The 72,089-nt window shown below is 45.5% G+C and overlaps 1 protein-coding gene across 1 annotated transcript; it reads right to left on the bottom strand.

The window, feature by feature from the left end:
- Positions 1-32,089: 32,089 nt before the first annotated feature.
- LOC123407866 (phosphopantothenoylcysteine decarboxylase-like) lies at positions 32,090-35,444 on the bottom strand. Its single transcript, XM_045101102.1, has 3 exons — positions 35,261-35,444; positions 32,776-33,127; positions 32,090-32,660 (listed from the first exon to the last, which is right to left on the bottom strand). The coding sequence occupies exons 2-3, from the start codon at positions 33,103-33,105 to the stop codon at positions 32,343-32,345; spliced, it is 648 nt and encodes a 215-aa protein (XP_044957037.1). The 5' UTR covers positions 33,106-33,127; positions 35,261-35,444; the 3' UTR covers positions 32,090-32,342.
- Between the last annotated feature and the right edge of the window lie 36,645 nt (positions 35,445-72,089).

Genomic DNA, 72,089 nt, shown 5'->3' on the forward strand with positions numbered 1-72,089 from the left:
TTTGCATAATCAGCATACCACGATGCACTACGTGAAGCATTGATGACATTCAGTTGCTCATCGGAAAAGCTATCATCAATAGGTTGTGGGTCATCAAGAACGTTCTCCAACCTAGACAAGTTATCTGCTACGGGGTTATCAGCACCCTTTCTGTCGACAACGTGCAAATCAAATTCTTGTAGCAAGAGAACCCATCTCATAAGTCTAGGTTTAGCGTCTTTCTTCTACACGAGGTACTTAATAGAAGCATGATCAGTGTGAATAGTGACTTTGGAATCAACTATGTAAGACCTGAACTTTTCACATGCAAACACGACTGCTAAAAATTCCTTCTCCGTAGTGGCGTAGTTTCTTCGGGCACTGTCTAGAGTTTTACTAGCGTAGTGAATAACATTCAGCTTCTTGTCAACTCTTTGCCCTAGAACAGCACCAACGACATAATCGCTAGCATCACACATGATTTCAAAAGGCAAGTTCCAACCGGGTGGTTGAACAATAGGTGCAGTTATAAAAGCCCTCTAAAATATTTCGACGGCTTCCTCACAATCATCGTCAAAAACAAAAGGAATATCCTTTTGCAAGAGATTGGTAACAGGCCTATAAATCTTAGAGAAGTCTTTAATGAACCTTCTATAGAAACCAGCATGACCAAGGAAACTTCTTATCCCTTTGATATCTGTGGGGTATGGCATTTTCTCGATTGCATCAACCTTAGCCTTATCGACTTCAATACCTCTTTCAGAAATTTTATGTCCTAAGACGATGCCTTCATTAACCATAAAGTGGCACTTCTCCCAATTCAAGACAAGGTTGGTGTCTTTACATCTCTGCAAGACTCAATCAAGGTTGCTGAGGCAATCATCAAAGGAAGACCCATAAACGGAAAAGTCATCCATGAAAACCTCGACAATCTTTTCACAAAAGTCAGAGAATATAGCCATCATACATCTCTGAAAGGTGGAAGGTGCATTACACAAGCCAAAAGGCATACGTCTATAAGCAAAGGTACCGAAAGGGCAGGTGAAAGTGGTTTTCTCCTGATCAGATTGTGCAACTCGTATTTGGGAGAAACCAAAATAACAGTCTAGAAAGCAGAAGTGTGTATGTTTGGACAACCTTTCTAGCATTTGGTCGATAAAAAGGCAAAGGGTAATGATCTTTCCTAGTGGCTTTATTCAATTTCCTAAAATCGATCACCATCCTATAGCCAGTAATAATCCTCTGTGGGATCAATTCATCCTTATCATTAGGGACAACGGTAATGCCTCCCTTCTTAGGGACGCAATGCACCGGACTCACCCAATCGCTATGAGCAACAGGGTAGATAATACCCGCTTCCAGGAGCTTTAGTATTTCTTTTCTCACTACTTCTTTCATCTTAGGATTTAATCTCCTTTGATGATCAACAACTGGTTTGAAATCAGGACCTGTTTTAATCTTGTGCTGGCATAGGGTAGGACTAATGCCCTTAAGATCATCAAGAGTATATCCAATAGCAGCATGGTGCTTCCTCGGAGTTTTTAGTAACTTCTTTTCTTCAGGCTCTGAGAGGCTAGCACTAATTATGACAGGATATATCTCCTTTTCATCAAGATAGGCATACTTAAGAGTATCAGGCAACTTTTTAAGCTCGAACACAGGATCACCCTTTGGTGGGGTGGATCCCCAAGCAGTTCAACAGTTAAGTTATTCTTAAGAATAGGATATTGTTCTAAGACAACTGTACCTATCTCATCCCTTTCATCCATATGCATATCATTTTCTTTCTCAAGCAAGTATTGCTCTAAGGGATCAGTAGGAGGCACGACAATAGAGGCTAAGGCAATAGTTTCATCCCTACTAGGCAACTCCTTTTCATGAGGTTGTCTACCAAACTTAGAGAAATTGAACTCGTGTGACACACCTTCAAAGCCAACAGTGACAGTTTGCTTCTCACAATCAATATAAGCATTGACGGTATTGAGAAAAGGTCTGCCAAATATGATGGGACAAAAGCTATCTTGTTCAGTAGCAAGAACAAGGAAATCAGCAGGATACTTCGTTTTACCACACAAGACTTCAACATCCCTAACAATTCCCACAGGGCAGATAGTATCTGTATTGGCAAGCTGAATGGTGACATCAATAGGCTCTATCTCAACAGGGGCAATCTCATCTTTGATTTCATCGTATAAGGATTGAGGTATTGCACTAACACTAGCACCCACGTCACATAAACCATGATAACAATGATCTCCTATCTTAACAGAAACCACATGCATGCCAACAACAGGCCTATGTTTGTCTCTAGCGTGAGGTTTAGCAATTCTAGCAGCATCTTTACATAAGTGAATATTATGTCCCTTAACTTCTTCAGACAGAAGATCTTTGATAATAGCAATGCTAGGTTCAACTCTAATTTGCTCAGGTGGTGTAGGTGTTCTAATATAGCCTCTACGTATCACAGTTGAAGCTTTAGAATGATCCTTTATCCTAACAGGAAAAGGTGGTTTTTAGCAAGGAAATATCTGCAGGCACTGAAATTGTCAGTAACAAGTGATTGTGTGGTGAGATGATTCATAGCAAGCAACAAGTAACAAAAGTAGCAACGTTGCAGCAAAGTAGCCCAATCCCTTTTGTATCAAGGGACAAGCCTGGACAAAGTCTTGTAGGAGGAAAAATGCTCCCGAGGACACACGGGAATTTCTGTCACGCTAGTTTTCATCATGTTCACATGATTCGCGTTCGTTATTTTGATAGTTTGATATGTGGGTGGACCGGCGCTTGGGTACTGCCCTTACTTGGAAAAGCATCCCACTTATGATTAACCCCTCTCGCAAGAATCCGCAACTATGAAAGAAGAATTAAGACAAAGTCTAACCATAGCATTAAACTAGTGGATCCAAATCAGCCCCCTACGAAGCAATGCATAAACTAGGGTTTAAGCATCTGTCACTCTAGCAACCCATCATCTACTTACTACTTCCCAATGCCTTCCTCTAGTCCCAAATAATGATGAAGTGTTATGTAGTCTACGTTCACATAACACCACTAGAGGAAAAACAACATACAACATATCAAATTACCGAACGAATACCAAATTCACATGACTACTATTAGCATGACTTATCCCGTGTCCTCGGGAACAAAAGTAACTACTCACAAAGCATAACCATATTCATGACCAGAGAGGTAATGAGTAGCATCAAGGATCTGAACATAAACTCTTCCACCAAGTAATCCAACTAGCATCAACTACAAAGAGTCATCAACACTACTAGCAACCTTACAAGTACCAATCGGAGTCGCGAGACGGAGATTGGTTACAAGTGATGAACTAGGGTTTGGAGATGAGATGGTGCTGATGAAGATGTTGATGGTGATGAGTCCCCTCTGATGAGAGGAGTGTTGGTGATGACGATGGCGACGATTTCCCTCTCTGGGAGGGAAGTTTCCCCGGCAGGATCGTCCTGCCGGAGCTCTAGATTGGTTCTGCTCAAGTTCCGCCTCGTGGCGGCGGCGAAACCACGAAAAAGCTCCTCCCTGATTTTTTCCTGGACGAAACCCTCCATATAGCAAAAGAGGGGAGCAAGTGGGCCAGTGGGCTTCCCACAAGCCCCCATGGCGCGGCCTGGGGGTGGCCGCGCCGTGCAAGCTTGTGGGCACTGATACGTCTGAAACGTATCTATAATTTTTGATGGTTTCACACTGTTATCTTGTCTTCTTTGGTTGTTTTATGTACCTTTTATATCTTTTTTGGGACTAGCTTATTATTTCAGTGCCAAGTGCAAGGTCCTGTTTTTTCCGTGTTTTTGACTCTTTTCAGATCTAATTTTGGAACGGAGTCCAAACGGAAGAAAAACCCCGAAATGATTTTTTCCCGAACGGAAGAAGATCACGGGGCCTTTGGGCCAAGCCAGGTGGGCTCCAGGGAGCCCACAAGCCCCCACTCTGCCACCAGGGGGAGGCGGCGGTGGGCAGTCTTGTGGCCTCCCTGGCCGCCCCCTGACCTAGATCTTTGGCCTATAAATTCCCAAATATTCCGCAAAAAATCAGGAGAGCCTCGGAAATACTTTTCCGCCGCCGCAAGCTTCCGTTTCGGCGAGATCCCATCTGGTGACCCTTCTCGGCGCCCTGCCGGAGGGGACTTTGGAGTTGGAGGGCTTCTTCATCATCATCATCGCCCCTCCAATGAGTCGCGAGTAGTTCACTTCAGACCTACGGGTCCGTAGTTAGTAGCTAGATGGCTTCTTCTCTCTCTTGGATCTTCAATACAAAGTTCTCCATGATCTTCATGGAGATCTATCCGATGTAATCTTCTTTGGCGGTGTGTTTGTCGAGATCCGATGAATTGTAGATTTGTGATCAGATTATCTATGATATATATTTGAGTCTTTGCTAATTTCTTATATGCATGATTAGATATCCTTGTAAGTCACTTCGAGTCTTGGATTTTGTTTAGCCAACTAGATCTATAATTCTTGCAATGGGAGAAGTTCTTGGTTTTGGGTTCTGCCATGTGGTGACCTCATTTGATTACCGGAAGGTTTTCGGAGTTACCGGGAATGTACCGGGAATGACGAATGGGTTCCGGGAGTTCACCGGGGGGGGGCAACCCACCCCGGGGAAGCCCATAGGCTTTGGGGAGACACACCAGCCCTTAGTGGGCTGGTGGGACAGCCCCAAAGGGGCCTATGCGCCAAGAGAAGAAAATCAAAGGAAAAAAAAAAAAGAGGGAAGAAGTGGGAAGGGAGGGGGACTCCTCCCACCAAACCAAGTCCAACTCGGTTTGGGGGGGGGAGTCCTCCCCCCCTTGGCTCGGCCGACCCCTTGGGAGTCCCTTGGACCCCAAGGCAAGGTCCCCCTCCCTCCTCCTATATATATGGGGCTTTTAGGGCAGATTTGAGACGACTTTCTCACGGCTGCCCGACCACATACCTCCATAGTTTTTCCTCTAGATCGCGTTTCTGCGGAGCTCGGGCGGAGCCCTGCTGAGACGAGATCATCACCAACCTCCGGAGCGCCGTCACGCTGCCGGAGAACTCTTCTACCTCTCCGTCTCTCTTGCTGGATCAAGAAGGCCGAGATCATCGTCGAGCTGTACGTGTGCTGAACGCGGAGGTGCCGTCCGTTCGGTACTAGATCGTGGGACTGATCGCGGGATTGTTCGCGGGGCAGATCGAGGGACGTGAGGACGTTCCACTACATCAACCGCATTCTCTAAACGCTTCTGCTGTACGATCTACAAGGGTACGTAGATCACTCATCCCCTCTCGTAGGTGGACATCACCATGATAGGTCTTCGTGCGCGTAGGAAATTTTTTGTTTCCCATGCGACGTTCCCCAACAGTGGCATCATGAGCTAGGTTCATGCGTAGATGTCTTCTCGAGTAGAACACAAAAGGTTTTGTGGGCGGTGATGTGTGTTTTGCTGCCCTCCTTAGTCTTTTCTTGATTCCGCGGTATTGTTGGATTGAAGCGGCTTGGACCGACATTGCTCGTACGCTTACGAGAGACTGGTTTCATCGTTACGAGTAACCCCCTTTGCTCAAAGATGACTGGCAAGTGTCGGTTTCTCCAACTTTAGTTGAATCGGATTTGACCGAGGAGGTCCTTGGATGAGGTTAAATAGCAACTCATATATCTCCGTTGTCGTGTTTGCGTAAGTAAGATGCGATCCTACTAGATACCCTTGGTCACCACGTAAAACATGCAACAACAAAATTAGAGGACGTCTAACTTGTTTTTGCAGGGTATGATTGTGATGTGATATGGCCAACGATGTGATGTGATATATTGGATGTATGAGATGATCATGTTGTAATAGAAATATCGACTTGCACGTCGATGGTACGGCAACCGGCAGGAGCCATAGGGTTGTCTTTATACTAACATATGTGCTTGCAGATGCGTTTACTATTTTGCTAGGATGTAGCTTTAGTAGTGATAGCATGAGTAGCACGACAACCACGATGGCAACACGTTGATGGATGATCATGGTGTGGCGCCGGTGACAAGAAGATCGTGCTGGTGCTTTGGTGATGGAGATCAAGAAGCACGTGATGATGGCCATATCATGTCACTTATGAATTGCATGTGATGTTAATCCTTTTATGCACCTTATTTTGCTTAGAACGACGGTAGCATTATGAGGTGATCTCTCACTAAAATTTCAAGACGAAATTGTGTTCTCCCCGACTGTGCACCGTTGCTACAGTTCGTCGTTTCGAGACACCACGTGATGACCGGGTGTGATAGACTCAACGTTCACATACAACGGGTGCAAAACAGTTGCGCACGTGGACCACTCGGGTTAAGCTTGACGAGCCTAGCATGTGCAGACATGGCCTCGGAACACATGAGACCGAAAGGTCGATCATGAATCATATAGTTGATATGATTAGCATAGGGATGCTTACCACTGAAACTATACTCAACTCACGTGATGATCGGACTTGGGATAGTGTAAGTGGATCATGAACCACTCAAATGACTAGAGAGATGTACTTTTTGAGTGGGAGTTTAGCATATAATTTGATTAAGTTAAACTCTAATTATCTTGAACATAGTCTAAGTCCACTTTGAATATATTTGTGTTGTAGATCATGGCTCACGCAAGTGTCATCCTGAATTTTAATACGTTCCTAGAGAAAGCTAAGTTGAAAGATGATGGAAGCAACTTTGTAGACTGGGCTCGTAATCTTAAGCTAATCTTAAAAGCTGGAAAGAAGGATTATGTCCTGAATGCTGCGCTAGGAGACGAACCACCCGCTACGGCTGATCAGGATGTTAAGAACGCTTGGTTAGCACGAAAGGAGGACTACTCAATAGTTCAATGTGCAGTCTTGTATGGCTTGGAACCGGGACTTCAACGTCGCTTTGAGCGTCATGGAGCATTTGAGATGTTCCAGGAGTTGAAGTTTATCTTTCAGAAGAACGCCCGGATCGAAAGGTATGAGACCTCCGATAAATTCTATGCTTGCAAGATGGAGGAAAACTCGTCTGTCAGTGAACATGTGCTCAAAATGTCTGGGTACTCAAACCGTCTAGCTGAACTGGGTTTGAACTCCCGCAAGAAGCTATCACTGACAGAATCCTTCAATCACTGCCGCCAAGCTATAAAGGCTTTGTGTTGAACTACAACATGCAAGGGATGAACAAGTCTCCCGACGAGTTGTTTGCGATGCTGAAAGTCGCAGAGTCTGAACTCCGTAAAGAGCATCAAGTGTTGATGGTGAGCAAGACCACTAGTTTCAAGAGAAACGGCAAAGGCAAGAAGGGCAATTCGAAGAATAGCGGCAAGCCTGTTGCCAATCCGCCGAAGAAGCCCAAAGCTGGACCTAAGCTTGAAACAGAGTGCTTCTATTGCAAGGGTATGGGTCACTGGAAGCGCAATTGCCCCAAGTATCTGGCAGATAAGAAGGCGGGCAAAGAGAAATCAGGTATATTTGATATACATGTTATTGATGTGTACTTAACCGGCTCTCGTAGTAGTGCCTGGGTATTTGATACCGGTTCTGTTGCTCACATTTGCAACTCGAAGCGGGAACTGCGGAATAGACGAAGGCTGGCGAAAGACGAAGTGACGATGCGCGTAGGAAACGGTTCCAAGGTTGATGCAATCGCCGTCGGCACAGTGTCACTTCAGCTACCATCGGGATTAGTGATGAACTTAAATCATTGTTATTTAGTGCCTGCGTTGAGCATGAACATTATATCTGGATCTTGTTTATTGCGAGACGGTTACTCTTTTAAGTCTGAGAATAATGGTTGTTCTATTTCTATGAGTAACATCTTTTATGGTCATGCACCGAATGTGAGAGGATTGTTCATATTGAATCTTGATAGCGGCACGCATATACATAACATTGAGACCAAAAGGGTTAGAGTAAACAATGATAGCGCCATATTTTTGTGGCACTGCCGCTTGGGTCATATTGGTGTAAAGCGCATGAAGAAACTCCATGCTGATGGACTTTTGGAGTCACTTGACTTTGAATCACTTGACACGTGCGAACCATGCCTCATGGGCAAGATGACTAAGACTCCGTTCTCCGGAACAATGGAGCGTGCAAGTGACTTGTTGGAAATCATGCATACCGATGTGTGTGGTCCAATGAGCGTGGAGGCACGCGGCGGATATCGTTATTTTCTCACCTTCACTGACGATTTAAGTAGATATGGTTATGTCTACTTGATGAAGCACAAGTCTGAAACATTTGAAAAGTTCAAGCAATTTCAGAGTGAAGTGGAAAATCATCGTAACAAGAAGATCAAGTTCCTACGGTCTGATCGTGGGGGTGAATATCTGAGTTTCGAGTTTGGTACTCACTTAAGACAATGTGGAATTGTTTCGCAGTTAACACCGCCTGGAACACCACGGCGTAATGGTGTGTCCGAACGTCGTAATCGTACTTTGTTAGAGATGGTGCGATCTATGATGTCTCTTATTGATTTGTCGTTATCATTTTGGGGTTATGCATTAGAAACAGCTGCATTCACTTTAAATAGGGCACCATCGAAATCCGTTGAGACGACACCGTACGAACTGTGGTATGGCAAAAGGCCAAAGTTGTCGTTTCTTAAAGTTTGGGGATGTGATGCTTATGTCAAAAAGCTTCAGCCTGAAAAGCTGGAACCCAAAGCGGAAAAGTGCGTCTTCATAGGTTACCCAAAAGAGACAGTTGGGTACACCTTCTATCTCAAATCCGAGGGCAAAGTGTTTGTTGCTAAGAACGGAACTTTTCTCGAGAAGGAGTTTCTCTCGAGAGAATTGAGTGGGAGGAAGATAGAACTTGACGAGGTTGTCGAACCTCTCATCCCTCTGGATGGTGGCGCAGGGCAAGGGGAAACCTCTGTCGTTGCGACGCCGGTTGAGGAGGAAGTTAATGATGATGATCATGAAACTCCAGTTCAGGTTTCTGTTGAACCACGCAGGTCGACGAGATCACGCGCTGCTCCAGAGTGGTACGGTAATCCCGTCTTATCAATCATGTTGTTAGACAACAATGAACCTGCAAATTATGAAGAAGCAATGGTGGGCCCAGATTCCAACAAATGGCTAGAAGCCATGAAATCCGAGATAGGATCCATGTATGAGAACAAAGTGTGGACTTTGGAGATACTACCTGAGGGCCGCAAGGCTATTCAGAACAAATGGATCTTTAAGAAGAAGACGGACGCTGACGGTAATGTGACCGTTTATAAAGCTCGACTTGTGGCAAAGGGTTTTTCACAAGTTCCAGGAGTTGACTACGATGAGACCTTCTCACCCGTAGCGATGCTTAAGTCCGTCAGAATCATGTTAGCAATAGCTGCATTTTTCGATTATGAAATCTGGCAGATGGATGTCAAAACGGCGTTCCTTAACGGTTTCCTCAAGGAAGAGTTGTATATGATGCAACCCGAAGGTTTTGTCGATCCTAAAAATGCTGACAAAGTGTGCAAGCTCCAGCGATCCATTTATGGACTGGTGCAAGCATCTCGGAGTTGGAATAAACGCTTTGATGAGGTGATCAAAGCATTTGGGTTTATACAAGTGGTTGGAGAATCTTGTATTTACAAGAAAGTGAGTGGGAGCTCTGTGGCGTTTCTAATATTATATGTGGATGACATATTACTGATTGGAAACAATGTAGAGCTTTTGGAGAGCATAAAAGGTTACTTGAATAAAAGTTTCTCTATGAAGGACCTAGGAGAAGCTGCTTACATACTAGGCATTAAGATCTATAGGGATAGATCAAAACGCCTGATAGGACTTTCACAAAGCACATACCTTGATAAAGTTTTGAAGAGGTTCAAAATGGAACAGTCCAAGAAAGGGTTCTTGCCAGTGTTACAAGGTACGAGATTGAGTAAGACTCAGTGCCTAGCAACTAATGAAGATAGAGAGCATATGCGCTCCGTCCCCTATGCTTCAGCCATAGGCTCTATCATGTATGCAATGCTGTGCACTAGACCGGATGTTAGCCTGGCCATAAGTATGGCAGGTAGGTTCCAGAGTAATCCAGGAGTGGATCACTGGACGGCGGTCAAGAATATCCTGAAGTACCTGAAAAGGACTAAGGAGATGTTTCTCGTGTATGGAGGTGACGAAGAGCTCGCCGTAAAAGGTTACGTCGATGCAAGCTTTGACACAGATCCGGACGACTCTAAGTCGCAAACCGGATACGTATTTATTCTTAATGGGGGTGCAGTAAGCTGGTGCAGTTCCAAGCAAAGCGTCGTAGCAGATTCTACATGTGAAGCAGAGTACATGGCTGCCTCGGAGGCGGCTAAGGAGGGTGTCTGGATGAAGCAGTTCATGAAGGATCTTGGAGTGGTGCCAAGTGCACTGGATCCAATAACCTTGTTCTGTGACAACACTGGTGCTACTGCCTTAGCAAAGGAACCAAGGTTTCACAAGAAGACCAGACACATCAAACGACGCTTCAACCTCATTCGCGACTACGTCGAGGAGGAGGACGTAAATATATGCAAAGTGCACACGGATCTGAATGTAGCAGACCCGCTGACTAAACCTCTTCCACGGCCAAAACATGATCGACACCAGAGCTGTATGGGTGTTAGATTTATTACAATGTAATTCACATGGTGATGTGAGGGCTAGATTATTGACTCTAGTGCAAGTGGGAGACTGTTGGAATTATGCCCTAGAGGCAATAATAAATGTATAGTTATTATTATAATTCCTGTATCAAGATAATAGTTTATTATCCATGCTATAATTGTATTGAATGAAGACTCATTTACATGTGTGGATACATAGACAAAACACCGTCCCTAGCATGCCTCTAGTTGGCTAGCCAGTTGATCGATGATAGTCAGTGTCTTCTGATTATGAACAAGGTGTTGTTGCTTGATAACTGGATCACGTCATTGGAAGAATCACGTGATGGACTAGACCCAAACTAATAGACGTAGCATGTTGATCGTGTCATTTTGTTGCTACTGTTTTCTGCGTGTCAAGTATTTATTCCTATGACCATGAGATCATATAACTCACTGACACCGGAGGAATTCTTTGTGTGTATCAAACGTCGCAATGTAACTGGGTGACTATAAAGATGCTCTACAGGTATCTCCGAAGGTGTTAGTTGAGTTAGTATGGATCAAGACTGGGATTTGTCACTCCGTGTGACGGAGAGGTATCTCGGGGCCCACTCGGTAATACAACATCACACACAAGCCTTGCAAGCAATGTAACTTAGTGTAAGTTGCGGGATCTTGTATTACGGAACGAGTAAAGAGACTTGCCGGTAAACGAGATTGAAATAGGTATGCGGATACTGACGATCGAATCTCGGGCAAGTAACATACCGAAGGACAAAGGGAATGACATACGGGATTATACGAATCCTTGGCACTGAGGTTCAAACGATAAGATCTTCGTGGAATATGTAGGATCCAATATGGGCATCCAAGTCCCGCTATTGGATATTGACCGAGGAGTCTCTCGGGTCATGTCTACATAGTTCTCGAACCCGCAGGGTCTGCACACTTAAGGTTCGACGTTGTTTTATGCGTATTTGAGTTATATGGTTGGTTACCGAATGTTGTTCGGAGTCCTGGATGAGATCACGGACGTCACGAGGGTTTCCGGAATGGTCCGGAAACGAAGATTGATATATAGGATGACCTCATTTGATTACCGGAAGGTTTTCGGAGTTACCGGGAATGTACTGGGAATGACGAATGGGTTCCGGGAGTTCACCGGGGGGGGGGGGGGCAACCCACCCCGGGGAAGCCCATAGGCTTTGGGGAGACACACCAGCCCTTAGTGGGCTGGTGGGACAGCCCCAAAGGGGCCTATGCGCCAAGAGAAGAAAATCAAAGGAAAAGAAAAAAAAAGAGGGAAGAAGTGGGAAGGGAGGGGGACTCCTCCCACCAAACCAAGTCCAACTCGGTTTGGGGGGGGAGTCCTCCCCCCCCCCTTGGCTCGGCCGACCCCTTGGGAGTCCCTTGGACCCCAAGGCAAGGTCCCCCTCCCTCCTCCTATATATATGGGGCTTTTAGGGCAGATTTGAGACGACTTTCTCACGGCTGCCCGACCACATACCTCCATAGTTTTTCCTCTAGATCGCGTTTCTGCGGAGCTCGGGCGGAGCCCTGCTGAGACGAGATCATCACCAACCTCCGGAGCGCCGTCACGCTGCCGGAGAACTCTTCTACCTCTCCGTCTCTCTTGCTGGATCAAGAAGGCCGAGATCATCGTCGAGCTGTACGTGTGCTGAACGCGGAGGTGCCGTCCGTTCGGTACTAGATCGTGGGACTGATCGCGGGATTGTTCGCGGGGCGGATCGAGGGACGTGAGGACGTTCCACTACATCAACCGCGTTCTCTAAACGCTTCTGCTGTACGATCTACAAGGGTACGTAGATCACTCATCCCCTCTCGTAGATGGACATCACCATGATAGGTCTTCGTGCGCGTAGGAAAATTTTTGTTTTCCATGCGACGTTCCCCAACAGCAAGGCACACATCAAGTAGTTGCCATCAAGGGTAAAAAGATGGGGCTTTTATCATTGGTTTGAGATTATCCCTCTACATCATGTCATCTTGCTTAAGGCGTTACTCTGTTCTTATGGACTTAATACACTAGATGCATGCTGGATAGCGGTCCACGTGTGGAGTAATAGTAGTAGATGCAGACAGTATCGGTCTACTTGTTTTGGACGTGATGCCTATAGAAATAATCATTGCATAGGTATCATCACGCCTTTTCGCGGTTCTATCAATTGCTCGACAGTAATTTGTTCACCCACTGTCTATTTGTTTTAATGAGAGAAGCCACTAGTAAACACTACGGCCCCCGGGTCTATTCACATCCATCGTTCACATCTCCGCTTTTACTTTGCTTTCTTACTTTGTTGCTTTCAGTTCTCACTTGGCAAACAATCTATAAGGGATTGACAACCCCTTCATAGCATTGGGAGCAAGTTTTTGTGTTTGTGCAGGATCTTGAGATACTCCTCCACTGGATTGATACCTTGGTTCTCAAACTGAGGGAAATACTTACCACCGCTACGCTACATCACCCTTTCCGCTTCGAGGGAACACCAACGCAAGGCTCCAAGGCCACGGGGGAAATCTTTTACATACTTGCCTAGGAAGTCCCTTAAGGCGTAGCCGCAGCAGAAAGATCAAGCCAAGTATTCTCCCGTCGACGTGCCTATTTCTGGCGCCGTTGGAAGGTCTTTTGTTGCCGGGGAGGAGAGATCAAGATCTATCCAAGTAGGTCTCACAAACTCATCTCTTGCATTTACTTTTTTTGCCAGTTGCCTCTCGTTTTCCTCTCCCCCATTTCACATTTGCCGTTTTCATTTGCCTTTCTCCTTTGCCTTTTTTATTTGCCTTTTTTGTTTGCCTTTTCGTTCGCCCTTTTCTCTCGCTTGCTTTCTATTCACTTGTGTGCCATGTGCCTTCAATATGCTTGCATCTTTGTTTGCTAAAAATCCATTGATATGGATCCTCATCCACTAGCTAGTCTCTTTAAGAGACCCACTATTGTGGAACGAGTTGCTAGTGAGTTGAGGGCAATTGATTATTTTTAGGGAGTTTTGCTTGAGATTCGTGAATCTGAAAATCGTGATGAAGAAATTCATGAAGTGATTCACGAGGGCTCCTTGGATGAAAAGCATGATTGCAATGATTTCACTATAAATCCTATTAGTGAAAATCATGCTAAAAATATACAAAACTCTAAGCTTGGGGATGCTAGTTTTGCTATGTCCCCTAGTTGTTGCAATAAACATGATTGGGGTGATGATCTTTCTTATGATCTTGAAAATTTGTTCAAACCTCATGATGAATATGATATTTGCAACAATATTGAAAGTGGGATTGGAGAAGTCATGACTTTGGATGATAATCCCACTATTTTTGAAGAGCGTCAACTTTGCATGCATGTGGATCATGAAAAGAATATCCTATGGGATAGCTATATTTTTGAATTTGAATATGATCCCACATGTAATTGCTATGAGAGAGGAAAATATTTTGGTAGAAACTTTCTTGTTACCAAATTACCTCTCGTTATGTTGAGATTGCTATTGTCTCTTTCTTCTTCCTTGCATATGGTAACTATTGGTTGTCTTGACAATCTGTTTTCCTATAAAATGCCTATGCATAGGAAGTATGTCAGACTTAGATGTGATTTTCACATGCTTTAGGATGCTCTCGTTGTGCTTCAATTCTTGTCTTTTGTGAGAGCATCATCGAATGCCTAGCTAAGGGAGTTAAACAAAAGTGCTTGTTGGGAGGCAACCCAACGAATCTATCCTTTTTCTTTCTGTTTTGTGTTTTTCACACTTTCATAATTCTGTTATGATTGTGTTTTTTGTGTTTCTTTATGCGTTTGTGCCAAGCAAAACCGTTATGATTAGTCTTGGGGATGATCGTTTGATCATGCTGGAAAAGACACAAACTTTCTGCTAACGAAAAGAATTTTCATTTTTTTCTGTAAGAGCTTTTGAGTTGATTCTTTTTGTTGCTGATTGCTATGCAAATTCTTCAGACTGTTGTAATTGTTAAGAATTTTTGAAGTACCACAGGTATACGAAATATACAGATTGCTACAGACTAGTCTGTTGTTAACAGATTCTGTTTTTGTTGTCTTGGTTGCTTATTTTGATGAAACTATGGATAGTATCGGGGGGTATTAGCCATGGAAGATTGAAAGTACAGTAACCCAACATCAGCACAAGTAGAATTTAAGTTTGCTACAGTACCTAAGGAAGTGGTGGTTTGCTTTCTTGTACTAATGTTATCACGAGTCTCTGTTTAAGTTTTGTGTTGTGAAGTTTTCAAGTTTTGGGTGAAGTTCTTATGAACAAAGAGATAAAGAGTGGCAAGACCTCAAGCTTGGGGATGCCCAAGGCACCCCAAGAGATTCAAGGATGCCGTAAAATCCTAAGCTTGGGGATGCCCCGGGAAGGCATCCCCTCTCTCGTCTTCAATCCATCAGTAACGTTACTTGGGGCTATATTTTTATTCACCACATTTTATGTGTTTTTGCTTGGAGCGTTTTGTATCGTAGGAGTCTTTTATTTTTTTTGTGTCACAATCATCCTTGCTGCACACCTAGATAGAGAGACATGCTCACACCGTGATTTTGTCGAGCTTCACTTATATCTTTTGGTAAACAATTCAGCTCACATGTGCTTCACTTATATGTTTTGAGCTAGATACTTTTGCTCTATGTGCTTCACTTATATATTTTAGAGCACAGCGGTGCGTGGCCTGATATTTGATCTATACTTTGAAAGTAGTCTCAAAAGGGGTAGTTATCCAAAGGGATACGAAAACTTCGACCTTCATGTGCATTGAATAGTTAGAGAAGTTTGATTCATCTCAATTAGTTTTGAGTTGTGGTTATGGTACTATTAAAGTCATGCTAGTAAGGTGTTGTGGATCTAGAAATACTTGTGTTGAAGTTAGTGATTCTTGTAGCATGCACGTATGGTGAACCGCTATGTGATGAAATCTGAGCATGATTAGTCTATTGATTGTCATCCTTTGCGTGGCGGTCAGGATCGCGCGATGGTTTATACATACCAACCCTTCCCCTAGGAGTATGCGTTGAATGCTTTGTTTCGATTACTAATAAAACTTTTGCAACAAGTATATGAGTTCTTCATGACTAATGTTGAGTCCATGGTTTAGATGCACTTTCACCTTCCACCATCACTATCTTCTTAGTGCCGTGCAACTTTCGCTGGTGCACAAAACCCACCATTAGCCTCACTCAAAACGGCCACCATACCTACCTACTATGACTTTTTCAAAGTCATTCCGAGATATATTGCCAGGCAACTACCACCATGACATGTGTCACCACGTCTACATTGCCATTGCATGATCGTAAGATAGCTAGCATGATGTTTCCATTGATGTCTATGCCATGCTAGATCATTGCCACGGTACACTACCGAAGGCATTCCATATAGAGTCATCGTTACTCTAAGTTTTGAGTTGAAAGTGTGATGATCATCATTAATGGAGCATTTTCCCATGTGAGGAAATAAAAGAGGCCAAAGAAGCCCACCAAAAAAAGAGGCCAAAGAGCCCACCAAAATAAAAAAAAATAAAAAAATGAGAGAAAAAGAGAGAAGGGACAATGCTACCACTTTTTCCACACTTGTGCATATTAAGCACCATGATCTTCATGATTGAGAGTCTCTCGTTTTTTCACCACCATATAGCTAGTGGGAAATTTTCATTATATAACTTGGCTTGTATATTCCTATGATAGGCTTCCTCAAAATTGCCTTAGGTCTTCGTGAGCAAGCAAGTTGGATGCACACCCACTAGTTTTCTTTAAGAGCTTTCACATACTCATAGCTCTAGTGCATCAATTGTATGGCAATCCCTACTCATTCACATTGATATCTATTGATGAGCATCTCCACAACTCATTGATATGCCTAGTTAATGTGACTATCTTCTCCTTTTTGTCTTGCAACCTCCACTACATTCCACACCATCTATAGTGCTATAACCATGTCTCACGCTCATGTATTGCGTGAGAGTTGAAAAGGTTTGAGAAAGTAAAGGTGTGAAACAATTACTTGGCCAATACCGGTGTTGTGCATGATTTAAATTCATTGTGCAATGATGATCGAGCATAGCCAGACTATATGCTTTTGTAGGGATAACTTTCTTTTGGCCTTGTTATTTTGAAAGTTCATGATTACTTTGCTAGTTTGCTTGAATTATTATTGTTTCCACGTCAATAGCAAACTATTGTTTTGAATCTAATGGATCTGAACATTCACGTCACATAAGAGGAATTACAAAGGACACCTATACTAGGTAGCATGAAAGCATCAAAAATTCATTCTTATCACTTCCCTACTCGAGGACGAGCACGAGTTAAGCTTGGGGATGCTTGATACGTCTCAAACGTATCTATAATTTTTGATGGTTTCACGCTGTTATCTTGTCTTCTTTGGTTGTTTTATGTACCTTTTATATCTCTTTTGGGACTAACTTATTAATTTAGTGCCAAGTGCCAGTTCCTGTTTTTTTCCGTGTTTTTGACTCTTTTCAGATCTGATTTTGGAACGGAGTCCAAACGGAAGAAAAATCCCGAAATGATTTTTTCCCGAACGGAAGAAGATCAAGGGCCTTAGGGCCAAGCCAGGTGGGCTCGAGGGAGCCCACAAGCCCCCACTCCGCCACCAGGGGGAGGCAGCGGTGGGCAGGCTTGTGGCTTCCCTGGCCGCCCCTTGACCTAGATCTTTGGCCTATAAATTCCCAAATATTCCGCAAAAAATCAGGAGAGCCTCGAAAATACTTTTCCGCCGCCGCAAGCTTCCGTTTCCGCGAGATCTCATCTGGAGACCCTTCCCGGCGCCCTGCCGGAGGGGACTTTGGAGTTGGAGGGCTTCTTCATCATCATCGTCGCCCCTCCAATGACTCGTGAGTAGTTCACTTCAGACCTACGGGTCCGTAGTTAGTAGCTAGATGGCTTCTTCTCTCTCTTGGATCTTCAATACAAAGTTCTCCATGATCTTCATGGAGATCTATCCGATGTAATCTTCTTTGGCGGTGTGTTTGTCGAGATCCGATGAATTGTAGATTTGTGATCAGATTATCTATGATATATATTTGAGTCTTTGCTAATTTCTTATATGCATGATTAGATATCCTTGTAAGTCACTTCGAGTCTTGGATTTTGTTTAGCCAACTAGATCTATAATTCTTGCAATGGGAGAAGTTCTTGGTTTTGGGTTCTGCCATGTGGTGACCTTTCCAAGTGACAGCAGGGACAGCAAGGCACACATCAAGTAGTTGCCATCAAGGGTAAAAAGATGGGGTTTTTTATCATTGGTTTGAGATTATCCCTCTACATCATGTCATCTTGCTTAAGGCGTTACTCTGTTCTTATGGACTTAACACACTAGATGCATGCTGGATAGCGTTCGACGTGTGGAGTAATAGTAGTAGATGCAGACAGTATCGGTCTACTTGTTTTGGACGTGATGCCTATAGAAATAATCATTGCATAGATATCGTCACGACTTTGCGCGGTTCTATCAATTGCTCGACAGTAATTTGTTCACCCACCGTCTATTTGCTTTCATGAGAGAAGCCACTAGTAAACACTACACCCCCGGGTCTATTCACATCCATCGTTTACATCTCCGCTTTTACTTTGCTTTGTTACTTTGTTGCTTTCAGTTCTCACTTGGCAAACAATCTATAAGGGATTGACAACCCCTTCATAGCGTTGGGAGCAAGTTTTTGTGTTTGTGCAGGATCTTGAGATACTCCTCCACTAGATTGATACCTTGGTTCTCAAATTGAGGGAAATTCTTACCACCGCTATGCTACATCACCCTTTCCGCTTCGAGGGAACACCAACGCAAGGCTCCAAGGCCACGGGGGAAATCCTTTGCATACTTGCCTAGGAAGTCCCTTAAGGCGTAGCCGCAACAGAAAGATCAAGCCAAGTATTCTCCCGTCGGCGTGCCTATTTCTGGCGCCATTGGAAGGTCTTTTGTTGCAGTAGCAGGCACCCCCTGGTGCCCCTCTGGCACTTCTTCGGCCCAGTATTTTTGATAAATCGGGAAAAAAATCCTCGTTGATTTTTACGGTGTTTGGAGTTGCGCAGAATAGGTATCTCAACTTTGCTCCACTTGCAGGCCAGAATTCTAGTTGCCGACATTCTCCCTCTTCATGTAAACCTTGCAAAATAAGAGAGAAAAGGCATAAGAATTGTACCGTGAAGTGAAATTACAGCCAAATAAGCGATAAATATCAACATGAAAACATGATGCAAAATGGACGTATCAAGCAGCAACTGGTTTGCCGTTTCATGAAGTATCCCTTCTTGCCCTGGCCCTTGTGGAAACTAGTGGTTTTACTAACCATCAACAATTGATGCTCGTTTTTTATTTCTACTTTCGTGGTGTCAAACATCGCGAATAGCTCAAGTATCATCATATCTATCCCTGATATGTTATAGTTCATCACAAAGCTCTAGTAGCTTGGTGGCAGTGACTTTGGAGAACCATCACTATCTCATCTTGAAGATTAACTCACACTCGATTCAAGTGATTGTAGCACTCAGACAATCTGAGCACATGCTCAATGATTGAGCTTTTCTCCCTTACTTTGTAAACAAAGAGTCTTGTCGGAGGTCTCATACCTCTCAACAAGGGCACGAGCCTGAAATCCCAATTTCATTCCTTCGAACATCTCGTATGTCCCGCGATGTTCGAAACGTCTTCAACGCCTCAATTCTAAGTTGTTTAAGCATTAAGAACTTTTAGTCAGATGTTCGCAACATCTACAGACAACGCTCGGGGTTTAGCACACCGAGCGGTGCATCCAGGACATAAGCCTTTTGTGCAGCAATGAGGACAATCCTCAGTTTATGGACCTAGTCCGCATAATTGCTACTATCATCTTTCAACTAAATTTTCTCTAGGAATAAATTAAAAACAGTAGAGCTATAGCAAAGCTACAACATAATTTGCAAAGACCTTTTGACTATGTTGATGATAATGAGTTCATTTACTCATATTACTTAAGAACTCCCGCTCAAATTGACATCCCTCTAGTCATTCGAGTGTCGCATGATCCAAATTCACTTACTCAAGTCCGATCATCACGTGAGTTGAGTTTAGCTTCAATGGTGAACATCTCCATGTAGATCATATCAACTATAGGATTCATGCTCGACCTTTCGGTCTCTTGCGTTCTAAGGCCATGTCTGTACATGCTAGGATCATCAAGTTTAACCCGAGTGTTTCGCGTGTGCAACTGTTTTGCACCCATTGTATGTGAACGTTGAGTCTATCACACCCGATCATCACGTGTTGTCTCGAAACGACGAAGCAACGGTGCACAGTCGGGAAGAACACAATTTTATCTTGAAATTTTAGTGAGGGACCACCTTATAATGCTGCCGTCATCCGAAGCAAAACAAGGTGCATAAAATTATTAACAACACATGCAAATCATAAGTGACCTGATATGGCCATGAACTTGTGCTTCTTGATCTCCATCATCAAAGCACCGACATGATCTCCATCGTCACCGGCGCCACACCATGATCTCCATCATTGTGCTGCCATCGAGGTTGTCGCACTAACTATGATGTTACTACTAAAGCTACTACTAGCGACAAAGCAAAGCATCTCCAAGAGCAAAATTAATTAAAGACAACCCTATGACTCCTGTCGGTTGTCGTAGCATCGACGTGCAAGTCGATATTTAACTATTACAACATGATCATCTCATACATCCAATATATCATATCATGTCTTTGGTCGTATCACATCACATGCATACCCTGCAAAAACAAGTTAGACGCCTCTAATTTGTCGTTGCATGTTTTACGTGGCTGCTATGGCTATCTAGGATGATCACATCTTACTTACGCAAAACCACAACGGTGATATGCAAGTTTCTATTTAACCTTCTCCAAGGACCGCCTCGGTCAAATCTGATTCAACTAAAGTTGAAGAAACATGCACCCTCCAGTCATCTTTATGCAATAAGTTGCATGTTAGTCGATGAAACTGGTCTCTCGTAAGCGTACGAGTAATGTTGGTCTGGGCCGCTTCAATCCAAAAATACCGTCAAATAAAGAAAATACTAAGAAGGGAAGCAAATTGAACATCAACGCCCACAATATCTTTTGTGTTCTACTCGAAATATCATCTATGCATGAACCTAGCTCATGATGCCATTGTTGCAGAACGTTGCATGGGAAACAAAAAATTTCCTACGCACACGCAATACATATACATGGTGATGATCATTGATACGTCTCAAACGTATCTATAATTTTTGATGGTTTCATGCTGTTATCTTGTCAACTTTGGATGTTTTATGTACCTTCTTTATCTTTTTTGGGACTAACTTATTAATTTAGTGCCAAGTGCCAGTTCCTGTTTTTTGTGTGTTTTTGACTCTTTTCAGATCTGATTTTGGAACGGAGTCCAAACGGAATAAAATCCCCGAAATATTTTTTTCCAGAACGGAAGAAGATCGGGGGACTTGAGGGCCAAGGCAGGAGCGCCACATGGGGCCCACAAGCCCTATAGCCGCCACCAGGGGGGCCGGCGACTACGAGGCTTGTGCCCCCCCTGGAGCTCCCCTGCCCTAGCTCTTTCACCTATATATTCCCTAAAATCCCAGAAAAAATCAGGGCATCCACGAAAACACTTTTCCACCGCCGCAAGCTTCCGTTTCCGCGAGATCTCATCTCGAGACCCTTCCCGGTGCCCTGCCGGAGGGGACTTTGGAGTTGGAGGGCTTCTACATCAACATCATCGCCTCTCCAATGACTCGTGAGTAGTCCACTTCAAACCTACGGGTCCATAGTTAGTAGCTAGATGGCTTGTTCTCTCTCTTGGATCTTCAATACAAAGTTCTCCATGATCTTCATGGAGATCTATCTGATGTAATCCTCTTTGGCGGTGTGTTTGTCGAGATCCGATGAATTGTGGATTTGTGATCAGATTATCTATGAATTATATTTGAGTCTTTGTTGATTTCTTATATGCATGATTTGATATCCTTGTAAGTCCCTCCGAGTCTTGGGTTTTGTTTGGCCAACTAGATCTATGATTCTTGCAATGGGAGAAGTGCTTGGTTTTGGGTTCATACCGTGTGGCGACCTTTCCCAGTGACAGAAGGGGCAGCAAGTCACGCATCGTGTTGTTGCCATCAAGGGTAACAAGATGGGCTTTTATCATAGATATGCGATTGTCCATCTACATCATGTCATCTTGCTTAAGGCGTTACTCTGTTCTTATGAACTTAATACGCTAGATGCATGTTGGATAGCGGTCGACGTGTGGAGTAATAGTAGTAGATGCAGAAAGTATCGGTCTACTTGTTTTGGACGTGATGCCTATAGATATAATCATTGCCATAGATAACGTCACGACTTTGCGCGGTTCTATCAATTGCTCGACAGTAATTCGTTCACCCACCGTCTACTTGCTTTCATGAGAGAAGCCACTAGTGAACACTACGGTCCGCGGGTCTATTCACAACTATCGTCTCCACTTTCACTTTTACTTTGCTTTGTTTACTTTTTTGCTTTCAGTTCTCACTTTGCAAACAATCTATAAGGGATTGACAACCCCTTTATAGCGTTGGGTGCAAGCTCTTTGTGTTTGTGCAGGTACTTCTGACTCGACGTGATCCTCCCACTCGATTGATACCTTGGTTCTCAAACTGAGGGAAATACTTACCGCCGCTGTGCTACATCACCCTTTCCTCTTCAAGGGAACACCAACGCAAGGCTCCAAGGCCACGGGGAAATCCTTTGCATAATTGCCAAGGAAGTCCCTATAGGCGTAGCCCGTGGCAGAAGGATTCCTGGCGCCGTTGCCAGGGAAGGTCTGTTGTCGCGGTAGCAATCATCTACGAGAGGGGAGAGTGAATCTACATTCCCTTGTAGATCGCTAAGAGGGAAGCATTAAGAAACGCGGTTGATGTAGTGGAACGTCTTCGCGATCCAAATCGCCGCCGTCCCACGATCTGTCCCGATCTAGCACCGAACGGACGACACCTCCGCGTTCAACACACGTACGGCTCGATGATGTCTCCTCCTTCTTGATCCAGCAAGAGAGGAAGGAGAATTAGATGGGATCTCAACCAGCACGACGACATGGTGGAGATGATGGTGGAGCAGTGCGAGGAGGGCTTCGCCAAGCGCCACCGTAACCGATCTGAGAAGAAAACGGAGTTATGGGAGAGGTAGGGCTGCCTCCGGGGCTTGTGAATTGGTGTGTTCAGCCCCTCCATCTCCCCCACTATATATAGGAGGCAAGAGGGAGGGTTGGGTCGCAGCCCTAGCCCCTCCCCCAAAGATGGGGCGTGGGCCTAGGGAGGTTTCCTCCCTCCCCAAGGCACCTAGGAGGTGCCTTCCCCTTTAGAGACTCTTCCCTCCAAACCGCATTGGACCTTGGTGGCTGGCCCAACAAGGCTTGGACACTAGCTTACAGCTCATGCACGTCTAGGGGCTAGAGGGACCCTTCCGGACTCCTCTAGAACTCTGTGTAACCTTTCGGAACCTTCCAGAAGCTTCCCGATACAATACCGATAAAACCCGAAACTTTTCCGGTAGCCAAAATAGGACTTCCCATATATAAATCTTTACCTCGAGACCATTCCGGAGCTCCTCGTGACGTTCGGATCTCATCCGGGACTCCGAACAACATTCGGTCACCAACGTAGATATCCCAATATTACTCTAGCGTCACCGAACATTAAGTGTGCAGATCTTGCGGGTTCGAAAACTATGCAGACATGACCAGGACACATCTACGGTAAATAACCAATAGCGGGACCTGGATGCCCATATTGGTTCCTACATATTCTACGAAGATCTTTATCGGTCGAACCACAATGTCAAGGATCCAATCAATCCCGTATACTGTAGTATGAACTTGCGAGTTTGTAGTATGAACTTGCCAATAAACTATGATTCTTTTGTTCGGCGAAGCAATCCGATCCAATGAAAGATGTTGATCTCTTGTTTTAGGTAGCGTTGCATGCGTTTGTATGGATATGACTATTCGAATACGAGGGTGCGGATATGGAAGAGAAAAAATAGAAACAATTCCTTATTTAACACTATTTTAAATTTCATTTCCTTATTTGACACTGAAAACTTTTCCTTTCTTATCTAACAACGAGTTTAAATTTTATGCCTTTTATGACACTTTGTCCATTTTAAGCCTAAATGACACGTGAAAAGATAATTTTATCCTTCATGTGGTATGTTTGTGTGCGTGACAGTAGCACACATAACATCAGTACGGGGCAGTAGACAGTAGCACACATGCATCAACAACACACGCACATAACAGCATACACGCACACATGCACGCAGCACACACACACAACAGTACACACATACGCAGGAACACATGCAGCAGCCAACAGTATACACACACGTAGCAGCACATGCAACATCCATCAGTACACACACTCACACATGTTGCAGCACATGGAGCAATAGCACACACGCACGCGCATAGCAGCACGTGCAACAACACACACATATGCAGCTGCACACACACACACATTCAGCAAGACACAAGCAACATGGTAATACACATGTGCACACAAACACACGCAGCAGCACCCACACACGAACGCACACAAACATACATATGAGGGGCAAAAGGGTCTTTTTAGGTGTCATTTAAGCTTAAAATGGACAAAAATGTTAGAAAAGGCATAAAATTTAGCCTTATTGCTAGATAGGGAAGAAATCATTTTGGCGATATCAAATAGGGTATAAAATTTAAGTACAATGTTAAATAAGGAATTCTCTCCAAAAAATAAGACACGTTCGATCAGTGCATGCGAACGGGCCCTGGCCGTATTTTTTTTTAGCAGAGTACAATCGAAGTCGCTCACATACACGAGCGTACACTCTCCTCTATGAACGCACACACGCGTTGTCGACGGAAACGTCTCCTCCCACTGAAAGCACTTCGCCGGAATACCTGGAATAAATCCAGAAAAATGCAAGCACCAACGTCAAGTCTGGGACTTAAACTCTGATGGTCAGGGGATACCACAGTCCTTCTAACCATTCAACCATGGGTTGGTTTGCCGCCCTGACTGGATTTGAGAGGTCCGAATGTACATGCTTCTGATCGCGTGATTAACTTCCTTCCAGTCAGCCGGTCGGCCCACGGCGGGCCACGGGCAATCAACGTGACCCTATTGCAACAGCGCCCGGCAATGTGACGACGGCGAGTGACCGGAAGCAGGTGGCGCGAGTGGCTGTTGCCGGAGCCGACTATACTGCACCGTGCAAGTCCGCGTTGCGTGGTAGCCGCTCGTCAACTTCGACACAGACTCTCTTCATCTATCCACCTATATCTACGTATCCCCGCGCGCCTCTCCTGCTCCGGTTTTATCGATCCCATCATTGTGTGCTCCTCAACTTGTGACGCTGATGGCTACGTCGTGATGGCGCCGGCAACAGTGCAGCACCGCCGTCGTGTCGCATGGATCGCTAGCTAGTCTGCAACTAAACTAAATAGTGTATGAAGATATATTTGCCGCGTGATGCGAAAATTGCTTTTGCGGGCGGAGCTTCATGGAGGCCTTCTTTTTTTCAAAGTTCAAAATTTATATTGTTACAATTTTAAAAATTCTGAAAATTGTTACAGTTATACATGAAGGCATAATATACATGTGTGTAAGTTTTTAGAAAGAAATACGTCCAAATGAGGTATGTGCAAAAAAAAAAAATCTCGGCTTTTTAGCACATGGTATTATTCATTTTCAAAGTTTAAAATATTGACTTTTTTCATTTCAAGGCAATTTATCTTGAATTTTTACACACATATATATTTCATCCTTGTATGTTGCATATTTTTTTGGAATTTTTTGAATTTAAAATATTTGAATCTTGAATTTCTCAAAAATAAAGGACTTCATGGAGCTCGATCACCAAAACGCCACACTCTCGTGCGTGGCTCAACCAAATCCTTCAACAAAAAATAGAGTTCATGTGTAAATTTCACCTTATTACACCCAAGTACCGTTTAAAAACTTTAACCACTTCGTACTCTATTTAGTTTTGTTTCTCAACTTTGTTCTCCAACAAAACATTTGTGCCAAATCTAATTAAATGGTGAGTCCTGCTCATTAATGGGTGTTTGTTTTCATGGACTTTTTGGTGTAGGAACTAAAAAAAAGTCTTTTTTAGTCTCATGTGAAACAAACATGAGGGACTTTTAGGGACTAAAGGGGGTATTTGGGACTAAAGAAGGAAGTCCCTATGAGAGGGTCTTTTTGGAACTTTTTTGTCATTTTTTCCAACAGTGTCTCTACTTTTAACATGTCATTTAATAATTACTAGTACATTATTAGGGGTAACATGGTCTTTTTGCATGCCATTTAATAACCTCCAGTCCCTGTTTAGTTCATGAAAACAAATAAATAGGGATTAGGTACTTTTTAGTTGAGACTAAAAAAAATTCCTGGAACTTCTGAAACAAACACGGCTTTAGATTGATTCGACAGCCACGTCCACACTGCACCTATACTGGACAGGAAATGCGGGGTTTTCCAAGAGGAGGGCTGTAGCGGAGGGACAAAGAAATCATCATTTTCACCGTGAGGAACAAAGAAATTGTCACATTTTTCTCGATTAACCGAGGGACAAAGAAAGGGTGACATGACTCATTTTTTTCTTATTTGAGTTGACCCCTTGTTTTCTTGAAATAAAATCACATGCATGTTGTCGTAAATCAAGTCATTTTCACTGCGTGAGACAGTGAAATGGTGATGTGTTTTTAATTAATCGTGAGATAAATAAACGGTGACACGACACCTTATGTTAAAAAAAATGATCTGCATGTCTTTGGCAGTAGGTGCACTAACGTACCAACTTAAGTACTTTTAGGGAATGAAAGTGGCCACCTATAGCCTGTGAAATCATTATTATTATACTAGTAAACTCTACTAGTGGATGGTTGATCGGGTCAGGCCAGGTTGATCGGGTCGACCGTACAGTAATGCTAGACCTACTAAAGCCTACATAAGTTTACTAAACCTTTTAACTAATCTAAACATGCTCCCCTGATTTTCAGGGATGGGTGGGCCTCATCCTCCTCTTAATCCAATCAGTTATTGCTAAATCAGACTATTACGTAAACGTACGATAAACATTTACGTAGATGTAGCATTGCTCGGCGACTGTACGTAGGAGCTACCGCAGCATGCACGAGGACAAAGAAGCGAGATTCGGTCGACGCTGTCCGCCGTGGTGTTTCGTCGCGAGGGTTGGTGCAGATCAAGACGTGCCGTTGATTGATTTTGTAAATAACAGGTGAGAGCGATCGATCTGTCGTCTGTGCGCCTGCGTGTGTGTGTGTGTGTTTGCGTACGTCCGGCCGGAGTGCTGGCCATGCCCAGGAACATACAATTGGCAGTTGGCAGTTGGCACCGGTCCAGCGTAGGTACGCAGTGCAACATTGCATGCCTGCCTGCCTAGCTATAGAGCTGCTAGCTAGGTACGTTCCCACCATGCATGCGCTGATCGTGTGTGGTGATGCTGCAGGGAACCCATATGTTCTTTGACAGTTTATATATACACACATATATTTATCTTTACGAAGTTTATATCTTGTAAAGGTTTTTTTTTACATTGAATACACATCGTCCCAAGGTTTGAAATGAATTAGAAAAATGCGTCCATCAATACCAAATCTAGGACGTAAACCCTGATGAATTGGCTCCATCACAAATAACTAAACCATATGAGTTACGCTTACTTGGCATCTTTTATGGAAAAAGCAAGAGCGAAACGAAGAAAGGAGGTGCGAGTGAGATACCCGAAATCTTCCGTCCCGGCCCACCTCGGGTACGTACAGGTACCGCCGACTACGCTGCGCCGTGCAGGTCCGCGTCGGTGGCTGCTTCTGCTTGTCAAATTGGACACTGACTCTTTGTTATTTCTGCCTTTCCTGCTCCGGTTTTATCCATCCGTTTCAATCATTGCCGCAGAGCATGAGCATGTGGTTAATGACCACGATGGAGCAGCACCGCCGCCACATTTAAAAAAAAAGAAAGATTAAACCTCCGGTCTAGCATTTTGCATATGCATACAGTTATTTTTATTAATTATTTGATAAAGATATGATAAAAACATACTGAAGCTTTCATTCACATCTACACACACGGTAATGTGAAGTGCTCTCATCCCCCATATCTAAAATCGGTGTCGTCGTCAATCCATCCACATAATATATCGGGATCGACAGCCGGTGCAGCAGGCCTAAAGCGCACACACGTTTTAGAAGTCGTCATCATCATCGGCCCACTAACCCATCTTTAAGAGAGAGATCCGCATCATCCTTGCTAGTTCGAACATCCGTTGACGCCACCACGGCGGCACCGCCCTGCGTTCATCTGTTCAGACACGAAGAATCTGAAAGAACTGTCGTGCGTAGCACCTGTCAATCAGGCATGACTCGACGTAGCACCTGTCGACAACGCATGACTTGACAACTCCACCAAAACTCCGTGCAAGACGAAGCCGCTCCACCTCCCGCCTCTATCATCCAGCGCCGCTCCACAAATGATGCTCCCAAAAGAGAAACGGCATCGCGGTACCGCCATCGTCCGATCTGGAAGACCAGATCCTAGGGTTTCCCCTAAAACAGTGCCCACCATCAGCAACCGTCAAGGACTCATACAGTGTCCACGACCAGTCAGCCCTCAAGGTGACGCCTTCAGGAAGGTCACGACGTCAAGGACGTCGCCGCCACCCATCGAAGTTAGGGTTTTCACCCGAGAGGCAGGGAGGTGAGAAGTGGAGGAGCAGACGTAGTCCGACGTCTCCAAAAAGAACAACGACGCCCTTGAGCGTTATCGTCGGCGCGGCCGGCCGGGACCAACCAAGGGGTTTCCCCAATCTGGATCTTCCTCCACCAGCTTCATCCGCGACCACACCGGCACCACCAGGAACCCGCAGGAGAGAAGTGCACCAATGAAGGCCAAAGAACAGCGTCCAGATCAGGCACCGCCAGCCGCCAGAGCAGCGGCCCCTGTCCACCCGCAGGAGAGAAGTGCACCAATGAAGGCCAAAGAACAGCGTCCAGATCAGGCACTGCCAGCCGCCAGAGCAGCGGCCCCTGTTCACCCGCAGCCACTCGACCACATCGGACCAAGCCACCACGAGCTAGCACGTCGGAGCCACCACCACGTCTGAGCCTCCACCACGCTAAAACGGAGCAGAAGCAACCAACCCACGCCGCCCCACCGCACTCATCGCGTGGGGCGCGTGCAGGACAGATCAGGTCCCCCCCCCCCCCCGCGCCACCACCGATACCCCCGCACGCGCCTCCTTCCAGCCCGTCGCCCAAAGCCCGGCCAACGTGTCGGTGCCCACCAACACCTAGCTCGCCACCGCACCGCGATGCCCGGCGTCCGCGTCGCGCCCATGCCAGAGAGGGCGACGCCGCGCCGGCCCTCAGTACGCGGGGGAACGAAAAAATCCCCGCCGGCGCCAGCTTCGGTCGGGCTTTGCCCGGCCGAGCCCCATGACATCGACAAGGGAGGGGAAGGCAGTGGGGGACCTGGCGGCGGCGGCCTAGGTTTTCTCCGAGTCGCCGCGTGGGGACGACCCGGAAGGTTTCAGATCCGGGTTCTAATCATGCTTCCTAGTTTCTAGTTACAAAATTATCAATGTGTGGCTAGCACCGGCGCCACATGGATCGTTAGCTACACTGCACAAAAATGCGCACAGGTTTAACACACACAAAAAGTCTGGAATGGCAGGAGAATTAGAACGCAAACTCTCCCTGCATTCTCATAAAAAACCTCTGATTAATTCAGCTGAAAAGCTGATGCGTACTCCACCGGCTCGGCTGGCTGGCGTACTGTAATCATCGCTAAGTGGAACACTGATGTGAATGTAATTTATACTTTTTTTTGGCCGTATAAAGATGTTACAAGGGGTCCGATTAAGATATTTTTTTTGGTCTCTTTTCTTATGTCCGATTATTGACAGAAAGTGTCCCGTATAAGAGGTCATTTGATGTGTGTGGTTGTAGATACTCTTAGTTGGTTTGTTTTCCATATTCAAAGATAGTGCATGGGGGCGAAAAAGGGGAGTCATAATGAGTTGGGGTTGTACATGTATTTTATGTGGTAATATATTGTAAGTTGGTTTGGCATGTGGTAGATACAATGGAGTCTGTTTTTTATGAGACATGCTACTCATACGAACAGACTTTACAGAATTATGCTTACGGACAATTTATGGTAAGAGATTAGGAAAAAAATGGATAACGTTCAGTATGACCAATCCGTAGCGAATTGTTCATAAGTGTATCATTTTTCTTCTTTTATTGTGGAGTTTGGTTGGATCTTCTTGACCATGTGACCGGGGAACATCTTTTAATTAATACAAATGCATAAGAAAGTTACTTATGTTGTTGTACGTGTGTTATGCTGATGATAAACGTGTCATGGCGACACTTTCGTCTTCAATCAATTGTGTATCGAATCTAAGTTGAAGACTTCAGTTCAATGAAAGGGCTTTAAAATGAGGGAAGTTAACGCGAAACATAGTGTATTAAAAAAATGAATTAGAGAACTCCTTATAAAATTGTTGACTCGGTTTAAATTGGATGATCCAATTCTAAATTAAAGACTTGGATTGATTGTGGGGCCTCAAAAACTAGAGAGCTTAGTGTTATAGAGATCAAAGCTATTTTCAGAAAAAGAATTGTTTGCCTGATGTCTCGAGCTCTGAGGTTGTAAATGTTGATCCATATGTACCAATACGTGCTGGTTAATACTTCAATAACTCAAGAGCTTCATTCTCTACTTTAGATCGATATCGCAGTCCAGTTGCTTATGTCATAAAGTACAGTTTTAACTGTGTTGGGGAGTCAAAGCTAACAAATTAAAGGGAAATTTTGGTATAACAGTACGAGTTTCTTAAACATTGTATTTATCCCTTTTTGCAGGAAAAAGTTGTTTCACTAGAAAGGAAATACTGAATGCTGAATAATCCTCAGCTAAACTGCTATTCTACCATGTGTCCATCAAGTCACTGTTTGTGAATTCATTCAAAAAAAAAGTCACTGTTTGTGAAATATAGCACATGTATAATGCAATAAATCACGTCATTATCGTTGCGAGAGACAAAGAAATACCGTGAGAGAAATGGTGACATGACGCCTTATATTTTATAAAATGATTCAGCAAAAATTGCACTAACCGGCCAGCATAGTTATTTTGAGGCAATGATATCACCCACGTATGTAATGCATTTTTCCCATGTAAATGCAATTACTTTTATAGATCTTATCATGTATTCCTTTCATTCTAAATTACTTGTTCTACTTCTATAGATTGTAAATCATGTCACTTTCGCAATGCGAAACCGAGAAATATTGATGTTTTTTCAAATAATCCCGAGACAGAGAAACGGTGACATGACTCTATTTTCTTTTAAGTCTACGCTTTTCAGCACGGATTGTTCCTAAACAATAACAGTCCATCCTACTCCCTCCGTTCCGGTGTATAAATCATCTTACGAAAATCAAATAATTTCAAAACACTTAAACGCGGTGCATTAATTTTCACCTTGTTTCTTGTTTTTTGACATGAATAAAGAAATTAATCAATAAAAGACGTGAGACGTATATGTTTTTAATGACTTGAGACTAACTAGCATAACATAAAGTGGTCAATTCATTACATGTAATGATATTAATTAGAAAATTAGCATTTATTTCTTTCGTTTTTCTCTTCATCTTGATCACGGTCCATAAGAAAATTAGCATTTATATCTTTCGTTTTTCTCTTCATCTTAATCACAGTGCACAACCTAAGATAATTTATATATCGAAATGGAGGGAGTACCTGGTTTGAGCCTTTGAGGCAGTGAAAGTGTCCATGTAATGCGCTTTCGCCGTGTAAAGATGAAAAGGCGACGGCTACTTTTTATTTTATTTTGGAGGATTTATCAGGCTCACCCTTTAGTAGCGATTCGGAATTTTCTACGCCGCAAAGCACCTCAAAGGCCCCCCTCTCTCTCTCTTTCACGGATTTTGGTTGAAACATTCCAACTATAAATAATTTCATTATCGCCTCTTCACTGCAGTTTCTCGGAGTTTCATCTACTAGTAAAAAACACGAAATTCTGACGTGCTAAAACAGGCACGATTATCCATTCATCCAGACGAGTCAACACCGCACCAACCATTCATCTCTCTACCACAAACATTGCGGCCTCGTGGGGGCTACGAAACCAAGACGTCCCTGTTACTGCTGGTGGCAACAAGGCCGGGACGGTGACTGGACTGAATTGGCATCCCCAAGCAGATGCTTATCTGGCTTTTGGACTTACCTTATCCTGTTGCCCAGTCACAGGTTCCGATTCACCGGAGCACTTACCCGCGCCACGTCAGGTTCGCACAATGCTCCGATCCTGACAGTGTCCAACCACAACGATGGGGAAAGCGAATTCTGCTTCTCCTTAATCAATCGATGAAGCAGGCAAATTTTTCGCCTCCGTTTCGGAAAAGAATTCCGCTTCTTGCTGACACCTGGTGAGAGACCCAGCAAGAGCTATTTGCAAACCATCACAGCAGAATTCAGAACAACATTATTTATAGCTGGAGCAACAGCAATTCCCCAATCTCTACGTCTACGCCCTAACGTCTACTACCACATAACAAATAAGCTGATCCATATCCCACAGGTACGATACTTCGGTTAATACAGACACCACCGATGAACAGAACACCTGGTGATACCCTTCACTTTCTCAAACCCTGATGATGTGGGCGGCATAGAAAAACCTCGAGTACTAGACCACCTGAACATAGTGACCATCACCGCATCGGCTAGACGGGGTGGCCGCTGGAAGGGTGCGCGGGCGAAATGCCCGTGCCAAACGTCTGCGACTTGCACGCGAGCCTCACAGTCGTGTGGATCTGCGAGGGCTCAGCCATCGCGCCGTTCCCGTAGTCGCCGCAGGCCAGCCGTTTCGTGGTGGGCGGGACCAGGGAGATGCCCAGTTGGTTCATGGTCTCGATGTGGCGCGCCGTGAATGGGTTGTTCCACATGAAGGTGTTCATGGCTGGCGCGGCGAAGATCGGCTTCTTGTAGTCCCACGCTCGGATAATGCACGTCAGGAGGTTGTCGCATAACCCGCCGGCGATCTGCAAAGCTAACGAAATGTCAGCCTGTGCTGGAACAAGAGCAGCTTGATGGTCTCTTAACTGAACAGGGACACGGCATTGAATACAGAGGTTCATGGAACAAGAGACAACAGACCTTGGCCAGAGTGTTTGCTGATAAGGGGGCGATCACCATGATGTCTGCCCACTTTCGCAGCTCTATGTGCAGAACCTCGTCTCCTATCTTTGTCCAGGTAGACCACTCATCATCATCAGTGTAAAGGACGACGTCGCTTGGCAGAGATGATCTGTCAACAAAGTGCAATGCTGACTTGGTCGCCACAGCTCGGACTTCCGCCCACTCGGAGAAGATACGGCAGAGGCTCTCGAATTTTATAGCAGCTACACTCCCTGACGCAGCAAGGAGGACCCGAGGCCTGCTGGATTCCAGCTCCCAGCTTTGCTGTACCGGTTCTGATGTAGCCATCTGCTTCACTTGGAGCCCTCAACTGCATTTGAATTACAGGCGTTCAGAGGATTTATGGTGATACAGGAAAACATGATCCACGGTGCATATTCTGGAAACAAAATAAAGAAAATCAAGAAGAAAAATCGTTCCAAAGAAGCAAACAATATTTATGTTGTCCCAGAATTCAAGTGTCCCTGAAATTTATCTAGTAGTACCGCTCAGAGAATAATACGTCTGCATCCATTATCATCAACACAGAAATCAAGTGTTATCAGTTCAACACTCCAACTAAGGTGCAGTTTGGTTGCACTGCATGAGGGAAAACATTAACATCCATAAAAACATAACTAATGGCTCTAATTTATCAATTACATCTTCTAATAGGGTCAAATGTTCATTTGAGAGAAGTAGACACTAGACACTGGAATGGAAAGGCAATATGAGATAATCAAACAAATAATCTGATACCTGATGTTACTATCAATATAGCACACATTATGTATCTGAAGACCAAACGTGTACATGCATTCACAAGTTCCAGTATGATAATTGTTTAATTTCCCAGATTTACATTACGAAATAAATTAAATCCAACGCAACCACGTTTCAGCTACTTCAGTAGCTCATGTCCAAATAAGGAAGTTGCATCTAGCATTTCCTGGGTTATTTTTCACACACGAGAACACCATGCGGATGGAACTTGTTGTTTCCTTTCTACAGTACAATTTTGTCATTGGCATTTCGGCTCCAATGCTAGTAGCCATACTTAACAATTTGGCCTTTTCTACAATTTGCAGAATTTGGCTGAGTTTAGTTGACTCTTGATGGTTGCTGGAGATGCTGGAATTTCCGTGCTCTCATCAAGTCAATCATGTATAAATGGCATGAAACCATCAAAGATATTTTTAGTATGATTCAAGTGCCCAAAATTAATAAGGAATTCTGGTCACCAAAACTAAGCAAAGGTAACCAAGACTATCAAAGTTGTGGTGGTTGTTATTGCACAGCCACGATCACTGTGCCAAGTTACCACAGAAGTCATCCCACCGAAAACATGGTCGATATGTCCTGACAGATCAGATCAGGACCGGATTGTTTCTTGATAGTTCACCTTGGGTAATAATTCACATTCCGGGATGGTGATCTCCACCTGATCTTAGGAAGGATATACTGTATCTAGCAAAGCCTTTGGATATCCGACAATAACTTACTTTTCCTTTGGAGAACAGCAAAACAATCTAATGAATTCAAGTAAAACCAGGCATTCATGCTTAAGTATTTTGTACTAAAATAATTTTTTTGTTTAACTGCTTGATCCAAATTTACTTGCTCAAGTAAAATCTGTTAAATCATAGAAGGTCTAACGCTTTAATTTTCGGCACTACTTCAGATGTGCAGAACTATGCTTATGTCCGAACTATGTTAAACTTACTATGCATAGTGTAAAAGTTTGGCTGCTGAGTGTTTACCTTACATATAAGAACTAAGAAGTCTCCCTAGATTGCAACCAAAATATAATACATATCATAGCAAAAGTGGCTGGCAGTCTGACACGATTATGTAAGGATTGATAGATCGACTGTGAACTCAATACGTCAAAGGAAGAACTAAGGCACTGGATCAGCCCGCTTCGCTTCCTTCTCTGCCCTGAGACCCTTTGGCGGTCGACCGATTTCTGTTGCACACCAACAGCGATTGCTGCCTTTTGTGTCAAATCACACACGAAATTCATGCCATCAAAATATCTAATGTAACTTGCATTTTGCAAACCTATGAGGCATATACTATAACTTAACATTTGTATGGAAACTGCATCAGAAAAGCCACTGGCGTTTTTTTAGGGACGAAAAGCCACTAGTCTGGGCATAACTCCCCTATGATTCTCTGTAAGCATGGAGGACACATGAAACAGATCCAAATCGCTGCCCTCAAACGTAACTTGCATTTCGAAACCACATGAAGAGAATCAACATATAGCCTAACATTTTGCCTGAAATCCACTACTCCCGTATCTGGGGACGAAAAGGCACTAGTATTCTGTATAAGCATGGAGGCCACAGGAAACAAATCCAAAAAGAGATTAGCTATTCCGGCAGCAACTTAATGGGTCCGTCCCTCACAAATTACTGCGACCACAGCAGCATCGCAGATTCAGAGTCCACGATCTACTCACCTCAGAGGCGATCTGGTAGGAGCGCAGGCAAATAAGCGGTTGAAGATGGCGGCGGAGGCGGTAGGTTCGAAGGGCGTCGTCGGCCGGCGGTAGGTGGAGGCAGCGGCGGCGGCGGCGGCGACCGAGGCTGCCCGGAGCGGCGCGCCGCGGGCGGAGGGAATTGGGGAGCGACTGGAGGCGCTGGCCGCTGGGGAGCGTCGGGACTTGGGCTGGTCACTTCTCACTTGGTCAGGGGCATCGCTGGTCCGGTGCTGGGCCTTCCAGGCCGAAATCCTGCTCCCCTACGGATTGGTGCTTCGGCCCTCTTTTACCAGGACTGGGTCGTAAAACAAAAATATCCTACTAAAAACAAATATAAGTTGAAATATGTTGAGTAGAGGTTGTGAAAGAATGATTAGAAAACGGGATCGCCTGGGACTCAGCCGGCTGAGACATAGTTATGTCTCAATCAGCTGACGTCAGCTGACGATTTTTTCGAATTTAAACATGATTTTCTCTCGCTAAGCAATCCTTTCGGTTCATTCAATCTGGTTTTCTCGTTATGGCCCCGTTTTCTTGTCTTTTTTTTAAGGGATGAAAAACTGTTTTATTGATCACTATTGCGGATTACAGGTATAATAGTAGTATCAAAGAGTTCGAGAAGCCACACATGGCGTCCCTCCCCTAAATGCAGAGCATATCGAGCTAAGTGATGAGCTTCCATGTTGGATAATCTTCCTTCATGGGTAAACGATATATATTGAAAGTCACTCCTTCCATCAGATATTTCCTTAATAATAGGGCCGGTTATTCCTTCAGATCCCGAGTTGATTTCTTGAATAGCATTCAGACAATCAAAAGCCACGGCAACCTTCTGCAGTAATAAGTCTCGTCCCAAAGATTGAGCTTCACAGCAAGCAAGGGTTTTCAAAATTAGAGGATCAGTTAAACCGTGGAAGACGACGGCTGATGAGCCCAGGTAAGCTCCCTGTTCGTCCCTGCAGACTGCACTGATCGCTCCTATAGGAGGAGCCTTGCAAACTGCACCGTCGACATTGATCTTTGTCCAACCCGCAGGGGGCTTGATCCATCGTCGAGTATTGGAGTGAACTGGTTTAGGATTTGATGTTGATGTTGCCTTGTTCAGTTCCAACTCTGCTATATAGCGGTTGACGAAGGCTAGTGTAGCTCCTGGACTTTGATGCTCTCCTTCATGAATAAGCTTGCGTCGGGCGAACCAGATCGCCCAGAGTGTTATCGTGATCTTGGTCATCTCGGTCGCACAAACTGATGATATCATGGAGAATAGCCAAGACTTCGCGTCTGGTTCCGCAGTAGCCAACATGTGCTCCACTAGCTCTGAATTGTGTAGTACCCAGACACAGCGAGCCATAGTGCATGTAAGCAGGGAGTGGATCCAAGAGTCCTCTGCCCCGCATATTGCATGCCCGGGAGGGTGCCATATTGCGGTGGTGTCGAACGTCTGCTGTCGGTAGAGAGGTCTGGGCCAATCTCCACAAGAAGATCTTGATTTTCGAAGGGACCTGGATTCGCCACATCTCATCCCAACATTTCCTCTCTCTGTTGACGTCCGCCGGGCCGCCATTGCCTTCGAGCCAGGCCTCCCTTCGGAGCTTGGTAGTAATAAGCATGCGATAACAAGACTTGACGGAAAACAAACCTTTCTTATCCTGGGACCATGACCAGAAATCTTCAGTGTCTGGTGCTTAGAGGGATGTTGAGAATCACGTCAGCATCAATCGGTAGAAAAGTTGAGGTGATCAACTCAAGCTTCCACCTGGCTTATGTGTGATCGATAAGCTCGGCAACCATGGTAGGGCGTTGGGCCGTAAGACATGCAATAGGTTGCATGGAAGCTTCTTTAGGGAGCCAGTTTTGGTTCCATATCTCTGTGGTTGAGCCGTCCCCGATCCGTTTGATCAGTCCTAACTTGAGAATCTCCTTCCCTTCGATGATTGCACGCCATATTTGTGATGTGTTATTTCCAAGCTTAGACTCCAGGAAGCATGTGGAGGGGTAGTATCGTGCCTTTAGGATCCTACCACTTAAGGATTCCGGAGCCTTGAGCAGGCGCCAAGCTTGTCTAGCAAGTAAGGCGAGGTTAAATAGTTCAATGTCTTTAAAACCCAATCCACCTTCATATTTAGGCCGTGTCATCACCTCCCACAATACCCAGCTAGTTTTTCTTTCACCGTTCTTACTACCCCACCAGAACTTCCTAATGAGGGAGTTGATGTGGAGGCACAAACTGCGGGGAAGTTTAAAGCACGCCATAGAGAAGACCGGGACTGCTTGCGCAATGGACTTTATAAGAACTTCCTTCCCTCCCGAGGATAATATCTTTTCCATCCATCCTTTAACTTTATCCCAAACCCTATCTTTCAGATATTTAAAGGCCCCATTTTTGCTGCTACCAACATCTCTGGGCATGCCCAGATATTTGTTATTCAGACTTTCATTGTGCACATTGATAATGTTCTTGATACTCTCCTTCTCTTCATTTGAACAGCCTTTACTGAAGAAAACGGAGGACTTAGCTTGGTTTATTCTCTATCCCGAAGCGTTGCAATAGGTTTCCAGCGAAGAAGATACCATATTAGCTCCCTGACAACTCGACTTGAAAAACAGCAGGCTGTCATCAGCAAACAGTAAGTGACTTACCGGCAGAGCCGTTGGTGCCACTTTAATTCCGTGAATAGGTGATGACTCATTGTGGTTTTTGAGGAGGCACGAGAGGCCCTCTGCTGCCAACAAGAAGAGATAGGGTGATAGTGGATCTCCATGCTGAATCCCTCTCGTAGGAGTGAATTGTTCTAGTTTCTTCCCGTTAAATAAGAGCGAAAACGTAACTGAGCTCACCATCCTCATGATAAGATCAACCCAGGCTGGTGCAAAACCCAGTCTGGTCATCATAGCGCTCAGATATGTCCATTCCAAACGGTCATATGCTTTCATCATGTCCAGTTTCAAGGCACATAATTCATTCATCTTCGATTTGCTTCGTTTCATAAAGTGCAGACATTCATAGGCAGATATTATGTTGTGTGTAATAATTCTTCCTCGAACAAAAGCTGATTGTTCTTCTGATATGATCTCAGGGAGGATGGATTTCAATCTGTTTGCTATGACCTTGGATGCTATTTTATAAAGAACATTACAAAGACTTATCGGACGGAATTGTGTGAGGAGTGTGGGGCTTGTTACCTTTGGTATCAGCACCAGAATAGTATCGTTAAAGATAGCAACTTCATCTTCTCCCTTCAGAATTTTTAAGGTGACTGCAGTGATTTCGGTGCCACATACATCCCAATAGCGTTGGAAAAAATGGGCGAGAAACCCATCATACCCTGGCGCTTTTGTGGGTGCCATTTGAAACAAAGCCGCCTTCACCTCTTATTGAGTAAAGTCCGATGTCAGAAGATTATTCATCTCAGTGGTGACTTTGCGTGGAACCCTGTTAAGTACTTCCTCCATATTTGATGTACCTTCGGAGGTGTAAAGATGTTTATAGAAATCGGTGACCATGTGTTGTAGCTCAATAGCATTATCAACTGTAGTGCCATCCTCATGTACCAGAGACTGAATTCTGTTTTTGCGTCGACGCTTACTTGCCCGTAGATGAAAGAACTTTGTATTTCTGTCGCCCTCTTTGAGCCATGTTACCCGGGACCTTTGACGCCACATGACCTCCTCTTTGTAATAGAGCTCGGACAGTCTATCTCTGATCTTAATTTCAACCCTAGTAGGTTGGGTACGCCTTTGGTATGCCCGTAGGGTTGCCAGATATCCGTTCAGCCGTTTGATCTCCTTACTCACATTGCCGAAAGTATTTTTATCCCAGCGCCCGAGGCCTTTTGCCAGAGCATCAATTTTCCCTTTCAAATCTGCTACTGTATCCACTCCAGGGCCCTGCCAATGTTGTTGCACCTCCTCTTGGAAACCATCATGGGATTCCCACATCATCTCGTATTTGAAAGTTTGCTTTACGAGCCTGCCCAGTTGGCCTTCGGTTTCAAGCAAGATGGGGCTATGATCAGATGTGGCAGCCACTTTGTGCGCTAATCTCGCATTTGGGAAGATAGACAACCACTCGGCAGTAGCTAAGGCTCTGTCTAATCGGACGTGGGTGTAGGTTCCGCCTGCGACCCTTCTCTCGAAGGTCCATCTCGGTCCAGTGAATCCCAGATCAGAGAATCCGCAAACATCAACGGCGTCACGAAACCCATTGACCTGTGTCATGCTGCGGTGGCTTGATCCCTCGTACTCGTCCAGACGCAAGACTTCGTTGAAGTCCCCCAAACACAGCCAAGGACGATCCGTCGCCGAAGCTAATGACCGAAGTAGATCCCAGGTTATACCTCTTTCCTCCACCCTTGCTTCCCCATAAACCATCGTCAATCTCCATTGTTCTACCCCCGACATGGTGATTAGCGCATCAATGTGATATTCAGAGTAACCAAAGATCTCAAGCTTTATTGAATTATTCCAAAAGATCCCTAAACCTCCACTTCTACCAGAGCTACTAACAGCGAAAGAAAGATCGAACCCTAATGAACTTCCCAAGCTTTCTACTCTTCCTCCAGGGAGTTGAGTTTCCACAATGCAAGCCACCATTGGAGTATATTGCCTCACAAGATTGCGAAGCTCACGAACCGTCTCGGGTCTACCAGCCCCTCGACAGTTCCAACATAGAAAACTCATTGAGCCCGGCGGCGCTCCTCGCAGGAGCCCACCAAATCGCTCATAGTATTTGTTATTTTATGTGGTGAAGAACCTGCCCTGTGCTTCTTTCGATCCCTTGGTGCAACGTACGCCTGCGGAGGTGGTGGAGTATGCTCCGGGAGTTCAGAAGCCTCCCTCATACTGGTCGTGGACTAGTGATCATCCCCTAGATCCGTCGGCCGTGCTGTAGTAGCATTGGACATGTCCAGCCTCTTTTTTGCAGAAGATTCAATCTGGGGTGGTTCCCCCTCGTCCTGCTCCATCTGCATTGGTTTCATTGGGCTCTCAGCCGTGTCCTCCACGTTCTCGTCCTCACTCATCCCTGCCTCCTGCGAAGAGCGTTTCTTTGTTGCATTCTCTGTTCGACTGTTGGAAGTAGCCTGTCCCTGCGGTCCTCCACCCCTACCGCGATGGCCCCGAGTACGTGGGGGGTTTGAGCTATGCTGGGGGTATTGATTTGCCGCTAATGACCGTCTAATAGCTACCATCCATTGGCCATACTGTACCTCATCAGGGTCGTGGACGCCATCTCCACACTCCTCTAGAACATGTCCCATGACACCACAAACCTCGCAGAAAAATCCAACTTTCTCATATTTTACCGGTAGGAGGAGGGCTTCCTCTCCTTTGATCTTCAGCGGAGTAAAACGAACAAGGGGTTCATCTATCTTGATTTTGACTCGGACCCTTACATAATTCCCTTCAAAGAATCTGTTAGGGTTTAGCTCCACGCTCTTCACCTGCCCAATGTGCCGAGCAAGTTGGTCTAGTATCCCTTCTCTCCGATATAATTCGGGAGTGTCATGTATCTGTGCCCAAACTTGCACCCGATCCAGAGCAACCGTATGCGGTTTGCCCTTGCCATCGTATTCCTCTATCACCACCATTAAACCCCTAAAGATCCAGGGTCCTTGGTGCATCACCCTGTTCCAATCCCCAACACAGAACATCTGAATAATGAAGAGATTATCGTCCGCTTCTCGTATCCCCGGATCATATGCCAAGCGCCACACGAACTTCATCGTGGTTTTGAAAGACTCAGCACTGAAGGGCTTGATCGTATGCACTTTTGCCACAGCGAGCCATCGTGTTTCCTCCGAGAACCTCGAGATTTCTTTAGCGTCCACCATCACTGCATCTAGCTCCGCCTCCTTAAGCTTCATGTTCCTCATGGCTGCCTCCAGATCAACCGGTGCTTTCCCCGTCCCACCACCCCGGCGAGGGGCACCAGACGAGGACGCCATTGCAAGGGGGACGTCTCACGGGGGGGATCCGTTGCGAGGGAAGTATCCAATCCTCAACGGCGGTGGTGATCCGCCGGAGTAGAAATCCTAAACCCTAGTCACCGCTAGGGTTAGTCGCGGGGTGTTGCTTCGGCCCCGTTTTCTTGTCGAGCAAGTTCTTTGTTTATGAGGCTCACTGTAGCCTTTTTTTATGATTAGGCCCAACTTTCTTTCATTGGCTCATACTCCAGTGCGAAAAGAAATACGGTGATTTTTGTGGGGAAACACTGGAGTTGGGCGCGTGTGTGTGGAAAGAGTACTTTTTTGCGGAAGGTGTAGAGAGAGTATTTAGAACCGCCTGCGAATTCATATAAATTTACCACATGAAATCAAAATTCACAATTTTGAAATTAAGATGTTCAAATTCTTCTCTTTTTCAATAATATTTTTTTAAATGTCCATGAATCTATTCTTAAAAATATATTCATGAAATAAAAAACTGAGTTTTTTAAGATGAAAATATTTTCAAAATGCTCGTGAGATTCAAATTGTCAAAAATTTAGAAAAAACAAATTGCATGTTTAAAAAAATATTCACAAACTTAACAAATGGTCATCGGAGTTGCATTACGGTTGCGACCCCACACCTTAAAACATATAACTGCGAACCACCTTGAAAAATATGCAATTTCAGCCCCGTTGATCCTGCATTAAAAACTTGCAGTTGTGCCCCCTCTTAAATATATGCAGTCGTGTCCCCCTCTTGATGAGGACATCAACACCATTGTTACACCCACAACCCCAGTTGCTATACATACTGGACGGGTTACTGGAGCTCGTGCACGCCAATTGAATTACCAGGTACTTTCGTTTCTTGGGAATACTTCTAATGTTCATGAACATATGATGCTGCCTAAGTTAGATACTTTTGTTGTGCTCATGAATGAAGGATCTAGAATGGACAAGAAGGATATCCTTTGAAGCGGGATCAAGCATGAAGAAGAAGGTGCACGCGCGGGAGAGAACAATGGAGCTTCCACTGGTGATTTTCGCACTTCAAAGCCACCATAAGGAGAGCATGAAGGCTTTGGACGAAATATTCAAGACGTCACTTCATAAATTTCGTCCATAGGCTATTATAGGTGTTGCGCCACCTTATTTTTGGGCCAGGCCCATGTTATTTCGAAATACCATAATATAGGCTATTTTTAGAGTCCGTATGTGTGGGGAAACCGAGTTTATGGCTGTTTCCGGACCCCTCCTCCAAGGGTCACGAAATTGCCTCTGTGTTCCCTCATATATACAACCCTGAGGGCATCGTTTAGACTTGGGTTTTGTTTAGATTACAAGTTCGCCATAGCTGCAACTTCGCGTTCTTCGTTTGTGTTCTACGACCAGACAAAGACGTCACATAACCCCACCTTCATCAATAAAGCTTTCCTCTTATATTCACGATATCTTGATTGCATCTTAGTTTCTTGCGTGTTCTTCGTTTGAGTGCAGGAAACAGACCTTCGTGGTCAGATTGATCATGCTCCGGCGTGGTCAATAACCTCTCGGAGTTGGTTTAGCGATTGCTAAGGTGTGACATCCTCACACGTTCATAGTCGGATCGTCAAAGTCGACTCTATCAAAACGATACCCACGATCTCATTGAAAGACAGGGACAACTTCGCCTGTATCACCTCTTGACATCAATGCAGTTGCGACGACACGTTAAAAAACATGCAATTGCGACTTCACCTTCAAAACATGCAGTTGCGACACCGCCTTTAAAAAATGAAGTTGCGCACACTTAAAAATATGTAGCTGCGATCCCGCATTAAAAACACAGTTGCCGTCTTGAAAACATGCGGTTGTGGACCCCTTGAAAACATGGGCTGCAACTCGCTTTTGAAAACATGCACTTGCGCCCCCTTTGAAAAACATGCAGTTGCGACCCTGCCTTGAAAACATACAGTTGCAACTCCCCTTAAGTAACATGCAATTGCGACTTCGCATTAAAAACATGCAGTTGCGATACCGCCTTGAAAATATGTAATTGTTGCCCCCCTTAAAACATGCACTCACGACCCCGCCTTGAAAACATGCAGTTGCGACTCCCCTTAAGAAACATGCAATTGCGACTTCGCATTAAAAACATGTAGTTGCGACACCGCCTTGAAAATATGTAATTGTTGCCCCCTTAAAACATGCACTCGCGACCCCGCCTTGAAAACAAGCAGTTGCGACTCCCCTTAAGAAACATGCAATTGCGACTTTACATTAAAAACATGCAGCTGCGACACCGCCTTGAAAATATGTAATTGTTGCCCACCTTAAAACATGCACTTGCGACTCCGCCTTGAAAACATGTAGTTGCGACTCCCCTTAAGAAATATGCAATTATGACTTCGTATTGAAAACATGCAGTTGTAACACCGCCTTGAAAATATGTAATTGTTGCCCACCTTAAAACATGCACTTGCGAGCCCGCCTTGAAAACATGCAGTTGCGACTTCCCTTAAGAAACATGCAATTGCGACTTTGTATTGAAAACATGCAGTTGCGACACCGCCTTGAAAATATGTAATTTTTGCCCCCCTTAAAACATGCACTTGTGATCCTATCTTAAATACATGTAGTTGGTCCCTCTTGAAAACATGTAGTTACACCCCCTCCCCTAAATACATACGATTGCGACCCAATCTTTAAAACATACAATTGCGACCCCGTCTTAGAAACATGCAGTTACAACACCTCTTGAAAACATATAGTTGCAGTCTGGTCATAATGTTTGCAGTTGCATATCTAGTGTTGGACATGTGATGACCCACAAGTGTAGGAGATCTATCGTAGTCCTTTCGGTAAGTAAGAGTGTCGAACCCAACGTGGAGCAGAAGGAACTGACAAGTGGTTTCCAGCAAGGTATTCTCTGTAGGCACTAAAATTATCGGTAACAGATAGTTGTGTGATAAGATAATTCGTAGCGAGTAACAAGTAAAAATGGTAACAAAGGTGCAGCAAGATGGCCCCATCCCTTTTGTAGCAAGGGACAAGCCTGGACGAACTCTTATAATAGGTAAAGCGCTCCTGAGGACACATAGGAATTTCTGTCAAGCTAGTTTTCATCATGTTCAAGTGATTCGCGTTCGCTACTTTGATATTTTGATATGTGGGTGGACCGGTGCTTGGGTGCTGCCTGATGGGGTTATAGTCCCAGGGTAGGGTCATAGGCCTGCCCTATAGGTCCTACCCAAGGACTACCCTTCATAGAGGGCAAGGCTCTTAGACAGTTCCGACTGAACTAAGGACCCCCCATCATCCAGTCGGTGACGAGCATTCGGAGCATATTTATCGTACCGATTGAATTCCACTCTGTACATCGTAACCTCCCAGGAAGGCAACGGTCATACGTTTTCATACACCATTATTAGCATTTAAGGCATACGTTACCTGTAACGTAGGCATTTATTCGCCACTACTCCACCCCTGTCCACCGGGCCGTTGTGAAGGGCAGCGCACTCTATATAAGCCGCCCTTCCCCACTGGTGCAGGGGTTGGCTTTTACTGTAATCCTATATTCCACTCGTCACTAAGATCCCAAGAGCACTGAGACGTAGGGCTTTTACCTCCACTGCAGAGGGGCCTGAACTCATACAACCTCGCCGTAGCTAAGGCTCTGCCCATCCTTTCGTACCCTACACATCTACTGTCAGACTTATACCCACGACAGTTGGCGCCCACCGTGGGGCAGGCGTCTAAGCGACTTCCGGCGAGTTTGCAGCTTCATCTTTTCATCATGTCGTCCGACGGAGATTTATGCATGGGTCGGGAGATCCTCTTCGGCGCACTCTCCTTCATCGTCGATGATTCGGCATGGCTTCGGGATGCGTCTCTCGACGTCGAGGCACTCCCCAGTCGCGGGGCTACGCACTTCCATGCCAGTGCCCACGGCGTCCTTCTTCTCCAGCAGTCGGCCCCGGTGTCGACCTTCGCCCCCGTCACGCGCCGCAACAAGCGGTCCCGCCGTCCGCGGCTCCAGTGTTGGGTGCGACACGCCCAGGCGCGCCAGAACGTGTCCTCTCAAGTGGCGGTCCTTGAGTCGGTTGTGGTCGCGCCGCCGTCCCAGTGCTTGGACTCAGTTCCAACTGGGTTACCTTCCGAGTACTTGGGTCGCGGGCCTGCAGCCGAAGTTGTCATGGAAAATTCCCATGAAAGTCCCCACCGGACTGGCCGGAACGAGCACGCGGTCGGCGAATTGTCCGGTGCTCGCCATCAACACCACCGTTCTGCTAGTCGACGCACTCGTCAGAGCAACGTCGAGGTGTTCCGTACACCCGTCCTCAAACTGGCTGCCGCTACCAAGATAGCCGATTCCCTCCAACCGACTGATTCGGAGGCTGGTAGAGCGATCGAGCAGATCTGTGCCCTGTTGCACACGGCGTAGCAACAGAATTCGGTGGTCTCCCAGTCGCACAACAGGATCCACAACAGTTCTGTTCACGCGAACAAGCATCGGTTGATTTACAACCCCCACTCTCATCAGCGACGCAGAGGGGGCATCCGTTCCACGAATCCCGAAGATCGTCGCCGTTCACGCACCCCTCCGCGGGGTGGACCTTACGGGCCCCGACATCATGATGATCGGCGTTCAGTCGGTGACACGTATGATCCAAGGCCCGATGCAAGAGGGTACATCACCCAGAGGAAGGTCGACAGGAGTCGAGCCCACCGTGATGGTCACGATAGAGACCGTCCGAGTGGAAGCAGGACCATCGTCTCTGGCCCCGAGTGCTTCAGTCGGGCCATCCCTTCAGCTGACATCCCTCCCAACTTCCGATTGGCAACGGGGATCAGCAAGTTCACACGAGAATCCAAGCCAGAAACGTGGTTGGACGACTACCGATTGGCGGTCCAGATCGGTGGCGGAGATGACCAGGTCGCCATGAAACATCTCCCCCTGATGCTCGACGGCTCGGCACGAGCGTGGCTGAATCAGTTGGCTCCATCAAGCATCTACAGCTGGGCATATCTGTCCCGAGTGTTCATCAGGACCTTCAAGGGCATGTGCAAATGCCCTGCTCGTCTCGTGGAGCTCCAGCACTGCGTCCAGAAGCAGAATGAGCCCCTGCGCGATTTCATCCAGCGCTGGACGACCCTCTACCACACGGTGGAGAACGTCACAGAGCATCAAGCAGTCCGCGCATTCAAGGCAGGCGTGCGGTACAGAGATCTGTACCTGAAGTTCGGTCGGACAGGCGACATCTCCATGAGCAAGATGATGGAGATAGCCGCACGCTATGAAAATGGCGAAGAAGAGGACCGCATACGTAGCGGCAAGCACAAGGCAGTCGCCGACGGAGATGGGAACATCAATCGGAAGCAAAAGCAGAAAGCTCCGTCCACTCCGCAGGCAGAGGCAGTTGCCGTTACAAATGCCAAGTTCAAGGGCAAGGGGAAAGCTCAGTACACCCCCAAGAAGAAGCAGTTCGGGAATTCCATCCTGGATCAGCCATGTCCAATCCACACGAAGATGGATGAAGAAGGCAACGCCATATTCCCGAAGCACACCACTCGGCAATGTCGCCTCCTGATCCAAGGGTTCGGCGAAGGGCAGCCGAGTGAAAAGGACAACGTGCAGGATGATGAGGACAAGGAGGATCCGTTCCCCAAGTCCACGCAACATTGATGATTTTTGTTGACGTGGAAAGCAAGAGTCGACTGAAGCTAGTGAACAGGGAGGTGAACATGGCCACCCCGACCAACCCCACGTTCCTAAAATGGTCTCAGACTGCGATCACCTTTGATCAGTCGGATCATCCAGCACACGTGCCCACCCCGGGGAGGCAGGCTCTGGTAGTCGACCCGGTGGTGGAAGGAGTCCGACTGCGCAAAGTCCTCATGGATGGCGGCATCGGCTTGAACATCATGTACGCTGACACTCTCAAGGGGATGGGCATTCCGATGTCCAAACTTATAGAGAGCAGCATGCAGTTCCACGGAGTCGTCCCAGGACGAAAGGCCAAGTCACTCGGCCAGATCGCGTTGGACGTCGTTTTCGGCTCCGACAAGAACTTCCGCAAGGAAAAGCTGACATTCGAGGTGGTGGACTTCCAGAGTGCATACCATGCAATTCTGGGTCGTCCGGCGTATGCACGTTTCATGGCCCGACCATGTTACGTGTATTTGAAGTTGAAGATGCCGGGTCCCAAAGGTATGATCACCATCACAGGCAATCGGCAGCGGGCCGAAGAGTGTCTGCAGCAGGGGTCGCGGATTGCCGATCAGCAGATGGCTATCCTCGAGCTGGATGAGTACAAGAAGACGACCGACCCCGCTGACTTGATGCGTTCGAAGAAGCCAGCTTCGGAGTCCGCATTCCAGTCGGCGGGCAACACGAAGAAAGTCAGCATCCACCCGACGGACGACACCGCCGCCCCGACGAACATCTCCACCACCCTTGATCCAAAATAGGAAGTCGAGCTCATCCAATTCCTCCGTGAGAACAGGGACATTTTCGCATGGAAGCCCGCTGACATGCCAGTTGTACCCAGGGAGTTGGCTGAGCACCAACTGCATGTGGATTCTACCGCTCGGCCCGTCCGAGAACGCCTGTGTCGGTCCGCCGTGCACAAAAGGAAGGCAATCGGAGAGGAGGTGGCTAAACTTTTGACAGCCAACTTCATTCGCGAGGTACACCACTCCGAGTGGCTCGCCAATGTTGTCATGGTGCCCAAGAAGGACAAGTCCCTCCGTATGTGCATCGACTTCAAGCATCTCAATAAGGTCTGCCCGAAAGATCATTTCCCGCTCCCCCACATTGATCAAATTGTTGATTCGACTGCGGGTTGCGAGCGTTTATCATTCCTTGATACCTATTCGGGCTATCATCAGATCCGTCTGTATGGTCCGAATGAATTAAAAACAGCCTTCATCACCCCATTCGGGTGTTTCTGCTACATCACTATGCCATTTGGTTTGAAGAATGCAAGAGCAACTTTTATGCGCATGATCCAGAAATGCCTCCTTGACCAGATCAGTCGAAATGTGGAGGCATATATGGACGATATCATAGTCAAGTCACGCAAAGGTTCCGACCTGCTGACTGACTTGGCAGAAACATTCGCCAACCTTCGTAGGTACGATATCAAGCTCAACCTTGCCAAGTGTTCATTCGGTGTTCCCAGCGGAAAGTTACTCGGTTTCTTCATTTCCGAACGAGGAATCGATGTCAACCCCGAAAAGATCGGGACCATCGTCCGAATGGAGCGGCCGGTCAGAATACATGATGTTCAAAGGCTCACAGGTTGCCTAGCGGCTTTGAGCAGGTTTATCGCTCGACTCGGCGAGAAGGCGTTACCTCTGTACCGACTCATGAAGAAATCAGATACTTTCGAGTGGACAGACGAGGCCCAGATTGCATTCGACGACCTCAAAGCCTTGCTTTCCACCCAGCCGGTTCTTACTGCCCCGCTCAGTAAAGAACCCCTTCTTCTGTACATCGCGGCTACAAATCAAGTCATCAACACTATTCTCACAGTCGAACGTGAATAAGAAGGCAAAGCGTACAAGGTTCAGCGGCCAGTATATTATGTCTCCAAAGTCCTGACTCCTTCCAAGCAGAGGTATCCTCATTATCAAAAGCTTATTTATGGGATCTACATGACTGCAAAGAAGGTGGCTCACTATTTCCAAGACCACTCGGTGTCTGTCGTTTCTGATGCTCCATTGTCGGAAATCCTCCACAATCGAGACGCATCACGCCGAGTGGCGAAGTGGGCTATGGAGATGTTATACTGCGACATCAAGTTTGAAGCCAAGAAGGCTATAAAGTCTCAAGCTCTGGCTGACTTCATAGCAGAATGGGTAGAACAACAGCAACCGACTCACATCTACTCGGCTCATTGGACTATGTTCTTCGATGGGTCCAAGATGCTGAATGGCTCCGGCGCTGGCGTAGTGATCATATCGCCAAAAGGTGATAAGCTTAAGTATGTGTTGCAGATACATTTCGATTCTTCCAACAATGAAGCAGAGTATGAAGATCTCCTTTACGGATTGCGGATGGCCATCACACTCGGCGCCCGTCGCCTGATGGTCTATGGCGATTCAGATTTGGTGATTAATCAAGTGATGAAGGAGTGGGGTGTCAGGAACCCCACCATGACTGCATACTGCAACGCAGTAAGGAAGCTCGAGAAGAAGTTTGAAGGTCTGGAACTTCACCATGTTCCGCGACTGAAGAACCAAGCAGCTGATGAGTTGGCAAAACTTGGATCCACTCGGAGACCAGTCCTGAGTGATGTCTGCCTCGAGCACATACATCTCCCTTCGGTGAAAGAAGATCCTTTTACAGAGGAACCGGTACAACCGAAGAGTTCAACAGATCTGACTAAAGTCGAGGTCCCCGCTGTGGTTGATTTGATCATGGAGATTCTTGCTATCATCCCTGATTGGACTGTGCCGTTCATTGCATACATCCTGAGGCAAGAATTACCAGAGGACGAAGTCCAAGCGAGGCAGATCGTCCGCAGGTCGAAGTCCTTCACCGTCATTGATGGCCAGTTGTACAAGGAAAGTGTTTCAGGAGTCCTTCAGCAATGCTTCTCCCCTGAGGAGGGACAGTTAATCCTGGAAGAAATTCACTCGGGAACTTGCGGCCATTTGCCTCCTCAAGAGCAATCGTCACGAAAGCATTCAGAGTTGGCTTCTTCTGGTTGCACGCGAATGAAATGGCAAAGGATATGGTCGACCGATGCGAAGGATGTCAGTTCTATTCGAACAAGTCCCACAAGCCAACGTCTGCGCTGAAGACAATCCCTCTTGTTTGGCCGTTCGTAGTGTGGGGATTAGATACAGTCGGTCCATTCAGAACTGGCCAAGGGGGATTCACTCATCTGTTGGTGGCAGTCGACAAGTTCACCAAGTGGATTGAAGCCAAGCCCATCAAGAAGCTCGACGCCCTTACGGCCATCAAATTTGTCAGAGACATCATCTCCAGATTCGGAGTCCCGCACATCATAATCACTGACAATGGCACAAACTTTGACTCGGACAGATTCAAAGGTTTTTGCACACGCCAAGGTATCCGAGTGGATTTTGCATCTGTGGCGCACCCTCAAACCAACGGGCAAGCAGAGCGGGCGAACGAACTTATTCTTCAAGGGTTGAAGCCTCGACTCCTGCGAGAAGTTGGACATGCCGCCGGCGCATGGGTCACCGAGCTGCCTTCGGTGTTGTGGGGCCTCCGCACAACTCCGAATAGATCTACAGGGTGATCCCCATTCTTCCTCGTTTATGGAGCAGAGCAGTCCTTTCGAGTGACTTGCTTCACAACTCTCCACGAGTCGAACTCTTCTCCGAAGCCGAAGCGGAGCAGGCCAGGCAAGACGGAGTGGATCTACTAGAAGAAGAGCGCGAGATGGCACTGACTCGCTCAACAATTTATCAACAAGATCTGCGGCGTTTTCATGCGCGGCACGTTAGGAGTCGCACATTCCAAGCAGGTGACCTGGTGCTCCGAGTGGACCAGCAGAGGCCTCACAAGTTGGCTCCCGCCTGGGAAGGACCCTTCATCATCTCTAAGGTGCTGAGCAACGGATCATATCGACTCTACAACCTCGACAGGGAAACGGACGAGCCGCGAGCATGGAACGGAGATCTCCTGAAGCGCTTCTACATGTGATCGCCGACGGAGGCAATGTAAAGAACAAGTATCATTGAAGTAATACAAAGCAGACTGATTTTTTGCAGGTCCAAAATTCTTACGCGTTTGCAGACTCCGGTCTAAAAACTCTCTCCGAGTGTGCGCTAACAGCCGCACTCGGGGACTTAGCTGCGACCCAGAGTCGCCTAAGTAAAAAAACTCTCTCCGAGTGTGCGCTAACAGCCGCACTCGGGGACTTAGCTGCGACCCAGAGTCGCCTAAGTAAAAAACTCTCTCCGAGTGTGCGCTAACAGCCGCACTCGGGGACTTAGCTGTGACCCAGAGTCGCCTAAGTAAAAAACTCTCTTCGAGTGTGCACTAAAAGTTGCACTCGGGGACTTAGCTGCGATCCAGAATCGCCTAAGTACAAACTCTCTCCGAGTGTGCACTAAAAGTCGCACTCGGGGACTTAGTTGCGACCCAGAGTCGCCTAAGTAAAAAACTCTCTCCGAGTGTGCGCTAAAAGTCGCACTCGGGGACTTAGCTGCGACCCAGAGTCGCCTAAGTAAAAAACTCTCTCCGAGTGTGCGCTAACAGCCGCACTCGGGGACTTAGCTGCGACCCAAAGTCGCCTAAGTAAAAAACTCTCTCCGAGTGTGCGCTAACAGCCGCACTCGGGGACTTAGCTGCGACCCAGAGTCGCCTAAGTAAAAAATTCTCTGCGAGTGTGCGCTAACAACCGCACTCGGGGACTTAGCTGCGACCCAGAGTCGCCTAAGTAAAAAACTCTCCCCGAGTGTGCGCTAACAGCCGCACTCGGGGACTTAGCTGCGACCCAGAGTCACCTAAGTAAAAAATTCTCTCTGAGTGTGCGCTAACAGCCGCACTCGGGGACTTTGCTGCGACCGAGAGTCGCCTAAGTAAAAAACTCTCTCCGGGTGTGCGCTAACAGCCGCACTCGGGGACTTCGCTGTGACCCATAGTCGCCTAAGTAAAAAACTCTCTCCGAGTGTGCGCTAACAGCCGCACTCGGGGACTTAGCTGCGACCCAGAGTCGCCTAAGTAAAAAACTCTCTCCGAGTGTGCGCTAACAGCCGCACTCGGGGACTTAGCTGCGACCCAGAGTCGCCTAAGTAAAGAACTCTCTCCGAGTGTGCGCTAACAGCCGCACTCGGGGACTTAGCTGCGACCCAGAGTCGCCTAAGTAAAAAAAACTCTCTCCGAGTGTGCACTAAAAGTCGCACTCGGGGACTTAGCTGCGGTTCAGAATCGCCTAAGTACAAAACTCGCTCCGAGTGCGCACTAAAAGCCGCACTCGGAGACTTAGCTGCGATCCAGAATCGCCTAAGTAAAAAGCTTCCTTCGAGTGTATCCTTGAGATTCACTCGGAGGCTTAGCAGACCCTCATTGAGGCTCATGTGGATGTGAAGACAACTGACAACTACATGAGTATCAACTCACTCTGAGTGCGCACGAGATGCCGCACTCGGGGACTTAGCTGCGATCCAGAATCGTCTAAGTAAAAAAACTTCCTTCGAGTGTATCCTCGAGATCCACTCGGAGGCTTAGCAGACCCTCATTGAGGCTCATGTGGATGTGAAGACAACTGAAAATTACATGCTCCGCATGTTTGCCATTGGCTTCACCAAGAAACGCCAAACAAAAACCACGAGCCAAAATCGCGTCAGAAAATAAACTTGGCGAAAGAAGAGCAAAATATTCGATTCGAATTCAAAGTTGGATCTACGATAGTCGGCTCGGTGTGGATCAAGCTTATCCACACCGAACCACGAATGTGACGGCCAACAACAGTGGCCCAAGTTTGATACAGATACCACTCGGCATACCGAGGTAAAGTTTTTCAAGCATCATCAGGACTGGCACCGGGACTGGCAGGCTCCACAAAGGTCTCAAGGTCGATCCCGTCCGCGATACGAGTGGCTGTCTCGAGGAAGGTCTCCATGAAATCTTCGAATCGAAGCTTCTTGGTGTTGGCGACCTGCAACGCCTTCAACTTTTCTTCGCGAGCTTCCTTGCAGTGCACTCGTACCAGCGATAGAGCCACGTCCGCACCACAACAAGCGGGAGACTGCTTCCATGCCTGCACTCTGTTTGGGACGTCCTCCAGCCGAGTCATCAACCCTTCTATTTCCTGCCGGGAATCGTCTTCGGGCCACAACTCCTTGTTGATGCGGCCGATGACTTCTCTCAGACGGCCGATGAAAGGTCCCACTCTGCAAGGCGAATATGTGCTCGGAGCATGTCACGATTGGCTTCGTTGCCGAGTGGAACGTTCGGAACAACCGACCGTTCAATGTTGGCTGCTTCAGCCTCAGCGTCCAGACAAAAATCTGCAAAGAAAAGAAGAGCAGAAAGTAAGCGCAGAATGAATTACAAAGTCAAGAAGCACTCGGCAAAAAGCTTACCACCGAGCAGTGCAATCATCTTCCTTGCCCAGTCGTTGACATACTTCTCCTATGAAATGCATCGACGGTTCATCACCTTCATCTGACCCATTAGTTCAGTTCTTTGCTTGCCCATTTTCTCAATTTCGACCACCAATGCCTTGTTGGTCTCCCGGGACTCCTCCAAAGACTTCTCTCGGTCAGCAAGAGGCCCCTTCACACCAGCCAAGTCATTCACAGACGCCTCCAATTCCGCAGCAAGCTGAACCTTTTCAGCCTTCCGAGTATTGTACGCGGATCCCATTTCGCAAGTCTTCTGCCAAATCAGCGCAAAGGGAAGCTCAGACACATTCAACAAGGAAAACAAACAAAGCTCAAAGTTCTTCAGGCCCCTACCGATGCAAGCACTCGACAGCGGTCTCGAGGACTACACCAAGTGGGTTCACTAAGAGTGACCCCAGTGGCATGAAGCTCGAACAGGCAGGCCCTATTGAGCTACATGACAAACAGAGAAATCTACGAGAATGCTATTACCCGACCTGAGTAACACTACTCTCGGGGACTACGTCCACTGGATGCACTCCGAGTGCCCTCACTGGTAATATTCGGGCAGACCAGCTCTGATCTGCTCAGATAACTGAAAATGCATATAAAGACAACTGCCGGTGCAAGCACTCGACAGAAGTCTCGGGGACTACACCCACTGGGTTCACTCGGAGTGAACCCACTGCAAAATAATCCTACTGTATCCGAGTATATCACTTAAACCCCCAGTGGGTTACAAGAGGAAAGTAAACACTTACTAGCGCACTTACTCGGATATCGTCCCGGAGCTCCAAGCTTCTCTTGTACAAAGACGCGATGGAGTCGTACGCTCCCTTGGCATCACTCACCATCAACTCCACTTGCACCATGGATTCCTTGGCGGCTCCCACTTGGTCTTCCGGGAGGTGTCGGGCATCGTACTGGACGGTCGACGGACCTGGCATGACAGAAGACTCCTTGGGCATCCCAAGTCCTGCTCCAGTCGGTTCCGCCGCGAGGGGCACCGCCTCAGTCGACGGCATCGTCTCCGTCGGCGGCGCGTCCGTGGTGGGAGCAGCAGCAGATGGAACAACCTCAAGGACAGGCACCAAAGTTGGCCCTGATCCCCTTTGGTCGTCCTCCTCGAGATGAATCACCTCCGGAGGAAGCCCGACTGAACAACATGAGGTTACAGAAAAAGGGCAAGATTAAAGGCAGCACTCGCGAAGCAATAATGCAAACTCTCGGAGTCGTCACAACATACCTTGCTGGGATGTGGCAGCGTTATCCATATCCATGGGATCATCGTCCTGGCGCGGCAGAGAGGTGGCGGAGGTAGCAGCTCTGTCGAGTAAAATCCACTCGACCGATAAGCATGAGTTCAATCAAATACTGAAAGAAGATGGGAGCAAAAGACACTTACGCTGAGGCAACTGGAACAGCGATCCTCATCCGAGGCTTGGACCCACTCGGTTTGGCCACCTTGGACGGTTGGTCCGTGGGCTCGGCAGCAGCGTCCCTGGTCCTCTTCACGCTCCGAGCACTCGGAGCCACGGGAGGAGTTGGCGGAGCACTCGGCGCAACTGGAGAAGCAGGCGGAGCACTCAGAGCTGCTGGAGGAGCCGGCAGAGCCGCGGGTTCGTGACGGCGCTTAGTTCGAGGCTCTGATGATGGAGGTGGCGAGCTCTGCTCCCCAACCTCGCCCTCCTCCTCTCCAGACTCCTCCGTTTCCCCACTGTCGGAGACGTACTCGGTGCTATCCATGCTGCCCTCCTGGCTGCCCTCCTCTTCCTCAGCGGGATTCCCGTTCAAGACGGGAGAGTGCCAGTTGGTCCACTCCTGCACAAAATACAGTTGACAACGTCAGACACCAGGCGGCGACACAAGAAAAGCGATAGATCTAAGAAGATTGAAGGCACTCGACAAGATGCACTCACCTCATTCGGAGGAGGATTGTCGGCGCGGAAGGGCCTCACTCGCTGGGCTCCTTGGGGGTTGTCACATGCGCCTGTAATGCCGCGGACCCACGCTGTCACGGTCTCCCCGGTCACGCACTCTGGATGAGTCCGAGTGGAATCCTCGGGCCCCACGTAGTGCCACATGGCGTGGTGTCGGGCTTGCAGCGGCTGGATGTGCCAACCCAGAAAAGTCTCCAGCAAATCTGTGCCGGTGACTCCCTTGCGGACGACAGCTATCAGCGCGTCGACCAGAGGTTGGATCGGGATCTTTTCCAACTTTGAGAGCGCAAGCTGCCTGGGAGGGGCCGGACGGTCTAGGCTAAAGGGCGGCAACTGAGTCGCGGCATTCGGACAAGCTATGTCCTGGCAGTAGAACCAGGTCGACTGCCAGTTCCTAACTGACTCGGACAGCTGGAGAGGTGGGTAGCTACTCTTTGTTTTCTCTTGGAAACCTAAGACCCCGCAGAGCTCGAGGAGATGGGTTTTATCGTCCGACTGGCTAAGCTTTTTGACAGTCTGATACCTAGCGGAGAAGATGTACTTAAAGAGCCCCCAATGGGGGGGGGACATCCAATAAAGCACTCGCACAGAGTGACGAATGCGGCGAGATGGGCTATCGCGTTGGGAGGAAAATGATGGAGCTGCACCCCGAAGACACTGCCCTTACTGGGACAAACATCCCACTTAGGATTAACCCCTCTTGCAAGCATCCACAACTATGAAAGAAGAATTAAGACAAAGTCTAACCATAGCATTAAACTAGTGGATCCAAATCAGCCGCTTACGAAGCAACGCATAAACTAGGGTTTAAGCTTCTGTCACTCTAGCAACCCATCATCTACTTATTACTTCCCAATGCCTTCCTCTAGGCCCAAATAATGGTGAAGTGTTATGTAGTCGACGTCCACATAACACCACTAGAGGAAAGACAACATACATCGCATCAAAATATCGAACGAATACCAAATTCACATGACTACTTATAGCAAGACTTATCCCATGTCCTCAGGAACAAAAGTGACTACTCACAAAGCATAATTATGTTCATGACCAGAGAGGTGTTGAATAGCATCAAGGATCTGAACATATAATCTTCCACCGAGTAATCCAACCAGCATCATCTACAAAGAGTAATTAAAACTACTAGCAACCTTACAAGTACCAATCGGAGTCGCGAGATGGAGATTGGTTACAAGATATGAACTAGGGTTTGGAGATGAGGTGGTGCTGATGGATGTTGATGGTGATGAGTCCCCTCCGATGAGAGGAGTGTTGATGATGACAATGGCGACGATTTCCCCCTCCGGGAGGGAAGTTTCCCCGGCATGACGGCCGTGCCGGAGCTCTAGATTGGTTCTGCTCAAGTTCCGCCTCGTGGCGGCGGCGATTCCTCCCGAAAGCCTCCTCCTGATTTTTTCTGGGGCGAAACCCTCCTTATAGCAAAAGATGGGAGCCGGAGGGGCAACAAGGGGCCCACAAGCCTCCTAGCCATGGCCAGGGGGTAGGCCGCGCCTGGCAGGCTTATGGCCTCCTAGTGGCTCCCCTCCGGTACTTCTTCCGCCCAGTATTTTTTATAAAATCCAAAATAATTCCTGTTGAATTTCACGGCTTTTGGAGTTGCGCGAAATAGGTATCTCAAACTTGCTCCTTTTCCAGACCAGAATTCCAGCTGACGGCATTCTCCCTCTTCACGTAAACCTTATAAAATAAGAGAAAAAGGGCATAAGTATTGTACCGTGAAGTGTAATAACAACCCATAAAGCGATAAATATCAACATAAAAGCATGATGCAAAATGGACGTATCAATTCCCCCAAGCTTAGACCTCGCTTGTCCTCAAGCGGAAGCCGAGATCAATAAATATGCCCACATGTTTAGAGATAGAGGTGTCGATAAAACAAAATACAGACATGCAGGCATCATGATCATAATTAGAACAACAATATCGTCATATAATCTCTTATGCTAAAGTGACAATTCCTTCACAAAGTAGAGTATGGATCAAGAACCCTTTTGAGAATTAACAACCAATAGCCTATAGTCATTGAAGCAATTGCAATTTATCATAACATCGGAAAGAGTCAAATAAGAGCTTGTAAAGCAAATTCACATACTCAATCATCCTTTCATCTTTTATAATTGCTAAAACTCACGTGGTACTAATGAGATCAAAGTTTCAGTTGGACACACAGAAAGATAGGGGCTTATAGTTTCGCCTCCCAACTACTTACCTCAAGCGTAATGTCAACAATAAAAATTCATGAATACTTACTTCCAAGTTGACATATGAATATAGATCTTTCCCTAGCACATGACGTTAGCCAAGATAATGGAAAAATAAGGAATTGGTGTCGATCACCATGACTCTTTCAAAGATAAAAAGAAAAGGTACAAGATAGGCCCTTCGCAAAGGGAAGCAGAGGTTGTCATGCGCTTTTAAGGTTTGGATGTGTGACCCCTTAGTGTGAATGAACTTCGCTTTATATTGCCTCTTGTGATTAAGAATTTTATTATGCAGTCTATCGCTTTTATGTGTTCCTCATCACAGGTTCGTACAAAGCTTATTTTTCACACACTAATAGATCATACATATTTAGGGAGCAATTTTTATTGCTTGTACCGATGACAACTTACTTGAGGGATCTTCTTCAATCCATAGGTAGGTATGGTGGACTCTCATGGCAAAACTGGGTTGAAGGTTTATAGATGCACAAGTAGTATCTCTACTTAGTGCGGAAGTTTTGGCTGAGATGAGGTGAAAGCAAGCGTCACATGCTAAGGGATCTCTAGTCATATAACATTGTTCGGAACGAAGCAAACATAATTCATTATGTTGTCTTCCTTGTCCAACATCTACTTCTAAGCATGTAATAGTTTAGTGAGTGTTCACAATCATAGACAGTGTCAGAGATGATATATTTATATGTGAATCTCTCTTTCTTTATTACTTCCTATTAATTGTAACAGTGACCCAGGTCTACGTTTGTCCATGCACAACAAGTTTCAATCAACATTCTTTTTATATGTGAAGCCATCACTTCCCATAAGATCATTACATGATCTTTCATGCTTTTGTTCTTTTATTATTCTTTTCTTTAGATCATGGCATGAAGCAAGGCCCTTAACTAAAACACTCTTTATTATATGACTCACGAACACGATTACATTGGGGTAACACAAAGCTAAACTCAAGCCTAGATCATACTAAGAACTTTATTCTACTAGAGAAAGGTAAAACCAAAAAGGATCGAACTAAGAAAAAGGTAAAGGCAAAAGATGTGATGGTGATACGATACCGGGGCAACTCCCCCAAGCTTGGTACAAGACAAGAGGAGTGCCCATACCCGTGCTTAATTGTCTTCCTTCGAAGGTGATGGTGGTGGAGTTGTTGCAGAGTTCTTGAACTTGTTTAATTTCCTCTTGAGCACAAAATTCTGCTCCTTCAGAACGTTAATTTCCTCTTCAAGCCTCAACACCCTTTGGCATAATTCTTGTTCACTCTCCTGCAAAAGATGAGAAGGGGTAAACAAAATCTTAGGCTTCTTCCTTGAGTTAGGGAGGCTCGACTTCTTGAACTCCACATGTGTATTTCCAGATTGGGGTAGAGGAGCTTCCTCTTCATCGGAACTTGTTCCTTCCTTCCCCTTGGGATCATAATATTCTTCCTCACCAGTGGTCCAACCATAATGATCCAAGTCCCCATAGACCTTGGGGTTAGCAAGGAAATCGGCCACATAGCTCTCCCCCTCTGAATTTTGAGAAGACATCTTGCCCTAAATCTGCTGCTGAAACAGGCTCGAAAAGAAAACAGAGGATAATTGCGTGATACGAGGGTCGGGAGAATATATAATGATTTTTTCCCGACCATAAGGAGTACTCCGCAAGAAAACAGAGTCCGGGAGGCACACGAGGTGCTCACAAGCCCCCCACGCGCGGCCAGGGGGGGGGGGGGTAGGTCGCGCCTGGCAGGCTTGTCGCCTCCTCGTGCGCTTTCCGGACTACTTTAATTTTTTCTATTTTTCTAAAAATTCCAAAATGGAGAAAAATTGCTACTGGAAAAGTTTTGGAGCCGGTTTACTTACCAAATCACATACCTCTTCATTTTTGGAGTCTGAAAAGGCTGATAAATATCCCTTATGTACTCCTCCGGAGTTATGGTGTTAATAATATTGCTTTCAACATTTATGGGAGTACCTGAGATATAATGCTGGATTCTTATGCCCATTTACAACTCCCGGAAAATTCCCTTCCGTGTTGTTGATCTTTATGGCACCGGAACGATATACTTCCTCAACAATGTAAGGACCTTCCCATTTAGAGAGAAGCTTGCGTGCAAAAAATCTTAAACGAGAATTGTATAGCAAGACATAATAACCTACACTGAACTCGCGTTTTTGTATCCTTTTATCATGCCACCTCTTAACTTTTTCTTTAAACAACTTGGCATTTTCATATTCCTGAGTTCTCCATTCATCAGGTGAGCTAATATCAAATAACCTCTTCTCACCAGCAAGTTTGAAATCAAAGTTGAGCTCTTTGATTGCCCAATAAGCCTTATGCTCTAGCTCAAAAGGTAAATGACATGCTTTACCGTAAACCATTTTGTACGGAGACATGCCCATGGGATTCTTATAAGCAGTTCTATAATCCCACAGTGCATCATCAAGCTTCTTAGACCAATTCTTTCGAGACCTATTAACAATCTTTTGCAGAATTAGTTTAATTTCTCTATTACTTAGCTCTACTTGACCACTGGAGCCAGGATGATATGGAGATGCAATTCTATGGTTGACATCATACTTAGCAAGCGTTTTACGAAAAGAACCATGAATAAAATGTGAACCACCATTGGTCATTAAATATCTAGGGACTCCAAATCTAGGGAAAATAACTTCTTTGAGCATTGATACGTCTCAAACGTATCTATAATTTATGATGGTTTCCGCTGTTATCTTGTCTTCTTTGTATGTTTTATGTACCTTTTTATATCTTTTTGGGGACTAACTTATTGATTCAGTGCCAAGTGCCAGTTCCTGTTTTTCCGTGTTTTTGACTCTTTTCAGATCTGATTTTGGAACGAAGTCCAAACGGAAGAAAAACCCCGAAATGATTTTTTCCCGAACGGAAGAAGTCCAGGGAGACTTTGCGCCAGGCCAGGTGGGCCCCAGGGAGCCCACAAGGGCCCACTCTGCCACCAGGGGGAGGCGGCGGTGGGCAAGCTTGTGGCTTCCCTGGCCGCCTCCTGACCTAGGTTTTGCGCCTATATATTCCCAAATAATCCGCAAAAAATCAGGGGAGCCTCGAAAATACTTTTCCGCCGCCGCAAGCTTCCGTTTCCATGAGATCTCATCTGGAGACCCTTCCCGGTGCCCTGCCGGAGGGGACTTTGGAGGTGGAGGGCTTCTTCATCATCATCATCACCCCTCCAATGACTCGTGAGTAGTTCACTTCAGACCTACGGGTCCGTAGTTAGTAGCTAGATGGCTTCTTCTCTCTCTTGGATCTTCAATACAAAGTTCTCCATGATCTTCATGGAGATCTATCTGATGTAATCTTCTTTGGCGGTGTGTTTGTCGAGATCCGATGAATTGTGGACTTGTGATCAGATTATCTATGATATATATTTGAGTCTTTGCTGATTTCTTATATGCATGATTTGATATCCTTGTAAGTCTCTCCGAGTCTTGGGTTTTGTTTGGCCAACTAGATCTATGATTCTTGCAATGGGAGAAGTGCTTGGTTTTGGGTTCTGCCATGTGGTGACCTTTCCGAGTGATAGTAGGGGCAGCAAGGCACACATCAAGCGGTTGCCATCAAGGGTAAAAAGATGGGGTGTTTATCATTGGTTTGAGATTATCCCTCTACATCATGTCATCTTGCTTAAGGCGTTTTATAAGGGATTGACAACCCCTTCATAGCGTTGGGTGCAAGCTTTTGTGTTTGTGCAGGTTGGTGAGATACTCTTCCGTCGGATTGATACCTTGGTTCTCAAACTGAGGGAAATACTTACCGTCCCTGTGCTACATCACCCTTTCCGCTTCGAGGGAATACCAACGTGCCATAATAGGAGTATTTCTGGCACAATTGCAAGGGGTACACAGCAAACATCAAGCATCCTAATAGAGGTGTTGTGATCAGCACTAGTTGGGATAGCTTCTACCGACTTAGTAACGTAATCAACATCAACTAGAATATGAGTATACCCGTTAGACTTTGGAAAAGGTCCCATATAATCAAAACCCCAAACATCAAATGGTTCAATGACAAGTGAATAATTCATAGGCATTTCCTGACGTTTACTGATATTACCTAATCTGTGACATTCATCACAAGACAAGACAAACTTACGGGCATCCTTGAAGAGAGTAGGCCAATAAAATCTGGATTGCAATACATTGTGTGCAGTTCTATCTCCCACATGGTGTCCTCCGTAAGCCTCGGAGTGACACTTCTGTAGGATCTGTCCCTGTTCATGCTTAGGTACACAACGTCTAATAACACCATCTACTCCTTCCTTATAAAGGTGAGGATCATCCCAAAAGTAATGTCTCAAATCAAAGAAGAATTTCTTCTGTTGTTGGTATGTGAAACTAGGTGGTATATATTTGGCAACAATATAATTTGCATAATCAGCATACCAAGGTGTACTATGTGAAGCATTGATGACATTCAATTGTTCAACAGGAAAGCTATCATCAATAGGTTGTGGGTGATCAAGAACATTCTCCAACCTAGACAAGCTATCTGCTACGGGGTTCTCAACACCCTTCCTATCAACAACATGCAAATCAAATTCTTGTAGCAAGAGAACCCATCTGATAAGTCTACGTTTAGCATCTTTATTTTCCATGAGATACTTAATAGCAGCATGATCAGTGTGAATAGTAACCTTGGAATCAACAATATAAGATCTGAACTTTTCACATGCAAACACGACTGCTAAAAATTCCTTTTCAGTAGTAGCATAGTTTCTTTGGGCACTGTCTAGAGTTTTACTAGCATAATGAATAACATTCAATTTCTTATCAACTCTTTGTCCTAAAACAACACCAACAACATAATCACTGGATCACACATAATTTCAAAAGGTAGGTTCCAATCGGGTGGTTGAACAATAGGTGCAGTTATCAAGGCCTTCTTAAGTATTTCAAATGCTTCCTCACAATCATCGTCAAAAACAAAAGGAATATCCTTTTGCAAGAGATTGGTAAGAGGCCTAGAAATCTTAGAGAAGTCCTTATTGAACCTTCTATGGAAACCAACATGACCAAGGAAACTTCTTATACCTTTGATGTCTGCAGGGCATGGCATTTTCTCGATCGCATCAACTTTAGCCTTATCGACTTCAATACCTCTTTCAGAAATTTTATGTCCTATGACGATGCCTTCATTAACCATAAAGTGGCACTTCTCCCAATTCAAGACAAGGTTGGTATCTTTACATCTCTGCAAAACTCGATCAAGGTTGCTGAGGCAATCATCAAAAAATGACCCGTGAACGGAGAAGTCATCCATCAAAACCTCAACAATCTTTTCACAAAAGTCAGAGAATATAGCCATCATACATCTTTGAAAGGTAGCAGGTGCATTACATAAGACAAAAGGCATACGCCTGTAAGCAAAGGTACCGAAAGGGCAGGTAAAAGTGGTTTTCTCCCGATCAGATTGTGCAACTGGTATTTGGGAGAAACCAGAATAACCATCTAGAAAGCAGAAGTGTGTGTGTTTAGACAATCTTTCTAGCATTTGGTTAATAAAAGGCAAAGGGTAATAATCTTTCCTAGTGGCTTTATTCAATTTCCTAAAATCAATTACCACCCTATAGCCAGTAACAATCCTCTATGGGATCAACTCATCTTTATCATTAGGGACAACGATAATGCCTCCCTTCTTAGGGACGCAATGCACCGGACTCACCCAATCGCTATGAGCAACAGGATAGATAATACCTGCTTCCAGGAGCTTTAGTATTTCTTTTCTTACTACCTCTTTCATCTTAGGATTTAATCTCCATTGATGATCGGCAACTGGTTTGGAATCAGGATCGGTTTTAATTTTATGCTGGCATAGAGTGGGACTAATGCCCTTAAGATCATCAAGAGTATATCCAATAGCAGCACAATGCTTCCTCAGAGTTTTTAATAATTTCTTTTCTTCATGCTCCGAAAGGCTAGCACTAATAATAACATGATATATCTCCTTTTCACCAAGATATGCATACTTGAGAGTATCAGGTAACTGTTTAAGCTCAAACACAGGATCACCCTTTGGTGGGAGTGGATCTCCAAGTAGTTCAACATGCAAATTATTCTTAAGGATAGGATGTTGTTCGAAGATAACTCTATCTATCTCATTCCTTTCATCCATATGCATATCATTTTCATGATCAAGCAAGTATTGCTCTAAAGGATCAGTAGGAGGCACATCAATAGAAGCTAGGGCAATAATGTCATCCTTACTAGACAATTCTTTTTCATGAGGTTGTCTACCAAACTTGGAGAAATTGAATTCATGTGACACACCTTCAAAGCCAACACTGACAGTTTGCTTCTCACAGTCAATGTGAGCATTGATAGTATTGAGGAAGGGTCTACCAAATATGATGGGACAAAAGCTATCTTGTGTGGTAGCAAGAACGAGAAAATCAGCAGGATACTTAGTTTTACCACACAAGACTTCAACATCTCTAACAATTCCCAAAGGGCAGATAGTATCTCTATGGGAAAACTGAATAGTAACATCAATAGATTCGTGCTACTTCTCAAACAACAGCGCCAAAATTGGCACGTTAACGGAGATTTGGCTTGCGTTGGTTTTTCTCTTGAAGAGGAAAGGGTGATGCAACACAGGAGCAATAAGTATTTCCCTCAGTTTGAGAACCAAGGTATCAGTCCAGTAGGAGAATCTCGTCAAGTCCAGAGTACGTGTGAATCCCTGGCCTGGCCTGGCGCAAAGTCTCCCTGGACTTCTTCCGTTCGGGAAAAAATCATTTCGGGGTTTTTCTTCCGTTTGGACTTCGTTCCAAAATCAGATCTGAAAAGAGTCAAAAACACGGAAAAACAGGAACTGGCACTTGGCACTGAATCAATAAGTTAGTCCCCAAAAAGATATAAAAAGGTACATAAAACATACAAAGAAGACAAGATAACATCGCGAAACCATCATAAATTATAGATACGTTTGAGACGTATCAAGCATCCCCAAGCTTAACTCCTGCTCGTCCTCGAGTATGGAAGTGATAAGGAATGAAATTTTGATGCTTTCATGCTACCTAGCATAGATGTCCTTTGTAACTCCTCTTATGTGATGTGAATGTTCAGATCCATTAGATTCAAAACAATAGTTTTCTATTGACATGGAAACAATAATAATTCAAGAAAACTAGCAAGGTAATCATGAACTTTCAAAATAACAAGGCCAAAAGAAAGTTATCCCTACAAAAGCATATAGTCTGTCTATGCTCTACCATCATTGCACAACGAATTTAAGTCATGCACAACCCCGATATTGGCCAAGTAATTGTTTCACACCTTTACTTTCTCAAACCTTTTCAACTCTCACGCAATACATGAGCATGAGCCATGGTTTTAGCACTATAAGTGGTGTGGAGTGTGGTGGAGGTTGCAAGACAAAACAAGGAGAAGATGGTCACATTAACTAGGCATATCAATGATCTATGGAGATGCTCATCAATAGATATGAATGTGAATGAGTAGGGATTGCCATACAAATGATGCACTAGAGCTAAGAGTAAGTGAAAGCTCTTAAAGAAAACTAGTGGGTGTGCATCCAACTTGCTTGCTCACGAAGACCTAAGGCAATTTTGAGGAAGCCTATCACTGGAATATACAAGCCAAGTTATGAAATGAAAAATTCCCACTAGCTATATGGTGGTGACAAAACGAGAGACTCTCAATCATGAAGATCATGGTGCTTAAAATGCACAAGTGTGGAAAAGTGGTAACATTGTCCCTTCTCTCTTTTTCTCTCATTTTTTTGGTGGGCTCTTTGGCCTCTTTTTATTATTATTATTTTGGTGGGCTTCTTTGGTCTCTTTTATTTCCTCACATGGGACAATGCTCCATCAATGCTGAGCATCACACTTTCAACTCAAAACTCAGAGCAACGATGACTCTATATGGAATGCCTTCGGTAGTGTACCGTGACAATGATCTAGCATGGCATAGACATTAATGGAAACATCATGCTAGCTATCTTATGATCATGCAATGGCAATGTAGACGTGATGGCATATGTCATGGTGGTAGTTGCATGACAATATATCTCGGAATGACTTTGAAAAAGCCATAGTAGGTAGGTATGGTGGCTGTTTTGAGGGAGGCTAATGGTGGGTTTTGTGCACCGGCGAAAGTTGCACGGCACTAAGAAGATAGTGATGGTGGAAGGTGAAAGTGCGTCTAAACCATGGACTCAACATTAGTCATGAAGAACTCATATACTTGTTGCAAAAGTTCTATTAGTAATCGAAACAAAGCATTCAAAGCATACTCCTAGGGGAAGGGTTGGTAGGTATAAACCATCGCGCGATCCCGACCGCCATGCAAAGGATGACAATCAATAGACTTATCATGCTCAGATTTCATCACATAGCGGTTCACCATACGTGCATGCTACGGGAATCACTAACTTCAACACAAGTATTTCTAGATCCACAACACCTTACTAGCATGACTGATACGTCTCCAACGTATCTACTTTTCCAAACTCTTTTACCCTTGTTTTGGACTATAATTTGCATGATTTGAATGGAACTAACCTGGACTGACGCTGTTTTCAGCAGAATTGCCTTGGTGTTATTTTTGTGCAAAAATCAAAGTTCTCCAAACGTCCTGAAATTTTACGGGGAGCAGTTTTGGAAAATATCAAAAATACCTGCGCCAGGATCCACCTAAGGGGGTGGGCCAGTGGGCCACAAGCCCCTGCTCCGCTACCACCCCCTTGTGGCGGTGGGCAGACTTGTGGGGCCCACAGGCACCTCCCGCCCCCAATTCCAGCTCTATAAGTTGTCTTTCGTCCCAGAAAAAAATAAAAAGAGAAGTTTTCGTCGCGTTTTCGATATGGAGGCGCCGCCACCTCCTGTTCTTCATCTGGAGGGCAGATCTGGAGTCCGTCTTGGGCTCCGGAGAGGGGAAATCGTTGCCATCGTCATCATCAACCTTCTTCCCTCTCCAATTCCATGAAGCTCTTCGTCGCTCGTGAGTAATCTATTCGTAGGCTCGCTAGACGGTGATGAGTAGGATGAGATCTATCATGTAATCGAGTTAGTTTTGATGGGGATTGATCCCTAGTATCCACTATGTTCTGAGATTGATGTTGCTATTACTTTGCCATGCTTAATGCTTGTCACTAGGGCTCGAGTGCCATGATTTCAGATCTGAAATTATTATGTTGTCACCAATATATGTGTGTTTTAGATCCGATCTTGCAAGTTGTAGTTACCTACTATGTGTTATGATCCGGCAACCCCAGAGTGACAATAACCGGAACCACTCCCGATGATGACCATAGTTTGAGGAGTTCATGTGTTCACCAAGTGCTAATGCGTTGGTCCGGTTCTTTATTAAAAGGAGAACCTTAATATCCCGTAGTTTCCTTTTGGACCCCGCTGCCACTGGAGGGATGGACAATAGATGTCATGCAAGTTCTTTTCCCTAAGCACGTATGACGACACACGGAATGCATGCCTACATCACATTGACGAACGGGAGCTAGCCACATATATCTCCGTGTTATAGCTGTTGCATGATGAATATCATCCAAACAAATCACCGACCCAATGCCTACGAGTTTGTCCTATTGTTGTTACTGCCGTTACTTGTCTTGCTCTGCTGCTACTACTGTTGCTACTGCCGTTAGTTGTCTTGATCTGCTGCTACTACTATTGCTACTGCTGTTACTTGTCTTGCTCTGCTGCTGCTACTACTGTTGCTACTGTTGTTACTTGGTTTGCTCTGCTGTTACTGTTGGTACTACTGTCGCTTGCTACTGATGCTATTTGCTACTGTTGTCACTACTGCTGTTCCTTGCCACTGCTATTGCTCGTTACACTGCTGATACCCGCTACTTCGCTGTTACTACTTCGCTGTTACTATTGTGCTTGCAGATACTAATCTTTCAGGTGTGGTTGAATCTGACAAATTCAGCTGCTAATACTTGAGAGTATACTCTCACCTCCTGACTGGCGTACCTACAAATTGGGTCGAATACTCTACCCTCGAAAACTGCTGCGAACCCACGCGCTAGTGGGCCATCAACAACATTCTTCCAGTTTCATTGCCGGGGAGTGCTATCAGCATTCTTCTGGTGCCGTTGCAGGAGAAGGTTAGTTGTTATAAGCATTCGTCTAGCTAACACTAGAGATTGCAGGATCAACACTTTTCTGGAGCCATTGCCACAGAAGCACAGCTGACGTCAGCATTTTTCTGGCGCCGTTGCTGGGGAGGTATTGCTATATTCTCTGAGTTACTTGGGAATTATATCTGCTGATCATTATGAAGAATCTGAAGGATCCGAAGACCAAAGTCTTGCCCTCAACTACGAGGGGAGGTAAGGAATTGCCATCTAGCTCTGCACTTGATTCACCTTCAGTTATGAGTAAGTTTGCGACATCACCTCCTACTAGAAATCTTGATATGTCGCCTGTGCTTGATGATGCTTGTGATACTACTGCTAGAGATGCTATGCTTGATACTATGCCTGATGATACTATGCTTGATACTATGCCTCATGATGCTATGCTTGATACTGCTAGAGATGCGATGCTTGATACTGCTAGAGATGCTATGCTTGATACTTCTTTGCTTGATGATGCTAGAGATGCTATTTTGCCTGATGATGTTATGCTTGATACTGCTAGAGATACTCCTTTTCCTGATGTTCCACTGGGAGTGTTCCTTGGTGCTCATATTGCTAGAGTTACTGCCAATGCTCGTGATGCTTCTGATACCACCGATGCTATTGAGATAGAACCTGCTTTTGCTCCTGCTAGATCTAGCTCTCCTAGATATGAATTGCCTGTTATACCTGAGGGTTACGTTATGGAGGGAGAGATAGATGAGGATTTTCTTGCGTGTAAAGATGCCTATGACGCTGAGAAATTAGTTCTCAAGTGGAAAGAAAAATCTCGGGAAGTTAGGATGAAAAATGATTCGAAGTTTGCCACTCCGCCTATCTTTGTCACCGATAAGGATTATGAATTCTCTGTTGACCCTGAGATAATCTCTCTAGTCGAATCTGATCCTTTTCACGGTTATGAGTCTGAGACGGTCATAGCCCATCGTGCCAAACTGTCCGAAATACCCAACCTTTTCACTAATGAGGAGAAGATCCGCCACTACTATATCCTTAAGTTGTTTCCTTTCTCTCTAAAGGATGATGCTAAAGCCTGGTTCACCTCTCTTGCTCCTGGATGTGTGCGTAGTCCCCAGGAGATGGTCTATTACTTCTATGAGAAATATTTCCCTGCCCATAAGAAGCAAGCTGCCTTGCAGGAAATATACTACTTTGCTCAACTCCAAGAAGGGAGTCTTCCACAAGCTTAGGGGAGGCTCGTCCAGCTACAGAATGCTTTGCCTGATCACCCTCTCAAGAAGAACGAGATACTTGATATCCTCTATAACGGACTTACCGATGCCTCTAGAGACCACCTAGATAGTTGTGCCGGTTGTGTTTTTAGGGAACAAACTGTAGAACAAGTTGAGACTCTACTGAATAACCTCTTGATCAACGATAATGCTTGGACTATTCCCGAACCACCTCATAAGCCAACTCCTAAGAAAAGAGGTATTCTATTCCTCAGTCCCGAAGATATGCAAGAAGCCAAGAAATCTATGCAAGAGAAAGGCATTAGATCTGAAGATGTCAAAAATCTACCTCCTATCGAAGAGATCCATGGTCTCGATAACCCGATACAGGTAGTAGAAGTGAATTCTCTGCGTAGGTTTGATGAGAGTGATATTCCTTTTGATAAACCTTCTAGCCTATGCTTTGATGAACTTGACAACTTTGTTGCCAAACAACAGAGTTTCAATGATTATGTTAGCAGACATTTGGAACAAAGTGCTCGTATGCTTAGCCATTTAAGTGCTTGTGTAGACAAAATGTCAATGCTCTGAAGCTTCTGAGTAAACATACCTCTATGATTACTACTCAGGTAGAACAAGTACTTAAAGCTCAGAATGACCTGCTCAATGAATTAAATGACAACTCTGTCAGAGTCATTACTAGAGGAGGCAAAATGACTCAGGAACCTTTGTATCATGAAGGTCATCCTAAGAGAATTGATCAAGATTCTCAACGGATCAATGCTGATACACCTAGTCATCCTAAGGAGAAGAAGAAGGATGATAGAAACCTGCACGCCAGTTCACCAAATACTATCACACCTGAAGAACCTAATGATATTTCTACGTCTGATGCAGAAACACAATCAGGTGATGAACATGAACCTGGTGATAATGTGGACAGTGATGTTCATAATAATGCTCAACCTAGCCATGATGAGGATGTGGAGATTGAACCTACGGTTAATGCTGATAATCCACAACCTAAGAGATACGACAAGAATGACTTCACTTCTAGGAAGCATGGTAAAGAAAGAGAGCCATGGGTTCAGAGACCTATGCCCTTTCCTCCTAAGCCATCCAAGAAAAAGGATGATGAGGATTTTGAGCGCTTCGTTGAGATGATAAGACCCGTCTTTCTGCAGATGCGGTTAACTGATATGCTCAAGATGTCTCCGTATGCCAAGTACATGAAAGATATCGTGACTAATAAACGGAAGATACCAGATCTTGAGATCTCCACCATGCTTGCCAATTACACTTTCAAAGGTGGAAGTCCTAAGAAACTTGGTGATCCCGGAGTGCCCACTATACCTTGCTCCATTAAAGGAAACTACGTAAGAACTGCCTTATGTGACCTTGGAGCCGGTGTTAGTGTTATGCCGCTCTCTCTTTATCGTAGACTTGAGTTGGATAAGTTGACACCCACTGAAATTTCTCTGCAAATTGCCGACAAATCAACTGCTTTCCCTATCGGCGTTTGTGAGGATGTGCCTGTTGTGGTTGCTAGTACCACTATCTTAACAGACTTTGTTATCTTGGATATTCCCGAGGACGATGCCATGGCTATCATCCTCGGAAGACCCTTTTTAAACACCGCAGGGGCTGTTATAGATTGCAACAAAGGCAATTTCACTTTCCATGTCAACGGTAATGAGCACACAGTGCACTTTCCAAAGAAACGATATCCAGTACATTGCATCAATGCTATCGAAAAGACTTCATCGATTCATATTGGGAGCTTTGAATGCCCTATTCCTCGTGTCAAGATGAAGTATGATTTGCTTGTTGGGGAGATACATATCCCCATTGAGGTGACTTAGTGGCTATTCGAAAATTCTCCGTTCTCTCTTGCGATTCGAGAAAGTTTTGTCATAAGGACTTGATCAACCCCATTGACGGATTTCTTTCGATGACCATGAAACGGATGAATCAGAGAGTCACATACCTCTGTTTTGAGTCTTCATTTTTTGTTGCTTAGAAGAAAAATGATGGAATTATTTTAGCTTTTCCTGTGTTCTGTTTTAGCGTCCTGGAGAAAAATACCTCGAAAATAGAAGTTCTCCGATGGTCCTGAAAATTTAGTATGATTTTTTCTGGAATTTTTGAAAATTTCTGGGCCTGAGAGCTGTCCTGGGGGCCTGACCAGTGGGCCACAAGCCCTTGCTCCGCCACCTACCCCCTGGTGGCGGGGTGCAAGCTTGTGGGGCCCACAAGCATCCCGTCCACTCATTCCAGCTCCCAGCCTCTTCTTCCACATCGAGCAAAAAATGTTTCGCAGCTCAAACCCGTGTTCTTGCTCATTTGACAGTGATTTTCGATCTCCTTGCTCAAAGCACCATTCTCCGAACCGTTTTGGGGAAATTAATCCTTGGTAAGTGACTCCTCCATTGGTCCAATTAGTTTTTGCTCTAGTGCTTTATCCTTCGCGAATTCTTGCTACCTTGGTGAACCTGTTCTTGAGCTATAAAAGTTGATTTTAGCTAGTCCCAAGTAGTTTTAGCGCGTGATATGGTCTCTAGGCACTAGTAGGAGTAGTTGCTACAAGTTGGGTTAATCCTTATTCACTTTTCTCTCAAAGTCTCTAAAAATTTCAGAATTTTTCAGAGCTAGAAAAAGGAAAAGATGAGGAGGTTCTTGAGAGGCTTTTCAAGCCGTAACCCCAAGGAGGATGAGAAGAACCACCCCAAGTACGTAGTCCCTCGAGTCACAGAAGTTTGAGCGTGCGAGTGGCCAAGTGATGAATTTTTGCGCACCGCCGGACTTTATGAAGACTTTTATTACTTGGTGGAGAACGCAGGTCTTACTGCGTTCGTTGAAGATAAGTGCCCACAATATCTCCTCCTCACCAATATTTTCATTCAAAGCTTCAACTTTTATCCAAGGAAGAACGCTCCCACGGTTGAGTTCGTGATATACGATGTCCCCCAGTGCATGACGCTGCAGGACTTTTGCAATGTATGCAAATTACCTTATGTTGGGGATATCCGTGACCCTCGTCCACGGGACTTGGAGGATTTCATTGGTTCTATTGCTGTTGGAGAGGAGAGAGGAGTGTCTCGCGCTAGAATTGCTAGCATACATTTTCCTGTGCTTCGGTACTTCTCATTATTTGTGGGAAAATGTTTGATTGGCCGTGGGGAGGCTGGATCACTTAGTTCTCCAGACCTTGCGGTTCTGCGCGAAGGCCTTTATAACGATAAGACTTATAGCTTGGGCGCTATAGTCGCTCAACGGTTGAACCTGAACCGTTCCAAGGGTGTTGTCTGTGGAGGTATCTATGCTACC

Source organism: Hordeum vulgare, chromosome 7H, assembly GCF_904849725.1.
Source record: "Hordeum vulgare subsp. vulgare chromosome 7H, MorexV3_pseudomolecules_assembly, whole genome shotgun sequence".
Taxonomy (NCBI): Eukaryota; Viridiplantae; Streptophyta; class Magnoliopsida; order Poales; family Poaceae; genus Hordeum; species Hordeum vulgare.

Excerpts from the sequence above, each read along its gene's own strand:
- LOC123407866 (XM_045101102.1), bottom strand. The coding sequence starts at position 33,105 with ATGGCTACATCAGAACCGGTACAGCAAAGCTGGGAGCTGGAATCCAGC. Across the intron at positions 32,661-32,775 it reads CAGCAAACACTCTGGCCAAG|ATCGCCGGCGGGTTATGCGA; the intron begins GTCTGTTGTCTC and ends TTAGCTTTGCAG.